This window comes from Corvus kubaryi, unplaced genomic scaffold, assembly GCF_017639235.1.
Source record: "Corvus kubaryi isolate FWS band 111438036 unplaced genomic scaffold, C.kubaryi_AGA036_p1.0 split3-131, whole genome shotgun sequence".
NCBI classification, from domain to species: domain Eukaryota; kingdom Metazoa; phylum Chordata; class Aves; order Passeriformes; family Corvidae; genus Corvus; species Corvus kubaryi.
In genome coordinates this window covers 3,565,942-3,624,584 of record NW_024582083.1, presented here as the reverse complement: position 1 = coordinate 3,624,584, position 58,643 = coordinate 3,565,942, and the positions used below count along the sequence as shown (strand labels likewise).

Below are 58,643 nucleotides of genomic sequence, written 5' to 3'. Positions count from 1 at the left end.
AATCTTTCTTAGCAAGGGAGTAGATACACATTTAGAGATGCAAGAAATGTAACCCAGCAATTTCTATAGAGATTTTAAGACAATATTCTTGGATATCTTTTCTTAGACATTGGAAAATATTAAATTAGAAGAATTATATCTGCAACATAGACTCAGTGTTACAAATAAGGGCCCACATGAACAATAAATAAAAAAGTGATTATTAAATTGAATTTCTCCTATAAAAAACCACATCATTTTGAAATACTCTATTACAAGCTGCTTTATAATTTTAAAGATTAAAAGTTTAAGATTATATATTTTTATATAAAGCTTTATAAAGCTTTATAATCTACCATCTTTATCTGAAGTTCGTATTTCTAAGTGATTGAGAAATTTTATGTGGAAAAAAAGGCTGATTGTCTGCTTATTGGGTAGTGTCGAGTTTAATCTTTTCTCAAACACAAGGACCTTGTTGCACCATTGCTCCATTATTCAAAGTTGTTCTTATCTTCTCCATGACTTACAGAACTGCAACTAATCTGTTTCCTGATAAGACAACATTGGCTACTGTTATCTGGAAAAAGCAGCAAATGTCAATCTTTTACCAAAAAAAATGTAGCTTAAAGACTAAACTGTTTATATTGCAAGTCTGTCTACATTTTCCTATAAACTACACCAAAATAGAAAATACGTATCATACCTTATATGCTTTCTTTAGGGTCTCTGTGGTAAGAGTCAACTTTTAATTTTGTGCAATGACTAACACTGGAGCAACAAAAAAGAATGACCCTTTCCCAAATTGTCTGACTTAACATTCACATTTAAAAACATTTGACTCTTGGGAATGGTCCTGTGAAGGGCCAGGATGATGATCTTTGTGCGTCCCCTTCCAACCCAGTATATTCTGTGATTATTTTTGCATGAATTACAGGCTTACTTTACATGAAAACAGGATACTATTTCTTAAATCACTCCAAATACAACTTCGGTTTTTAACAGGAAAGCACTGAGTCCATTTAAAAAGAAATCTTGAGTTCAGGTTATCCTTACTTGATTTTATCATTTCTGTTAAAAGCCAGTATTAATTATGCTTTGAATATTTTATTGATATTTATATTCGTCCCTTCAGTTCCCACAGATAGACACAAAAGTACACATACAACAATCATGGTGGGATGCTTGAGATATTTCAACTGCATAACACGAACTAGCGAGAGCAGCATTACCTTCAGATCCCACATTCAGTTAATGATGTATATGCTGCTGTCCAAGATGTTAAGACTGGAATTACCAAACTAGCCCAGTTATCAGCAAGAGCACAGTTACCGCAACAGAGAATGGCATGTTCTGACTCACAAACTTCCTGGGTCCTGTAGCCTGTGCTGACCTCAACATTAGCCCCAGCAACAAGCCAGGACCTGAGCTCCTGAATTTACTGATAACTTAGGAATGCTCGCACTGGCTGCAGTTACAATTTTATTTACATGGACTTAGAGTGATTACCTGAGCTACCTAATGCTTCTGAGTACAGCTGTGGTTTAAGTGTTCACATTAAACCTCACTCAGGTGGACAACAAAATCCCCAACAATCATTCTCCGCTCCCCTACCCCCAGACATTAAATACATAAGCATAACAGAAATAAATACTGTTAGCATGCCTGATGGGACTCAAATGGTGATAAAAATGCAAGACACTGTAAATGAGGAGCTACATGAGTAACCAAGACAACTTCGGCGGACATTTTAAAGTTTGCTATGTGCTAAAGTGTGCTGCTCAGGTCAGTCAGCACAGGTCTGAAAGGTCTACTACCTAAAGCTCAAAAACCCTCTCTGACACCTGGGCAGTTTTAGACAATCTGTCAAATTAAGTTTTCTCATCTTATTTACATGTCTGTGATTTGTACAAGATTCAAGATACTGTCACATTCCACCTTCTTTCATTGATTAAAGGTTTATGAAATCATTTGCTGAAGCAATATTGCTGTCTAACCGGGTTCCAGCCAGGACAGGGTTAATTTTTTGCAGTAGCAGGGCGAGGGTGTGATTAGGACATGGAGGCTCTTCCATACCACCTCACCTCATTGCTGAGGGCAGGGGAAATGGACACTTGTCCAGGGAGAAGGGGTTCTTTCTGGGCTCAGTGAGCATTTTGCATGGAATCACTCTCTCTTTTGAACCCTTTGGTTATTAATGCTGTTGCTATTACTGTAATTTTTCTTATCTCATTCTGTTCCTAGTAAATTGTTCTTGTCTCAGCCCATCATCTTTGCCTTTTTTGCCTCCAATTCTCAACTCCATCCCACCCAGCAGGAAAGGGGAGGGCAAAACAGGGAAAGCGAGCAGCAGTGTGGTTTTGGAGAGTCTCAGCGGGGGCACTGAATTGGGGAATATCATTCTTAAACCAGGACAGCCTTAACTGGTGCCCAGTGTAGGGTATGAAGGATTGAGACAACAGATCTGCCCAGAGCAGGTTGGAAACAATTTTGATCTAAGCACTTGTGTATTAGGTATGCAGCCACAAGGTTGCTTGGTCTGTTCATGTGGTTATGGTAGCTAACCCTGTCTTACGCATATGACCACCATACTATAGTGTATTTTTCCTACTCATTTGAGCTGTTTTAATTTCAAATGGTTCTCAACATGAGTATACTTTCCATTAAATGCACCTCCTTGGTATTTTGTGCTGCTTGATTGTCAGATACATTACATTCTGAAAGTAACTTCTAAAGCGTTACTTAAATAAAATACGTCCTGCTGACACCCACTTTTGGTTCATCCAGAGCCTTTTGATTGTCAGATACATTACATTCTGAAAGTAACTTCTAAAGCGTTACTTAAATAAAATACGTCCTGCTGACACCCACTTTTGGTTCATCCAGAGCCTTTTTACAGCTTCCCTTCTAGTTCCATTTTTATCTCCTCCAGAGGAATCTCCTGTGGACCTTACTTCAATAACCAGAAAAGACCTCCATATTCTGGGTTTTGATATTTCAAGGCCTCATTTCTATTATGACTTCAGTTTGCTCTTTACTCAAGACAGCTTCTCCCCTTAAGTAAGAAGGGATTCACAGATAACTTATCTTTTATTGCTAAAGTGAAATTACACCTGTACGGCAAAGCTTACAAACCTTACCAGAACACCTACAGATCATTGTTCCTGCTTGTAGTACTAGATCAGTATTAGTTAGTACATATTTATGTCAATCTTTAAAATGGGGGCAACACCATTAGAAAACTCACTTAAAATCCAAACACTTATCAAAGACATGCCTGTAACAAAAATACTTCCACTCAAGGCTGAAGCCTTTAAAACAACTATGAAATAATATTAATCTCAGTGCCTTCTCAATCACTAGAATAACTGCCTTTTGTTCTTTCTGTGCAAAAGTAACATAACAGTTGTATCCCTTCCCTGTGTATATTTCATACTCAAGACAATTCATGATCAGTGCATCAACACAGTATTACGTAAGTCCAAGTCAGTTTCAAACAAAAAGAATTTGCAGTTTTGAATATGATGTTCAATCACAAAATACTTAAGGCAATATATTGTTTGCTGGTGTATCTTCATGAAAAAGGCTATATGTAATATAGAGAATGCAAAAATGTTCTAACAGTGATATATGAAAAAACCTACAGAAAATTTGAGTCACTGATCTTAAATTGTTATATCTCAGCTTAAAATGGAACTTGATAAAAGTATTCAGGCTAGTAATCTTCCACCATATCAGCACCTACTTTTCTGTAGTTCACACAAAAGCACAACTACTTTAACTGAAATTATCACAGCTGTCAACCACTTTTATAACTACAAGAAGTCGGAGCCTAAGTTACCACTAATACATAAGCTTGAGTAAGTTCATGAACTTACCCTTAGTTCCTTCAATAGGTTCCAATGGGATGGTTTCAATTACAAGAAAAAAAACAGACTACATTTTTTACCATTAGCTTTTTTCCTAAGTAATTCTTAGTGGGCATAAACCAAATGAACCAAACCACATCATACTCAAGAGAAAAACAAGGGGAATCTCTTAATTTTGCAGTTGGAGAAAGCAGACAAAGAAATTACTATCAGTGTCTTACACAACAATACAGGGACAAAGACTATGCAATACCAGATCATCAGTCAGTATGACAAGAAAGGCACTGTGCATTCTACTTGATCACCTATGGAGCAATGAACACACACTAAAAATAACTGGAGAGTCTTCACGTATACTGAAACTTGCTTATATTGGCAGCAATGAAATGCTTCAAACTCCATTAACTATATTGCCTAGTTTATCACTACAGTTAAACTACGGTTGAAAGAAGAGTTTGTTTCCTATTTTTATAATACAGTGTGATTGCCTACGTGAAATATTTTAAATGTGTTACACATTCACACGTTTATTACACAATACAAAAGATTTCAAAGAATATTCCCCAAGGATTGGGTTTGCATTTGCCTGTATATTTTACAGTCATTTTTACACAGCAAAGAAAGGGTTGGGTTTTTCAGGTTTTTTTGAACATATGAAAAATAAGGCTCTAAATCCAAAAAAACTGGCCAAGGGAAAAAAAAATAAATAAATAACACCAGCACACGTAATAAACAGAGCTATTTCAACTCTTGAAAACTGACCCAATTCCAAATTGTAGATTTAGATTTCCTTTAATCCTATTTTCCATGTTTTTCTCAGACACACATTTGCTCTTTCATTCAGTCAATTCAAAAATAAATTAAACAAATTTTTATGAATATGCACATTTGGACTTTGCATAGGAACTTCTCCACTTCTAGAGAAAGATATCCTTCACCAGTAAAACACCAGCTTGACCCATTCTCTCTCCTGTTGCAGCTGTTGACAGCACAGCAGGCTGCTCCAACTGAAAGTTCAGGCACAAACATTTGGATGCAATGTCATAAGCTGATCACAGAGCTGATGTGAATGAGAAAAAATAAAAAAAAAAAAAAAGACCACCCCAAAAATTACAACCAATATCCCTCACTATTTATTTTCAGAAAAGTACATTTAAGTCACATCAGTTACAAAACACAGTTGATAACACAGACAGATGGGAATGATCAGCACTGGGAGGAAATCCCTTAAGCTGCCAAAAACTTCAGCTTTGTGAAACTATTCTCAGCATTCATGGAAAGTATTCAAGGCTCTCTTAACTCTTAATCCCAGTTCATATTTCAACATGCACTCAATGCAGTGCAGCAACACCAGGTAAGAAGAGAACAGACACACAAGTGTGAAAGTTTATGAAGACCTTGCAGTATGTTTTAGAAATATAATTACACCTTTGATTAAAATACCCTGAAGTATAATATTCTTTGACATTGCTTATGCTAACAACTAATGACAAACCTAACATTGGAAAAATTATATTTCTGTTGATTTTGAGTCTATCATCAAGTGATTTTGCTTTACAGCGTAAGTTTTCTTTACAATAAAATGGCAAAGGGAAAGGGGAAGGGAAAACCAATACACAATGCTGTGTTAGAACACCAGTGCTCCACGCTAATGCTAATTGTTGTTAACCTGTAACTAGAGCAGTTTGCTCCCAGAGAGTAAAAAGCCTCACTACTTCCAAATCAAGCATCTGTTCTAAAGAGATTGTCTAAAGACAATGAGTTTTGCAATGACTGATAACAGCATTTTTCTCTCAGGTAAGGTCACATTGCTTAAACAGAGATACTAAGTTTACTACTCCTCATTAAATAAGCTGTAAGATGCTCAGGTGAAGGAGTATCACAGTTTTGGTACAACTTCTTTTCCCCGTTTGGGACACTCGAGTTAAAAGTGTTTTAACCAGCACCCTTCTGGCACAGGTGACAGACTGCATTGTCCCAAAGACCACAACACAGACCTTTAGCACACAGAAATCTGCCTACATACAGAAGCAAAATACCATCATTAAACAATTTTTGCAGATATAATACTTTTCCTGAGGAAGCATAATTTACTGTCTGAGGATTATAAGTGAATTAAGATATTTTCATCACACAGAGTTAAAAAAGATCCCAGAAAAAAAACTGAACAGGAACTATATGTGGCATAAAGTGTTTGAAAAGATAACTGTAAATAATTAGCAAATAAATAATTTTAAGGTAGAATACTTTACAGTTGCAACTGTTTGAAATTATGCCTAACTTCCAATGTCAAAACAAGCAGCTGATAGAAAAAAGCTGTTTCAAGTCCTGTTCACTAGTGATTAGTAAAGAATTTTAAGCATCTCTAATAAAAAGTTAACTATGTAAATTCCACAATTAGTAGCTTCTAACATATTTTGATCATCTTACTTTCCTGTTTCTCCAGAAAAATTAACCTTTACAAGACAATAATGCACTTCTCCAACTTCAGTTTGTCCATATCCGTGATTTTAGCTTTTCATGACTATATAAGCTGCTGGAAGGAGGAAATAGTTGAACAACTTGGGATTTTCAATTTTGTACCACTGAATAGAGATGATATTGCATTGCACACATAGAGAAAGTTCTTTTTCTAACACTTGCTGCATTCCCCAGATGCATTCAATGATAAGTCTCTGTAACTTGAATCAAGTATGTTGACTAACACTTCTCATTTTTGCCATGACATCAACAAACAACAGATTCATTCCTCTGGTTCCTGACACAAACATTATCAAATATCATAGAGAATGAATATCTTACTGAACATAAAAGCCTCTTTGACTCCAAGACAAAGAGGAAAAATAAAAGAGATAATTCAAAATATTTGACCATAGCGACTTAAAGCAGACAGAAATATTAATTTTTACCTCTTTGATGACTTTATAAAGATTTCCACAAGATGGGGCTGTAGTCCTATTTTAAGACATTAATTGCTCTAACATTTAGAAGAAAACCTCATTTCATTTCATTGTTAGAATAATGAACAGTGATTTGCAAGGCCTATTTTCAATTAAGAAGCAAAACACATTCCTACTATGTAATTTTTGAATCTTTTTAGTTTTATTTTTAAACAACTGAAAAAGTCCTTTGCAGAAATCAAAAAAAACCTGAACTAGTTTATGTAACATAACAGATCACCATAAGTTCTTCTGTTTCTGTTTAAAATAAAGTCCATTTATATTCAATATGGTTATCAAAAAAATAATTATTGTTAAAACACAGAAATCACTTTTTACAGGATGTCAAATACCTGCTTTTGCCTTCATCTGCAAACTGTGCCCAAAAAAAAATTGTAATTCTTTTGTAATATTAAACTCCAAAAAATCTTTTTAAGTGAAGTATTAAAACAAAGGAACCTTGATATGACAGGCTACCAATTTACAAAAAGTAATAAATAAATAAATCTTACCAAGCCTTACACATCTTTGGTTTGATCATATGTTTATGGAAGTCTTACATCTACTTATGTCTCTAAACAGAAATCTTAATATGGCTTCAAATAATGAAAATGTTGTGTTTCTTTGTATACTGGCTGGTCTCCATCTGTGCTGCTGGTCTTAAAATGTGTTGGGTAAGAGCACTAAAACACTCAACACATCTCTTGCAGTCAAAGTCTGTGGACTTACTTGCACATTTTAGTGTTTAGGATCAAACTGACCCTCACTTTGTCAGCGTTAATGGAAGCCATAAAGTGTTGGTGCTCTCCAGCTCAGCATGAAAACTTATATTTAAAAATAAAAAAAAAGCAAGAAAGGTACATATTTGAAACTGTGTATGTAAGTTTTTTATTAAGACTTATTCAACAGTACAGATGGTAAGATGGTATGTAAGAATGCCTCTTGGGTGTAATATGAAAGTTACAGCTGGAATGTTTCCAACAGGATGTAAACCATGGTCCTCAAGCCCGCACTTTAAAAAACATATTACTTAGCACACTGCTAACAAATGTCAACACAAGAATACACTCCTGTAATGACTTAAATTTACAAAAAGAGCAAGGAGGGGGGAAGAAGCTATGTGTACAGTCTTTAAAACCTAAAATTGTGGTCGTGGGGAGGGAAATCCATACACAGATGCATGAGTAAAATACTTATTCAACGAAATAAAAGCACTGGTGATCATTATAAATTTGATATATTAAAAATTTAATGCTGTACAAATATACATATTACTTCTGGTATCCATAAGTCTGCAGAGACCAGGTCTGAAGACCTGTGCTTTCAGGTATTCCCAGATGTGGACTTGGTGTTTTGAGCAATTTGAAGGTTTCTTCAATTCTGAAAATAAATTTTGTTTACATGTGTTTAATAAAATAAGGTAAGAAATAACTGGCTTGCTTTTAACTTTCTAATTACCTAAAATACTAACAAGCAGCATGAAACCGTAAGTTTTCTCTCACCCCCCCCTTTTCCTCTGCAATTGGTTCCTATTTTAAATGCCTACCATATAACAATAAACCCTAGGTACACAAAGAAAGAAGCAACCCACAGAATAAAATTAAAATCACAGAAAAGGCTAGAGCTTTTTATAGGCCACGCACTTGGAGAACAGAAATCTCTTGCTAGAGAAACATTATAGAGCAACGCATTTCTCTTCAAATATAATAAAAATATAACAAAAAATTTCATTAGAGATCTCAGGATTAATACAAAATTCATCTTAATACAGTTATTGTAATGCTTAGGGTGAAATTGGTTTTACTTTTCCTTAAACAATAAAAGCCAGTTAAGGTAACGTAGTTATTTTTCAGGAAGAAAAGTTGCAACTACCAGGGAATTTCAATCAGGAGATAAATAATATTCCTATTTTTTATCAACCAAACTCTAAACACTCTTTAATCTCTAGTTAATACTATTAAGAGTGCTTTCTATTGCTTTTTAGAAACCAAAACAGTGACTCATCCTGCAAATACAGAACTGTAAGTGGATTTATTATCCAGTAAAGCCATAAGGAAATGCCACACCTGACGTAGAGACCTTTGAGGTTTGGAACACATATGTACATTCTCTGTATGCCTTAGTCCAGTACAACTCCCTCCTGGGAAATAAATTCCTGCTGCCCTTTCCTATTACTTACATTTTACTTATCTTTTCCATTCTTTGCCTTATTGTCTCCTACAATTTAAAAGCAACAAAGTTAGTAAACTCTTCAAAGCTGACATTCTTCAGATGGACTTTCAACTTAAAATTCAGAGAAAATGTAACTTTAAGCACTGTTTATACATAAAAGTATTTTTATGAGACAGACCTAGATGTAGTTTTGCATAGTTTCCTTGTTTTTCTATCCGTATATACAACTAAAACCAGTGCTTACTTGTTCTCTTGACCTCAAAGGAAATCTACTGAGCATTCACCAGTTTTAGTTACCTTTGAAATGTCTGTCAGATCACAAGAATTAATGGTCATGTCTTTGGGAGATTGGTCTGTGGATAATAGTGAACTGCATCCAGACGACTGAAGATGACTCTCTGGCATCTCCTCATTCCTCTCTGTATCTATAGAGAAATACTCAGTTTTATGTCACCTTTGCCTTTTTGCTCTCTTTTGCAAGGTCAGCTATCGAATAACTTGATTTACAGTATGTAATAACAGAAGAGAATGCATTGTTTAGAGAGGGAAAAGAAAAAGCTACTATGAGAGTCCAAAATAGGCTTCTCATTTTTTTAAAACAAGTGCAGTATTACACGATGTATAATACATATAATATACACAAAGCAAACTCCAAAGATTACTAAGAAGATTATTTTCTACTGATTAGAGTAAAATCAAAGCTTATGAACATCTGATTACAGTGCCAAACATTTAATAGTAATTTCATATGGTTTACATCATTTTTATTGTAAACTGCCTGTTCAAACATGTCTTTAATTTCTGCTAAGTAACCTGTCTTATAAGCAGCAGAATTTTTTTTTTTTTCTTTTGGAAGGCTGTGATATTCTCTGCAATTTTAGATTACTCTTGTCAGGGAAGAGAACTTAGTATCTAGAAAAAAAAAAGTTTTCCCATACCTATTTTTTTAGTAATGTCACCATCTATATATATCATACCTTTGGAACATACTTAGCGACACTATTTTTTATCTAAAATTCATATTAAATTGGTTTTAAATACCTAAAATTAAAAATTGTTTATTCTGTACATCTGTGATTTCTGAAGAGTGCTACAATGAAAAAGAGCCTGAAAGTATTCCAAGTACGCTACTTCTCAGATAAAAGACTTAAGACTGTCCCAATAACTTTTATGCCTAAAATTTCCTGAATTTTAGAAAAGCAGGAATAACAAATTCAGAAGAATTTGAAGAGTCTGAAAATATGAAAATTCTCTTTTACAGACCTTCTGCCTGTTTACTCACTACAAAGTTCTCAAGTGTCAGTAACACACCACTAAACTTTTCAAAGGAAGTAAACATGCTGCAAGATTTCTATGCCCTGTAAAATGGGCAGCATTTCTGAGACCCCACAATAAAAACAAGCTTTGACATAACCAAGATGCTGCTTTCCTAATTTCCATGGAAACTGAATTACTGAGACTCCCTTTTAATTACAATTCAAGAGCTCAACGCTGGACAAAAATGCCTAATTTGTGAGAACGGAAAATAGAATATCCTCCTTACCATGGGTGGTAAGAATAACAGCTGCCACAAGGGAAACAGACCAAGTCAGTGAAGAACAGGGGGAGCTAAGGGAGCTAACAGAGCTAAGGGCTAAAGGGCTACCATTGAGGAAGACAGAAGAATCACTCATGGCCTAGGCAATGCTTTTAACTTCTTTCCCAGTTAAGGCTTCGCTCACTTCTTGTTATGTTATCAAAATTAAGTGGAAGTTGGAAATGGAAGAAAAAGATTTTGTCTTTCTCTTCAAAATAAGAAAGTTTAACAAAAATGCCAGTTGGATAGCTGCTCAGTGCTTCAGAGATGAAATACAGAAAACATTCAATAGTGAGCTGAAAAACAACACAGCAACTTAAAACATACTAGTGGCAGTAAAAATAACTCAATTTGTGCTTAAGAACAGAGCATTTTTAAAACATGATGGTAACTGCTTTAAAGTTCAGATGACAGTATTGTTTTTCACAGCTTTAGTAACAGCACCTTAATTAAATTTGCATCTCTAATATTTTTAGTAGCTATTTCTAACTATTACTTACTATGCTATAGCAACTGAATCTTCTACAGAGTAAGTTAGAAACTTGAAATGAGGAGAAGGTTAACTTCTAATCTGCAGTACGGTTTTAAATTCAGAGGCATTAAATTGCAGTTATCTACTTAAACTATTTTAGTCAAGGTCAGCAAGAAGTGTTTAGCATATTTATGTTAATTAAAAGGAAAATCATTAATACTCACCAAGAGAAACTGGAATGCTTCTAGAAGTACTTTCTTGATTTATATTGCTGAACTTTTTAGGTAAGTCTCTCTGAAATACAAGTTTACTGCATTTTAGCCATACACCCTGTCTAAATCATCTTCTGACTGAACAAAAGTATATTTAAGTACTAAGTATGTATGCATTTTTTTGCTACACCATCCAGAAACGTTGTCACTGCACAAATATCTTCATAGGACTAAAAAAACTCAACATTTCCATACATATGCTTCATTAAAACAGTAGTCCATTTCATGGGGATTTTTTTCCTATCAGTATTGCTGTTCATAAAGAGGTCGAAACCAGGCCAAAATACAGTGCATATAACTTAGGTATGAGTAGAATGGACAATCAGACTGCTCTTAGACTGTACTAATCATTACATCTCAACATTGGTTGCCATTAGCTTAACAAAATAAGTGTGTCTTCTACCGCTGGCTGTTATTCAAAAATACAGTCCTCAGTTCTGAAAAATAGCCTACAGACTAACTCAAATTCATTCCACTTAAATGCCTGGAACTCAGAAGGCTATTTTAAGCTGGTTTCCCAGGCTCCTAAATGAGAGAGGGCTCTTTTAAGAAATGTTCTCAGTTTAAATCAATCTTAACTTTAAAAAGGTTGTTCATAAGGAAGGAAACAATAGTATTTTTGAGTTCACCTTTCTAATTTCAAAGTAAAACAATGCAACACTCAAAAAACAATCAGACATTTTTTACCAATGAGTTATCATTATGGTTTGACATCTCAGCCTTTAAAATATGTCACTTCGTATTGTGAATCAACTACATAGGCTAACAGGGGAATACTATACCCAAATAAATGAATGAGGGAGAAATAGTAGGTATTGTATAGGGAAACGATGGAAAAAACCTGTAATAATGTCTATCTCTTCACAAATACAAAAATAGAGTCTACACTGACTATGCCTGCTCAATTCCTTTCATTGAAATGGATTTAGTAGCTTTCAGACTTTCCCAGAGCTAAATGCACAGCTGCTGCTACTTTGACAACAACAAGAGACAGCTCTTAGAGTGCTCCTGCTATGCTGGCTAGATGCCAAAAATTCCCTGAAAAGTGCACAAGTAAGGGACGAGTAATTCTGAATTGTTCTGTATGCGTGAAGCATGACTTGGATCCAATTTCATGAAACAAAAAAGCAGAAATTCTGTGGCCCAAAGGATTATTTCTTAGCAGTTTTCAAATGTCTATTTGCAAAACAGTTAGTTTTGGAGACTATTTATACATATATAAACAGCCTTGTATATTTATATATGTAAAACCAGTTAACTTTGCTTTGAAAAAAGACCAGCAACAATGACACACAGAACTATAATTTAACTTGTTTCTGCAGGTGAATTCTTTCAGTAACATGCAGTACAGAAATATAATTATCTCACTAGAAATTTCTGAGCAGTATTTTTGAGAGTATTTTCCAAATACTATCCCAACCATACGAACAACTGCAATAAACATATTACTGAAGCAGTAATAAACCAAATTTACAAAAATAAAGAACAAATCTAGTCTGAAACACAAGCTTTCCCATGTGCTAAAATAATTTCTTGAAAAGAATACATTTGAAACAGGAGAAAAACTATCTGTGGCTGTTCACCTGAAAGCCTCTTGAGACTGCTGCCAGAAAAAAAACATTATCATTGGTGGTATTATTTGGACATATGTCTACTGATCCATAAGAATCTGAATTCAGATAGTAAATTACTAGAGCTACTCTTTTTTATAAAGTGTCTGAGAATATCCATCCTTACTAACTGAGCTACAGCCTTTAGAAATAACCTAGTGATCAGTCTGAACACCTGTCCATTTCAAAACTTTGCATAACCACCATACTTTCAAGGCACACAGTAAAACATGTCTTGCATACAAATATTAGCAACATTTTCAAATTTGTGGGGTCAGCAACATGCACAGAGCTTCTGGTTATGAACAAATTCAGCAGTTTTACAACTGCAGAGAAAAACACAACACTGATCAACTATTTTCCACAAGGGTTCTCAACTTCTAGGGAAAGCATCTGACAGTATCTGAAGGATACACAACGTGCATGTGAGAATACAGTTTTTGGATCAGGTGATTAATTTCAAAGTGATGCTATGGGTCACTGCAACTCAAAATATTTACATGTGTACATATCTCAAATTACATAAAGTGCACACACAGACCTTTCAGCAGCATGAAAAATAACCCAGGAGTCTTAATGCAACAAGAGGTTTTACTTGCTATGCCAAATGTAGCCACACCACAACTGTAGTGCTTTCATACATTTAAAAATACAATGAAGATCACTGACAAGAAATAGGAAGTGGGGGAAGAGAGTGGAAATAGGAGAAAAAACCCCACTGATTAGCGTAGAAATTTCAAGGACCCACAAATTAAAAATAGGATTAAAATAAGAATTAACTTTTTGATTAACCCTGCATTTTCCACTGTGCATGTCATCTATTTTTGTCAGTTGTATAGAATGAAGACTCTATGTTCAAAAACTTCCTTCTATAACTTCAGTAGTAAACAAAATGACATTGAATCATTACTAATGAGAACATATTTCTACAAAGAAACAGTTTCCAATGGAGAGCTTTGGTTCATAGAGTAAGGGAAAATAGAACTTAACAGTTAAGAAAAAAATACCATCAACTTCATAAACAGCACTTCCATTCAGACCATGCTTTTAAAACCAGTGAAAAAACACATCGAGAGGCAGGGAGGGCAGAAACAGACCAACAAGATTGTGTCTGGGCAATTTTTGTTATACAATTAAAAGAAGTTAGCATACCTTTTTGGATTGTAACAACAGTTCTGTTTCAAGAACCAAAACTCGATTCAATAGGTTATTCCAGTCCTTCTCATCTATGATCACCTTTCCTTGCAGTTTCTCTTCTAAAACTCGTAGCTTATCTTCCATCCAATCTAGCTTATGAAGCTTTTCCTGGAAATCCGCAAGCTGATTCTTTAAAAACTCAATTTCTAAATTATCTTCTATGACCTGAAAATATCAATAAGAACATGTCCTCTAATTTCAAAACAGATACAATTCATCATTTGATCAAACAAATTAAGTGCAATCTTCAAGTTCAGTAACCACATCCTGCTACATTATAAAATTATTTTTCTTCCAGAATTACCAAAATATGCCTATTCAGGGAACTCAGCTTTTAAAAGAAGCTGTTGACAGAACTGTGGCTTGAAAGAGACGGTACAATTAAACTGACTTTTCTTTTTTCCAACTTTTTCAATACACTTATTAAATAACTATCAGCTCATGCTCCTGAAGTATAACTATAATGTAAAAACCTTTATCCCTTTAGAAAAATCCTGTAAAAAATGGTTAAGAATACATGCAGACAGCATCTTAAAATAGAAGTTCTTACTTGTTCACATTTAACTTCCACAATATCATGATCTAGGCACAATTCTTCCTCATTCCCTCCCTGTGCTGGAAGGGGTAGTGGATGAAGGTCACCACTAACTTCTTTTCCTGAGTGCCGTTCGACTAGAGGCTTCTTTTGAGTATGTTAAAAAACAAACAAACAAAATCAACAAACTGCTGGTGTTTTTCATTACAAGAATGAATTAGCCAAGTAATGACACATACAACCTATTATTTTAATACTTACTTAAATCCAACTATCTTATCCCAGCTGGTTGCAAAATACAGAAAGCAACAACAGGCAGTTTAAAAAAAAAAAGAATCATACAGACTTGAAGGAACTGTAAAATAAATATGCACACACTTCACCATATATACTGTGTACCTTGTTTCCTCTCCATAAACAGTAATGAAGACATTGATGTCTTCCCTTAATGTAAGGCCCGTTAGATTCCTAAGTGTGGACTGGAAAATATGTTACTACATACAGTGAAATGCATACGTATAGACAGTTCCAACATCAAAACCATGATTAAAACATTAAGGAAAAAAAGTTTAGCTAGGAAGATTAGAATTCTCCCTTCTTCTTGACAAATGTCAGCAAAATAGCCCTACGAGGTACACATTAGTTTCCTTTGAAGGATTCCCTTAGAGAAAACAAACTTTGCAATTCTTTCTAGGTGGATTAAATCCTATGATACTGTCACAAAACAAAATAAAATACTTAATGATTAACAATGCACAATTATTAGTTCTGTGCAGCATCTTAACATGTACAGATTCCTCGATGTTTTAGTTAAGCTGAAACTCTGCTCTACTAGGGTATTCTTAAAACACACGTATCTATTCAGTGCTACTATTAAACAACTAGAAGAGACAGAGAAGCCATTCCAAATACTTTATTTGTGAAGTTTTCCTTGATAAAAGCAGTATTTTCCTTAAAAATAGAAATCACCACCTATTAACAGACAGCCATAGTCCTAAAAGTTTTCTACCATTTTATTCTGCACCCTTTTAGCAGAAAATATTAGGAAAGCTGCCTCCTTCGCATGTCAAGAGTAGCATAATGTATAATCATTTTTACTCAATGCATAATCATCTCACCTTTGTAAAACCAAAGCCAAGAGCAACGCTACATTATGAAATCTTTGCTGAACAGATTCTTACAAAAGAGCAAAAAGTGTTTTGAAAGCTGTGTTGAAAACACGTGTTAGGCCAAGCACACTTCACTCTTCAAACATGATATAGCTTCTTTGTCCGATTTTATCTTTTTCCATTGCTGTCCCTTACACTTGATATAATTCAAATATAGCACAAACAACAGCACTAGGTCATTACCACTAAGACTTTGAAATCAACTACTCAGTAAAAGAGAGAGGCAACATCCTCTGTATTCCAGTTATTACTTCAGCCAACCACACTTTGGGGAAAAACAAACAAACAAACATCAGCCCACCTCAAAACTGGTTTGATTAAGCACTAAAATCTAAACAAAAGCACAAATTTCAGCAGGAGCCTGAGTTGCTACAAATGAGATTAACCTTCAGACATAAACATAAAAATTATTTTCATACCTGTCTGGAATTCAGAGCACTGCCACTAGGATCAGCAAGACCTTTACCACAATTTGACCATACTTCAGATTTAAAAGGTCTGATTTTCTTCCTCGTTTGGGATTTAACCTCCAAAGTGAACAGAAGAAAATAACACAGGAAAATTTTCAGGATTCCACACCCCACTTTCTACCACCATCAATGACAGTCAGGAATATTTCATGGCACACACACACAAACACATTTAAACCTCTGTAGTACAATAATGTCTAAAAAAAATTAAATATGACCCAAATTTATAGAGAACACAGACCCAGAAGTGAACGCCATACTTTTATACTCATTAATGGCTATGCTAGGTTGCATCAAAGATGGTTTTATAATAGAAAAGACAACTTGCACCAGACTTGAAAGTAAAACAAATACAAAAAAAATGTAGTTATGTCTTCAAAACGGACAAATTAAGTATACAGAAGTCCTGAAGACTTGTTATAAACTCAAAGGAAACAAAAATCCTGTAAAACATAAAGACTGGTAATTGTTTTCATTAAAGCAGAGACTGATACACAACAAACACTGATTAAAAAAATGCCACTACAAGTATCGTTGATAAAAATAATCAGATTTGAGAAACAAATACAAGTGTCATGTTTAAATTGTTAAGGAACTTCAACATATCAGATGATTTTGCTTTGCCTTTAAATTCATCTGAAAAGTTTATTGATTCACATGTTCACTGTATCAAGAAGTGCAAAAGAAAACGCATCACTTACTGTAAAGGCACCAAGTATTAGACTTATCTTCATTCTAATATTTTTTTTAATACTACAAAGTATTGGCAGCTTCATGTCTTGAATGAAAGCATTCAAGAATCTTACAATGGAACTTCATACTAATTTTCCATTATTTGGTCCATGAGCAATGCTGCATCTTCAAACAGAAGACGAAGGCCAGTTTATCTGCAGCATCAAGCATGTCAAAAGAAACTTACAATAAAGGTAACCATTTGATCAGTACCTTACTAGAGTTACTCAACTCCTTATGTTTCTTCACCACACAGTTAATAATGTCACAAACAATTTGCATTTTTCTTTCCGCAAAGCCATACTGAAGAAACTGCTCTTTTGTTAAAATTGGTTTATACTGAAATTGATCTCGAAGAAACTGCAAAAAAATAAGAGTTTACTTCACTTTCAAAATCACCTCACAATTTGCTGTAGAAATGGCATGCCCATATTCTTATTTTACTACAATCTTTTCTTGCATTATGCACTTCAGCAGTTAAGCTTTTTCTCATTTGATTATTTTTATATATTTAAAGATATATATAGCTGTTTCTTCTACCTAGGCTTTAAACATACCTCCTCTTCCAGAAAGGAAGGCCTTAAAACATATCTCCTCCTTCAATCACATCACTCTTGTAAACTTTAACTCACAGTCTTAAGATACATGAAACAAATGACTACAGAAATTAATACTAAAAAACTTAACCCAAAAGCTTTTTAAAGTGAACGCACAATAAAAAGTTGTATTAATCTCAGCAAATGCATCAGAGGGCAAAGTAAATCTCCCACAGAACCCCTCTGTAAAGCAGTCTCTCAGATGGAAAACTAGTCTGAATAAGCCACTATTTCTTAATTCATCAATCCACCTTTCATAAAAACGTGCTCATGTATATTTTAAGAATAGTTCAAAGTGATTTTCAATCAGTTAAGAATTTGATTCCAATTTATAAACATTTAAGTATTCAACCTTATATATTAAAATGGCACAGTGTTTTAAAATAGCTGCATTTCTTAACTGCGCTTTCATTACAGTTTTTTGAGTTTCATGTGATTTTTTTGGTGGTTAAGATTTCTGCCAAGGTCACTTCTATAAATCTTATTGTCCAATAAACATTTCTGTATTCTTCAAAACTAACATCTAACAATATTACTGTTTCTGCAACTGTCTCAAAATTAAAATTTGGCTAACGACACATGCTTATTTTCATTAAAATCTAAACACTTGCACACAGTGATTTAGTACTCATCTTAAATCCTAACAGAACTAAAATTCATGTTCATTGCCAAAAATTTTCACTTCCTAGTAAAACTCATAGTAGATGTTTAATTTTTGTGAAGTTATAGTCAAACCCACGTTTCTTTTGCAAAGAACATGAAGAGATACCTTATAAACAGCTTCGATAAAACGCAAGTCACTCTTTGCTGTCAGTTCCACATCACACTTTACCAGAAGCTCTGCTATGCAAGTTGAAAAAGATGTAAAACAATAGCTGATGATAGGTAAAAATGCAGCTGGATCACCCTTCACTAACCTATTAAGAAACAGAATTATTAAGAAACAGCAGAAGGTAACAAAAGCCTTTCATTACATGAATTCAAAAACTTGAAAGGCATCAATACAGACAGCATGTTATACCCAAACATCTTTCATTTTAAGTTTTTTTTGTCCAGGCATTTCTCATTCAGCAGTCTTTGCTGCTATTTGTAAAATGCTCAAAAAATATTTTTGTGATCTTCATATAACTTAAACATTGTCAAGTCTAAAGCCCACCAGCATTTCCAGCTCAACATTCAAGACCTTTTTGTTTCTAATCTTTACAGGACAAAACTTCCTGAAGGAAGTTTTGCAAGCACTTACAAAGAAATTAGAAAGGTGAGAGATTAACCAAAGCAAAGCAAGAACAGCAGAAGAGGAGCAAGACAGTGATACACTTCTAGGACTGCTCTAAGAAGACTAAAACTGCATACTTTTATACTCCAGTTCACATATACCACACTCCAACTTCCCACAGTTATGTTCTGCTTACTTATCACTGGGGCAATGCTAATACGTATACATATCTTGTTTAGAGGTCTTGCTGTCATCATGCATTAGCATAAATTTCCACACTGCCACTTACACTGTATAATCCACATCTCTTGGATAATTTAACAAGCGAAGTCCTTGTTCTATCTTTCTTAAACTTCCATTCAGGTCTCCTGTTGCCATTATTCTAAATGCTATTCTTCTTTTAGATTATTAAATAAACATAAGAAAGTATGTCTGTTCAAAAAAAATATGTACACAAAAATTACAAAATTACAAATACAATAGAATTACCACTGAAATTCAAAGGTTTTTGCCCCCCTTTCCAGACACTCCTTTTTCCAAAGCATTACAATACAGCACAGAACTACAGCTCAATACCAATTAAAATCAACCATCATCTTCATTCATTTTAAATAGGATCAAGCAGTAATCTTCAATGTGACAAACTACCAAAGTCAAAGATATCTGAAAGATTATTAGGAATGTAGAGCTGGCTAAACAAAAGTACACAACACTTATTGTTGAAAACTTGGAAGAATTTAACCAATTATTTGGAAATTGAGGCAGCTATTCTTCCTGCATTATGTTACAATATGATCCATTCTATGGTTTTGCAAATTTAACTAGATAGTAAGACAAATCTCAAAGAGTCTAACAAAAAACTGAAGCTTTAATCTGCAATGCAAATACTCAAGAAGACACTCACACAGGATTTTGCCTAATCATATAGGCTGTTTCCCAAAAGTATCAACAATCCTTTCTTTTTACACCAGACGTCTGGATGTAAAAACTGGTAACTACTGTCACTACAAAACAACTTAAGAGATCATAAAAATAAAAAAAGTAAGTCAAGTTGGTAGAAAATCTTGGGAAGGTGAACACAGTAAAATGAGGTACATAGCTTTTGTCTGTAGGAATTAGTTACAGAAGTTACAGAGTGCTGACTATCAAGAGTAAAATCGAGTATAACAAAGTTTCAAGATATGATAACATACAACTTTAAGCAAGTGGCTCAAAGAAGAATTCTCAAAACCGCATATGGTATTCAAAGAATCAATGTAAAAAAAAAAAAAAAAAAAAACCAAACAAACAAAAAAAACTACCCCGTGCAAGTTACCAAGTACGTTAACACCGTAAACGTTGTCTTTGAAACGCCCAACAACTAGACTTTCGATTTCTTCGAATTGAATCTAGACTCTCCTGTTGCTTAGGGCGGGCAGCTGGGGGGAAAACCACATTACGCAGAGATGCAAAAACGCCACTGACAAGTACCGGACTTCGCCGTCGTGCCAGCCACACAGAGGCCACCTGCACACGAGCGAACCGCACAAGAGACTGTGCCTCCTAGGCTGGTTGCTCTGGGCGCCAGCGAAACACCAGAGGGAAAAAAAGCGTGTCCCAGCCAGAACACGGTAAGGCGGGTTGCGGTCCCGGAGCCAGCGCGCTATGGCAAACTCGCAAGAGCAGGACCGGGGCTCCACACCCGCCTTTCCTCGCCCCTACAACAACCGGAGACCGGGCCTTCCCCCGGGGCTCGCCGTCTCCGAGGAGAGGGAGAGCCCTGGGCTGGGAGCCGGGCCGCGCCGCCGGCCCGCACGGCGGGGACAAAGCCCCGCCCGAGAGCGATGCTGACGCTCACCCGCGCGGCGGGAGCGCCGCCGTTCCCTCGGCAGCGCGGCCGGGCCCCGCAGCCGCTCCCCAACGCGGCGGGCGCACACCGAATCTGCCGCCGCCACAGCCGACGGCCACTTCCGCTTCCCGCGCGTCCTTCCTCGCGGACGTCACTTCCAGCAACAACAGCAGACGTCAGAGCTGCCCGGGCAGGAGTCGGGGCGGCGGCGGCGGGCTCGGCCTCCCTGCCGAGGCTCCATCCCTGGGCCTGTCCGCCTGTCCCCGCCGCCGGGCCCGCGCAGCCCCTCCCGACCGGCGCGGCCCTCGCACGGAGACGGGCTGGGCTCGTCGCGGCGGCGGTTGGAGCCGAGCTGGCACAGGTAGGGGCCCGCGGGTGCCGCGGCGCCGGCGGACGGGCGGCACGGCCAATCGGCAGCCGGGGCTCCGGGAGCGGCCCAATGGGGCCCGGGGGCGGCACCCGCCGGGCCGCGATCGCCCGTGCCCCGAGAGCGGGGCCGCCGTGCCCGGGCCGGGTCCCGGCGCCGCTGCGCGCGGGGGGGAGCCGGGAGGAGGGCGGCACGGCTGCGGAACTTCTCGGGACGCGGTGTGGCTTTAGGCAGCTTCGGCCTTCGGCTCCCCGGGGTTGCTCTGGGCCTGCGGGACGGGCTGTGCCTCCACCCGCCAGCTTGGTTGCCCGGAGCCAGGATTGAAGGGCTTTCACGTTACGGGAGGGACCAGCAGGCCTCGGTTGCAATGCATCTGCGATGAACGAAGCTTCAGCTTCGATAAGCTTGCATCGAAGGAAGGAACGTTATCCTGTTGGGATAATCGTGGCTGCAAAGCAGCAGCTGTAGGGCTCAGTTACCATGAAGTGGAGAATGTTTAGAGTACATGTTGCTTTTTATTTAATGAACTAGAATCCAGTACTAATACAGCATTAATCTAGATTACTTTTAGCATCCTATCATGCTTGTCAACACTGCAAAAGAATTTATTATGCAGTAGCAAAGAAACATGAAGGAGACATAATTTGAATTTAAATCAAGACTGTGATTGTAACCAGACAGAGCTAGAGAAGATCAGCGATTTATAAATAAGCGTGATGTTATTTTTACTGTGGTAGTTACTACAGTCAAGAAGATATTAAGAGGTTTCAATTACTAGATAAAGCTACATTATTGGAAGTTTGAAAACATGCGTTTGAGTGGTCTATTGAATCTGAAGATTGAAAATTTATGTTCAAAATAATTTTAAAATACAGTTTTTGGCACCATTACTTAAAAGGCTTTATAACAATGGATTTGCTCATCTTGTATTCTGAGTGGGCTCTGAAAGCATTCATCTTGGATTACTACAAAGCTGAAAGTAATTATGTGATTGGGAAAATTATACGTGTTCTAACAAATGGCGTATAAGCTGGTGAATAGCTGCACAAATAGAGCTTGTGGATTTTCAGCCACTGGTTGTAGAATGGTTTAAATAGTGTCTCATTTTGTTTCTTCTGTGAAATTTCTTCAGTTGGTCCTTAAAATAGCAAATATATTTTTTAATATATATTTTTTTTTACATTACAGAAAGGCTTTTTATACTATTTCTGCAGTGATATTCTCTGTATAAGTATTTTCCTTATTCTCAAGGCTTTATGTTATGCTACTAGGTAAGAAACCTTGAAAAGATATTTATTCTCTTGTTTCTGAACACTCTAAATCCTTACTGCATTATCCCTGAAGTCATTAAACTTTGTTTCAGTGTCAGTCACAGCCTCATCTTGTGTGCTACCCAATATATTTTTGCTTCTCCTAATGTTTTATAGCACTTCATTGACTCTAAATAAAGTATTTTTATTAAATTTTAAGGGAAGTCTGAAGATTCCAAATGTACTGAGGCCTAAGGTTTCTTAACTTACATAGGATATAGATGATATTTGGTACACTTTGCAGAAGCTTATTGTTAATTTTGTAGCTCTTCAAGCATGGAAACTTTGAAAAACATCTTCCAGGTTTTTTTATGGGCTTCGTTTTCAGTATTTCTTCAGTTGCCTTGTGAAGACTGATTACCTGGTCAGCATAACTTTGATAGAACTCACTTTCTATCTATTCAGATTGGTCCTAGAAGTTTACATATGTGCCGAGTCTGTCTTGAAAATGTTTACGAGTAACTGTCTACATTTAATTTGGATTTTATGTCCAGCAGGCTCGCAGATGGGTCAGGGACTCTGGAGGATTGCTAGAAACCAACAATTGCAACAGCAAGGATACAGTGGACAAGGCTATCTTACCAGAGAGCATGGTAGGAGGATACCTGCTAACAATGTTTCCAGTACGAGCCATCGCAAGCAAGCCCAAGGAGGCATTGACATCTACCACCTGTTGAAGACAAGGAAATCTAAAGAACAAGAAGGATTCATTAACCTGGAAATGTTGCCACCAGAGCTTAGTTTTACTATTTTGTCATACCTGAATGCAACTGATCTCTGTCTAGCATCATGTGTCTGGCAGGATCTTGCTAATGATGAGCTCCTCTGGCAAGGGTAAGCATGAAACAAAGAAGGATCACCTGGACATAGTAAAAATTATTAGATTTTATATTTGTCTCAGTAAGTGCTTTTTGTCATTCTAACCTTAGCAAAGGTTTCCTAAGTTAAATGAGATTGACACAGAGGAAACATATATCATTTAAAAATGTGTTATTCTGGATTTCTAATTAGTATGGGCTATTACTGAAGATTATAACATATACAAGTGTGCTTGGCACAGGTATACATATATTATCATATTATATATAATATACATATATTATTATACACCTGTTTTTTGAGCTAGCATGGGGAAAAGAAACAGGGGCTTGTCTTCACTTTTGTATTAGCTAAAAGCACATCTCAAGTGTTTGTATCATTACTTCTCTGAACTTCAAACAGATGTCTAGCTTAAGCAAGCAAACCTATTCAGCTAAACTTCCAAATGGCATGGAATGAGAACTCATCTACGATGCTTGTAGCAATTTTAGGTGTATCTTTTTTGGAAGATGGTTATAGAGGGAAGAAAGAAAAGGTCTTTTTTTCTCAAGTGAAGTTTCTTCAGCCTAACACTCAAAACACATTCATGTATAACATATGCAGAATTTGTATGTCTGGGAAATAAATAAAGGAACATTCTCTCAGATAAAATAGTGTAATATCAAAATGTAACTAACATTATATTCTCTGGTATTTTATGTTTTACAGCACTAGGAAAGACTCATGAAATCATATTTATCTTTAGAGTAGATGGTCAGCAGAACTTGTAACTTCTTTCACAACATTTTCTTCTCCCTTAAGAGACAGTATTACTACTATAGCAGTTGGGTTGCTGTTCAGGTTGTTTATTTTCCTTTCATTATTCTCTATATCTCTTCCTTCCCTCATCTATTTCCTTAGCCTGCTGCATTTGAATTAAGCAGCTTCCCTTCCTATCAGGCTTTTGAACCTACAAAAAGGATAATGCAGTATAACTTCTTAGTCACAGTTGTTCTGCTATTCGGGACTGTTACATTGATAGGAAACAGGAATGTTGGTGAAGGAGATCAGTAAGCTTCTAAGTTTATCAATATGCATTGTATTGTGCTCAGTTCTTGGTATCAAACCCACCCTAAATACAAATAAATTCCTTAGACCAAAGCTTGAAGATACTAGAGCTTCTTAGTTGCACACACTATATATTCTTACCATATGGGGGGAAAATACATATTTTTCTTGAAGTTTATTCTGGGAAACAGTTAAATCATTTTTTGTTAAATCTTTCCAAATAATACATTCATACCACATTTCATTTGGTAATGAAAATGTGTCCTGATTAGCAATAAATAAAAATCTCAATTTGCATAATCTCTGTAAAAATCTTCACTATTCCACACACATAAGGGTGTGTTTAAGCTTTGGCAAGTACTGTGGTTGCAGTTCTGAACTCAGTCCAAATAAGACCCAGGTTCCTGAACTGAAAACAGAATATTTGCCATGTCTCCAAGTGACTACCTGCTGGGTCCTAAACATTGCTCCTGATTAGTTACAGGGCAGATGTGCTGAAGCAGAACTACCAGTTCAATAAGGAATCTAAAGTGTGCGTAGAAAGTGAAAGGTAATTTCAGATGGCATCATCAAAGAAACTGAGATGAGGGATAGAAACTGATGAAACTGAGGAGTCAGGGTGGAATAAAAGGAAAAGAAGCTGAAAAGTTATAGAAGATAGAGAGTGATGGGGCTGGATCTAGTCATTAGGATTGGCCAAGACAAGAGGAAGAAGAGTTGGGTGAAAAAGGACAGATGGGGAAAGTGCTGAATTAATGGCCTAATTGTGTACAGATGTGGTGTCCAATTCACTGCACAGCTGGGGCACAATAAAAGAAACAAAATGTTTTAATCCATCACAGTACAGCAAGAGAACAACTTCTTACTGTTCTCCAGAGTTCAGCTTCTGCCAGAGGTCTCTGCTGTGTGGTTGTCATGATGCCACCTACTGGGATATGTTTTGAGGTTGCACTCAAAGACCAAAACCTCTATGAGGAGAAAACATTAATCATATAATTGAAGATTTTAGAAAAACACATGCAAAAGACTTAAAAACTGTTACAAGCAACCTACTTCTAACTTTCCCTATAGTTTGAGTATTTAGCTTTGCAGTGTTGATTACATTTTGCTTCTGTAAAATCTGTGAAATTCAGAAAGGAATTTTTATAATAGATTAATTCTATTTTCATAGGTTGTGCAAATCCACTTGGGGTCACTGTTCTATATACAATAAGAATCCGCCTCTAGGATTTTCTTTTAGAAAATTGTATATGCAGCTAGATGAGGGCAGTCTCACCTTTAATGCCAACCCTGATGAGGTAAGTGAACTGTTGCTGACAGTAATAAACAGTTACAGTAATTGTGATTGTTGTTTTTTAATTATAGTCATATAAAAACAAAGTTTTAATAGGTGTTTGTTTTACTGTAGGGATGGTTAATACTGAGCTACAGCTGTATTCTTGTCTTTTTTTGAATATTTTACCTGTGCACATCATTTACATGACTTGCCTCTTAAGTGCTGTGTACACTTCTGTGGATGCCATAAATTCATAACCACATATTGACTTTGGAATGAGGCAGATATCCTAGCTGAAGAGACAGTGGTGAATTGTAAGAGCATAACAATATGCTTACATAAATAAAAATGCTAAAATGCAGAGTATGAGTTTGGTTCCACTTCAGGCAAAGCAGGATGAGGTATAAAGTCCATTTACTTCTATGACAATTAGGTTTTCTTGTAGGGGATTTTTACCTATTTCCACTATCAAGGAGCAAATCTTGAAATATGAAAAAGATGTGCTGCTGAACTACCCTGAAGATCAGTTTGATTTAATTTCTGTGGGTGTTTGTTGTGCATAATCTTTCCTTATAGAACAACATAAATTTATCTTAAAAAAAAATTTGCTTGTCAAACTGAAAGGTTTTGATTTACAAATTCATGTAACTAACTGGAAAAGTCATTTTCTGCTTTCAGTCTGTCACCTTTCAAAGAAGAAAACAGTTTGAGAGTAGACAGCTTTTGCCTGGGAGATAGTTAATGCCCAAGTGACAGAGAGAGTCTTTGTGTATAAAACCAGACTCCTGCTTCATGTTTCCTAGGAAAATAGAGTACACAGTACTGAGCAAAAATAGCATTAACTTCCTGCATATAGTTACACGTATACATGGAAGTGGTAATTGAATAAATCTGAAGTACAAAAAGGATTGTGATATGAAAAGATACGCTTCTAGAAGCAAGTTTCACTCTGCTGATATGATACAGGAAGTGTGAACTTGTGACCATGGGGTGAAATAAATAAAGCAGTTCTATGAATCATTGAAATAATGTGATTTCGTTTAAGTTCTTGCTTTATCTCATATTCTGCTTAATTAAGAGACCATTACTTTTATCAGTCACAAATAGAGTATTTTGTAATTTCTCTGGTAGAACTCTGCCTTGAACTCTGATACAGCAGCATCAAGACATCAGCACCTGGCCACTTGAGTGATTAGTATTGATTTTCTGCAGAATTGTCACAAATTTAGTAATAAATGTAAAAGCTTTCAAACAAAATGCAGTATTTAGGTAATTTACATGTTTTCAGTAATGTATCAAGTATATTGGTCGCAGCATTGTCCATCCAAATTTTTCTTTGTATTTCAATTTGCTTTAACATAATTTTTCACTTAACTATCTTAGTTTATAATGTGCCATTATATTTTAACTTTTTTTAAAGTAATCTTGGTATGTTTAAAGCATTTGGAACTTTCAGAAAAGGCACTTAATAGAAGATTCATTATTTTTAAAGGAAATTAAGATCTGGAAATTAGAGCTAACTTACAGCATACCTAAATTAGGTATTAACTTTATTATGCTACTCTTGGTTCTTCATTATGGTTATATTTTACAATAGTAGTACAAACAGTCTGCTTCAATGAGAGACGAGAACCTCAGGGTATCTCCTAAGGGCTCTGTTCCTCTCTCCCTGTGGAGCACCATAGCCTGGTAGGAATCATTCAGGGCCTGAGTTTCAGGACACTTCACAAATACTATTGCTTTTACTGTTTACGACTGTGATATTGGCAGAATTATTATTATAAGGACACTGTGACTGGAATATATGATACGACATTCCACTATTACAAATTGTGTCTCCGAATTTCCTGCCAAACTCTGCTTTACATTTGATAACAGACCTGATCAAATTACTATAAAAATAGGAATACTTACAGCCACAGGAGCAAGATTCTCCAAAGGACACCGCCCATGTCATGAAAATGGGTAACCAGGCTCCACAGCAACAGCTCCAGAGCTAGCGGTGGCTCACGGGGTAGGGAAGAGCATCTACACACTTTGTGGTAGGATTCTCTGGTTAGCCATTGTTGTGTGCATGGTGTTGTGATATCTGCTGTAATTTAATGTGTTGATTGTGTGCATGAGCTTGCATAATTCATAGCAGGTGCTCACATTCTGCTGAAAGGATGTGCCTAAACATGTGACACGTAATCTGAAAAAAAATCCTCTAGTGCATGTTTGGGTTGGGGGTTTTTTTTGTTTGGTTTTTTTGGGGTTTGTTTTGGTTGGTTGGTTTTGTTGGGTTTTTTTCATATGGCACCACCATTGTAGCCAAGATTTTGGAAACTGTTTTCTGTTGTTTCTTTGGAGAGGGGGGTGGTTTAGTGTTAGTATTAACACTTGAATATAAATTTTATGTTGTTTAATCTGCCTATGTGGTTTCTGCTGTATTTTATTTTAAAGAGTGTATGATGTATGTGAAATGTTTCTCATGCAGTGCTCATTTCATCTTGTGTGCTTATGACTCAGAATTTGTAAGCAACCAGAAGTTAGTTCCCATTGTTTCGTATCCAGTTTCTAACTCCCTATAAAACATTTTATCAAGTTTATTACACGGATCAATGCTATGTAGCTAAAACTGAAACTGAAGGTACAAACAAGAATCGTTTGGTCAGGAAAGAAGATCTATTTTTTTGTTTCATCCTTAATGGTTCTAACTGATCTATTTAAAAGCATTTATTTTTATGGAATCTGTACTATACCAAAACTGTCTGTCCTCAGTGAGGTCAGGATTTCCTTTACGTAGCATAATAATAAAGTACAGTAAGACAGTGCTTACACTAAGCCTGGCTTTCCACTCTTCTGATTGTCTCATTCACTATAAACTGCCCTTAGTTTTTGTCAGGGAGGTCAGGTTTTTTTGACCTGTTCCTGGTTATAAATTGTTAGCCACTTGTATAAAGCTACCTTACCTGCTAGTCTGTAGATGATGGAATGTTTACTGTGCTGTGTTTCTCAGCAAGTTTTTTTGAAACTTATCCTATTTTATAGTGATCTACTAAGCAAGCCAATTTTGAGATGCATTGATTTATCTGTCTGAAGAATATTATGAGTATGCATATGTTGTAGAGGAAAGATGTTCTTTTGTGTGATTTATAAAAAAAGTTGGAACAGTGAGCTGAAACCTTTTGATAATTCTACATTAAAATCAGTGGTTTAATCTTGTGGATTATTAGTTATGGATTCTGTGTAACATGAAAAATATTTCTGCGTTCTACTTGCAATTTCTGCCATCATAAGTTTGTATTACCGAGACTGTATTTTAAAGACATACAGTGAAAGAGACACTGTTTGAAATGTATATTACATATTGTGACCACATTTGTCAACAAATGACTTGATTCGTAACTTAGTAAAACAATCATAAAAATACGTATTATACATCTCATCCATACTGTGCATTTTGTTCCAGAAGATGCACCAGTAAATATATTAAGATAGTGTACTTCCCTAGAAACATGGGAACAGTAATACCATCCATGTCTAATTATTATTTACGAATAATGTTAGTGTTACCTAGAATCACGGACAGAAATTGAGACCCTGCTATACTAGATACTGATTCCAAAATTTCTGTGCCATTAACTTAGGATGTGTCTGGTTTGTTTTGTATGCATATCTAAACAGAGGGGTCAAAGGCAACTACGAAAGTTTTAATGTTGAGTGCTGTCCTGAAGTGCTCTGATAGTACTCTTAGCAAAGAAGAAAGTCAATGCAGAAAGGAAACCAACACTGAAAAAGAAAAGTTTTCCATTTTAGATATCTTGGATGAATATAAACAAATGGAAATTGGAAACAGGTAGAAAGCAAGCAAGGAGTGTCAGTGCTGTAATACGTTGGTAAAACAGCATTGTGAGCCTGGAAAAAAAAGAAGCAGCTGTAAAAAAATAACATACCAAAATACAACAAATGGCTTTTGTTGTTACTATTAGTCTATTCTTAAAATTGGTTTTTGCATATATAATTTAAATCAACACTTCCATACATTAATATTTTATCCAGAGCTGTCTGAAATTCAGAGATAACATGCTTGCCACAGAGGCAAGGTAGGCAAGTACCCTTAAGTCATCTTTCCTAATTCTCTAATGCTAAGAGCATTATAGTGCTCTGAATCAGAATTTAAAAACTATTGTATGTGCTCATTCTGCAATGTCTCCCGAGTGTTAAAAAGGCCTCTTCAGACCTGGTAGATCATGGCACAGAACAGCCTACTTGACTGCAGTCAAATGTTTCCTAGGAGAATCACCAGCTGACTGATGCATAATCTTAGCATAGGTTTTAATAGTGCATAGAGCTACTATTTCAGCTAGTATATATGCCACAAGCGACCATTTTAGCTATCAAAAGTGATTTATTTGAAGCAGGGGTTCTGAGAGGTTTTCAAGGCAGTATTTACAGTGTTATGAAAAGCAGATTCAATGACATGCTGTAAATCTTGTAAATAAATTTCATTTGCTGTGAGACAAAATTTAAGAACTTAAAAGAGAAATTGAGCTTCTACTGTTGCAAAGTATTTTTGATAGCTTAGGATGAAATAAAAAGCAACTAAAAACAATGGCATGTGGTGAAGTATATTTTATTTATACCGTTTGCTTGTGAAGGAGTTGAGGCAAATGCATTCACAGAGAAAGATATTGTCAAGTGTTATGTGTGGTGGGGGAAAAGAGGGAATTAGAGATAGAGAATGGTAATGCAAAGACTTTGTAGCTTATTAGATGGAGATCCTACATTGAGTTGCAAGCTAGTGCATGAGAAAGAAACTGGGGCATTTTCTGTCACAGAGAAACCAACCCATTGTCTGTCTTAAAAAAGGTATAATTTTCATCCTGCCTCTTCTATGCCATGCCAGCTGTTTTCTGGATATGTTGCAGAAGTGTTTGTTAATTGCAGCACAAATGCTACTCAAGATTTCCTTGCCAGGCTTCAGTTTGTATAACCTTAAGCAAACTCTTATTACTGAAGCAAACACATAAATCTCATTAAATCAGGATATATGTAAAGGAGACATTCTGCTGCTCATCTTATATAAGTTGCCAAAATCCTTGTTGTTCATTTTAATCTCCCATTTTTAATTTTTTACTTACTTCTGGTTCAAGAAAGTACTTAATGTTATGTTGTCCATCCATATTATGGACAAACTTAAATATGATCTAATTTGGGCTGAAATGCAAGCCTGTAGAGCAATACATGTTACATTGTCATCCTGAAAAAAGATTTTTCTTAAAATTGGGGCATAACATTGCTAGATTTTTTGTTTTACCTATTAAAAACCTTTATATTTTTATTTATTTTTGTAAGACGTTATTTTAACAAAATAGATGTATGTTGATAAATGCTATTTTCTATAAATATATAAGCAAAAACTATGGACTGGTAAAAATAGCTAGTTAATACTACAGGTGTTTCTTGGCTTTTAACTTGTGTTCTTAAACATATATTCTAACTATTTTCCTGCTTGATGCTACTAAGACTTTGCTTCACTAAGCCACTTCACAAAGTGTTCCAAACTTCCATCAGTCCTTTATTTCTTTTTCACACAAAATTCAAGAGCACTGGGAAGTTTAGTTTATACACTGAATGACAGCTTGCCCCTCCATCTTTATAGCTGTAATGTAAACTAAAAGGGCAGACTTACAAAATATTGTGAAGTTTGATATCAGAAGATTTATGAAAAAATATTTCAGAAGTATTTTAAAGGTGATTTAGGTTGTGGCCTTGGTACATTATTCTATGCAGAAATGCACTCTCCTACTCATTTTACATTTCAACCTTATGCTATAGTCAAGATATATTGTACTTAAGTGTTGTAACAGTTCTTTGTAACAAATGCTAAGAACTGCTCCCAGCCCCTGCCAAATTGCGTCAGAAGAACTTGGTTAGTTATTCTTAGGTTTAGATTTTTGCTGTTGAAAAATGTGAACATTTTTTAAATCCATTAGTTGGGTTTTGATTTCTGAGATTGTAAGGAAAATAGTTTTATGCTTTGGGATATTTCAATGACCAGAGAGAATCCAGAATATCACTGAAATACTTTAAATTTGTTGTGTTTATTCTATAAGAAATGTGTGCTTGGTCAAAGTGGAAAATTCTGGAAATCATAATATGAGTATAAATTATATGCAATTCTGTATTTTTAAACTATTTTTATGTTAGGCATAGTGTTCTTATTTATGTGTATGCATATTTATATATGTTGATACTTACCTATGCTTTGAAATCAGCGTGCTTGTGTTTATTTGCATTATTACACATTTAAACAAATGCATTTAATGCATCTATTTGAATGTGATACATTGTATACATGTGAGAACATTACTGTTTTAATGGAAGATGTTAAAGACTAAACATATTATGGCTAAGATTTTCTTATTGCAAAAGTTACGAAATTACCAGTTATGGTCCCTGCAACATTTTAAATACTATTACAAAAGTATGAAAAGCAAACTACAGATATACGCTGTAAAGAAATTATTAAAGACCTGTCATGCTCATTATGGGGTTCATAATTTAAAATTTTCTACTATGACTGTATGTAAAATCTCAACCATAACAATAAATTGTTTCTTTGCATTTGATTTATAACTTTAGAGTGTATTCTGCATGTTGAAATGTGGTTTAGAGGAGGAGGAATCATTCTGCAAAACAAATCAGTTAATTTGTAGGACTACATTCCTACATTGTGAAGTACAATACTTGTTCCTAAATACATTATGAAGATTAAACGTATTTATATGTACATGTATTTTATCCCAGGGAGTCAACTACTTTATGTCCAAAGGCATACTAGACGATTCACCGAAAGAAATAGCTAAGTTTATCTTTTGCACAAGAACACTGAATTGGAAGAAGCTGAGAATCTACCTTGATGAAAGGTAATTCAAATTTCTCTTAAGATATTTTCTGTTAATTTTCAATGTACAGCCACATTTAGCAATATTTTGAATGTAGAGATGCAACTTCAAGGATGTAAAAAGGCAAAAAAATGCAAGTAGGTAATGGTTCTGCTAAATCTGAACAGTTAGTTCAAGTATTTATGTGACTGTAACACTATTACGAATCTTCAAAAACACCACTTATAAATAATATATCTCACATCCTCACAAAATCTTACATAGATATTTTGCTGCTTTTTTTGACTTGAGGTTTTTTTCCCCTCTGTGTGCATTATTCAGAAAGAGTAGTTATCACTTTATCAAGGGTTGGTAGCTTTTTAACTAATGTTGAGTCATCTAACCATTACTTGGTTGCCTGATGTTTCTTGATTGGAAGTTGCGCACACCTTCTGAGATGGAAGGGAGAATCCTCTTGGAGACATCAGGAGCTACAGAAGGGAATACTCTGCCTGCTGTAGCGTGCTCTTCTGTCTCCACAGTGCTTTTTCATGCCATCATGTTGGGGTGTGGCAGTATCATGAAAGAGAAGGAGAATAGTAACTGCACCTAGATAGGAAGAACAGAGGGCCAACAGCAGTTCTAGCAGGAATCCTTTCCTGGTTCTCATCCTCTTCAGCCTGTACTACTAAAGGAATAAAAGGAGTCTGTAGTGTTTACCACCACTGACAGTCCTGTGCTGTAAAACTTCAGATTTATCAATTTTTTAGACAATACTAAAAAAAACATTTAATGGATGAGATTGCAAGTTAATATTAGCAACTCCTACTACCATATATCAGCCCTTCATAATTAGAGCATAATCAGATACTAAAAATAAAAACTAAAAAAATAAAAACTACTTTTCTAAATGCTGAAACTCCCATCTTAGTAAAGATGGAGTAAAGGTAAAAATCAGGTTAAACATAGGAGAATATTCTTCAAATTTGCTTCTAAATTTTTTTCAACTGTCTTTTGCACATCTGCTAATATAGGTGTGGTCTGAATCTTTTAGATGTTTCTGTGTTCAGTGGAAGACACTTGAGAACATCACACCCTGATCACTTACGTGAGCAAATTCTGCCTAGCTGAAGCCTGGTTTTAACAAGATACTCCTGTTACAATTTAGACATCAAAATGTGTGGCACACATGAGTCTGTTCCCTTTACTGTCTTTTATAGTGGTTTTGTCACTTTAAAGGAAGCAAAGCCTCTATGTAGACTTTGAATATATGTATAAATTTTGAATTCTGGTTAATGTGTGTTTTTATAATATTTGGCTACTAATAAGCAAAGAACATGTGTTTATATTATCTTTGTACTGTTAGTGATAATTTCACCTTTCACAAAAAACAAAAGCTCATGCTATTCTAAAGCTTTAATTTTTGTTTTTAAAATCTGCACATTTTTGTATTTAAACAGTTAAAAGAAACTTTTCTAATAATGTGGGTTTCCATTCTACCAGGAGAGATGTTTTGGATGACCTCGTGACGCTGCACAACTTCAGAAATCAGTTCTTGCCAAATGCACTGAGAGAGTTCTTCAGACACATTCACGCTCCTGAGGAGCGTGGGGAGTACCTTGAAACTCTCATAACAAAGTTCTCTCACAGATTCTGTGCTTGTAACCCTGATTTGATGAGAGAGCTTGGCCTTAGCCCTGGTAAGCAAAAATGAGTAGTGGATCAGTCTTTATACTTCTGGACGATGCTGATGTTTCTGATAGCTCTAAAATCAGCACCTAAACAAGTATTTCTGAAAGTACAAAATGGTTCCGTTTAGAGTCAGCATTCCACTTGGGTTGAAAAAAAAACTAAAAACCAAAAACAAACGTACTGATTCTTTTTTAGCTGATTAGTTGGGTTTATTTCCATGTTATCTTTCCTTCATTTTTGTCTGTACTTGAGCTTTTTCCTATTTCTGAATTTCCTCTTGCAGAGTCTTACTTAACATTTTACCTTGTGGATAGTCTCACAGAAATGAAAGGGAATATTAGGCCATAATCAAGTTAACAAGCATTTCTAACTGGTTGGGGGAGGCAGTTTTCAGCAGTGGAACTGCTTACATATTTAGAAGATAAGCTTTTGCAGGATGTTGTCTTCAGTTTACACAAACTTAAGAATCTGTTTAAATGAAAATACATAAAGCCCTTAGTGGCTTTTGGATTATGTAGAAATACTAAGAGATTTGTAAATTCTCATTTGGCAGTGTGCTGACGTTATTACTTTGAAAGTTCCATATTAAATTTTATTTCACTGGGATACCCTTCTGAGTAGTTGGATGTATATGTGTGTGTGTAGGCAGGGAGCAATACTTTCAATGATCACAGTTTCTTTTTTAAACTTTTTTTATTTATTCTCTCTTGTCTAGATGCAGTTTATGTACTGTGTTACTCTTTGATTCTTCTTTCGATTGATCTAACAAGCCCTCACGTGAAGAACAAAATGTCAAAGAGGGAATTCATCCGAAATACGCGACGAGCTGCACAGAATATTAGTGAAGATTTTGTAGGGCACCTTTATGACAACATCTACCTTATTGGCCACGTGGCTGCCTAAAAGCACAATTTGCTAGCACTTAAAATTTATAATTTTCAAAAATTACATCGATTCCAGATATTAATTATTTTGTAGAGATGGGGGTTATTTTAGTGCTGGTCATTCTAACCTCTGTATGCAATCAAAGTTTGTGTGTATAAGTGTGTGTATGTGTAAACTACCTTTTCTATCTATTTACTGTAGGAACAGAAGGAATTTTTTTTCATAATTTTTTTTTAGTTTTGCACAAAACAATGCCATTAGTCTGACACAGCCATTTATGAATGTTAAACTGACATTACAGTCTAAGCTGACAAAGTGGTGAATTTGTGCATTAGATCTGCTTGAAACTTTAATAAGTTCATTCTTTTTAGAATACCATGTAATGTGTATATATTTAACTAAAGAGATTTATAATCATAATTATTTTATTGTAAAGTATTTTAACTAAAATTTCTCCTTTTATCTCTTAAATTAGTGTTTGACTTCCATTTGCATTTTTTTACAGTGCTGACTACCTCAGATACCTAAGTTAGAGGAACATTGGTCTGAATATTACAATAAAGTTTATTCTAGGAGATGATAGAACACTTGTAAAATATCTAAGCTGGTATTTTATACTGTATTTATTAACTTGAGTTAGCATGTTGCCCACCTGCCATTCACTCAATTTTAGAGATTACAGGCTCTATTTTAGATGAGCCCTGATGCCATACAGGGGTAGCCAGGGGAAATCATGCAGTGTGCAGAGAGGCTTACGTGATTTACGTACATAACCCCTTTTGCAGATACTAGTTTTTGGGAAACAGGGCAACTACAATCACCTATTCAGCGCAGTAAGCAAGAAGAAATCTAAACAGGGAAAGTGGCAGGAGTGACCAACATGTTGCTGCTTTCAACTGGTTCCCTCAGTCTAGAAGTGTTAATGATGGAAATGCCTTGGCAAATATATACCAGATGACTCATTGCTAAGGCTGTTAAAAACTGACGGTGCAAGATTAGAGCAGTGACTGTGCAGGTTTGGGGAGCTGTTTCAGAGTCAGATACTGAATTACTTTCTAAAGCTGTCATGTAGCTAGATTTTAAACAGTTCTAAATTTATGGAAGTACTTCAAAAATTACTTGGTCAGGTTGTGTCTTGACATTTTCTGAAGTGTGGAGAGTATTAGCAGTGCAACTGCTGTGCATGTGCAGGAATTAAATAAGGATTTGCCTAGTTTTTGTTCAGACAACTCACAGAGCAGAGCTTTTTTTAAATTTATGTAACATGCAGTTGAAGTAAGAGCTGCTCCTGATTATGTTTGTTTACATAATATTCAGCTATCAGTAGCATCTGGATACATCATGGTAACAAGTATATTTCTTCTTTTTCCCTGCCGTACCGTGAGGTGAGGTGGGAAGGTATTCTTAATCTGTAAAACAGAACTAATCTGAATTGAATGCAGGAATGACACCTCACAGCCATGCACTTTGCCTATGCTGCTGCTTTCTGTTTGGCACCGAGAGAGTGTTGTTTTAGATGTGAGAAGAGTCGTGACAATGACAGTTCATACAAGGCCTACATAAATGATGGGAGGAAAAAGATGTAGCTATTACTGCTATTTCAAGTGTTTATAGCTCTGTTCCACAAACAGAAATGCATGCAAAAAAAGTACTTTTTTATTACATTCCATTTAATCCAGTGTAAATGCCATTGCACTTATGTAGCACACACAGCCAAAGCCAGGAGCCAGCAGTACTGCGGCCATATTCCAGACAGGTTTACAGTATCACTTGCCTTGCTCAGGATAACTACTCCTCACCCTGTGTTGTTTCATGTGTTTCAAAAAGTCCAAGGATGTGTTCTGCAGCAGTCAATTAATCTCAAACACAAATAGTACATAGTACAGTGGGGAGCTTTGTTTAAGGCACAGATATCTGCTCCTGTGTTACAGGGGCAAAAAAAAAAAAAATGGAAAACTTTTAGCATAATTTGTAAAACCAGCAATAAAGGACAAGTGTCTCTGGGGTCCTTAAAGTGACCTTAAGTGGAGACAGCAGAATATAGTTTTCTAAGAAACACTCCTCAAAAGTTACACACTTTAAAAGAAAAATTCAGTGAATTTTGAAATTAGAACTCTTCTTATTAGAAAATATTTTCTTCTCAAACCACAAATGCAGAGCAAGGCTTAATTCTCTTCTGATTTATGTTTAGGTTGACATTAGTGATACTGGTTTTGATTTTGCACTAATAAGAGAGTATGAATTGTTAGTCTGCATTTCTCTTAAGTTCCAGTTACCCTGATACAGAGCAAAGCCTCCAGCCAGACAGAACATGTTTTTTTCTGGAATGGATGAGTACATCTATTAGCAAGGTTTAGAAAACTTGAAGGCCTGTGTAGCAGCCAAGAAGATAAATTAGAAACAGGATGATACAATTCAAGTTTCCATAAGACAAGTCCAGGGGAAAAGAAAACAAAACCCTAATGACATGCAGATAACAGCATGTGATCTTCACGACAGGATTTTGAACAGTGTTAGAGGATTAGCACCCAACTCATGCTGTACATTTAGTTACTAACGCAGAGTTGAACAAAAAACAGCAAACACAACATGCCAAGTGTGAATTCCCTCAGAGGCAACCAAGAAACAACTGATTAATATAGACATTTCTTCTGTCCTTTTTCCAGTTTGAGTCTATCTCTAAAGTGGCTGAGAAAGAATTTTTTGCATTTTAGCAATCTAGACTTTACATGAGGCTACACAATTTTCTGTGTTAAAAGGAGAAAAAAAGTTCAGCTGGTGTAATTGTGCTCTTAAAAAGTGAGAAAAATTCTCTTGGTTGCCCTCCACAAACTCTTAAAGTTTTGGACAGCATCTTCTTCAATGCACTTGGTGTCTCCACGCACATTTAAAAATAATGGTATTTCATTGATCCAGGTGTCACTAAACGATGTGATGTGGAAATAGCTACTTGATCAAGCACTTCAGAAGACTTCTGTAGAGGATCTCAAGTCTAATTACATGAGCATGATCATGCTTATAACTACAAAGTGATTGCCAAGCTATTGTGACTCCACCACTGCATGTCCTTTGAACTTTGGCCATGTGGTGTTGCCTTAACTCTTAACTGTATGCACTGTACACAGTGCTGAGGGAAGAAATGAGCCTGCAGCCCATCCCCCTGCACACACTCGCTGTTCTGGTCCTAAAAGACAGTGGAATTGTTCTGAATGGCCATTTCTAAAAGTTTGGTAACTTCAGTATACACAGATGTGACAAGGAAAATTGTTTTCTCTTCATGTCAGGGAAAATGAGTGGCCCTGTGTCCATGGAAAGTGTCACACTAATGCAGGTCATGTTTGCCTTTATTAAATTCTGAGGCTCTGATTGCATTTATTGAAGGAATATGACATATATTAGACATTCACATGGCTTGCTATAGACAGGATCTGATATTATCTGTTTTCTCAGACTCTATTTCTGTCTAGAATACTTTTCATTCAAATGCTAAACAATACATTTATACAGCTTTGACTTTTTAAAATAAAGCTGCTTCAACATACAGAAGCCCAAACAAATACAAGTTTGAGACATGCTTGTCAATTTTGAAGCAAGTGAGAAATTTGCATTCAGGAAAAAAAATTCAATTTGTTCTCTTTAACCTTTCCCTTCCACCCCCCACATTGGAAGAAGAAAAAATGTAAACCGTTTCAGAAGACAGCTTTAAGAAAATAAACTGACTAGCTGGACAAATAAATGTTACTATTTCTTCTTCAGTATTCTGCAGTTTATTAATGCTCTTAACATAAACAAGTTTACCAACAGGAATTGCTCTTTTTTGAAGTGGTAATAGTTTTGTTCTCTGTGTAAGGATGTCATTGTGCAATCTGATATTGTTTATTGTTCTGTTTTTAGAAAATGAGTATTAAGTATTTAAACAAAATTGAGGTATACCTACTTGATCATGTTAAGACATCAAAATTATAATAAGTTTAGGAAAGTCATATTTACTTGCCCTTTATTGGATTAGGATTTTTTTTTCTTCTCAAATATTTCATGGATGTATTAAAACTAATGAACATTAGGGCTGATGACTTGTTCTCTGCCATTGAAAAATCTACCACTCTAAGCCCAAAAGCACCATTAAAGTGGGCAAAGAACAGATATAAAGTATTTCCTGTGTCTCACATCGGCACATTATGGTTTCATTTTGCCTTAAAGAGAAATAGAAACTTTTATAATCTGCATGTAATCGTGATTTTAGTAAGATAAAATTTTACGTGGTACTCTATTATGAGATGTTCAAAGTTCAAAATTGCCATACAATACTGTAATTAAATTGTAATCAAATAGCTAGGAGTAGATACAGAAGTGTGTATGTAAAAAACCTAAAAGAGATCACATTGCTCCATCGTCACCTCAGTCTTTTTGCTAATATTAATGTTAGTAACTTTGCAGTTTTCCTTTCTTATTCATATAAATATGCTGAGAGAAAATATCTAAATTGAATACTTCCATTTCCCATGTGAAATTCATTTGCATTAAAAACAAACTTTCTGCATTTAAAATTTTAGAAAAGCAAAACCCTTCAATCCATTGAAAAAAAAGCTCTTAGTTTTCAGTTGTGTGGTTCACTCATAGACCTCAATAGAGAAAACAAGCAAAAAGCACTTTTCAGATTCCTAGCAGTCCAAAAAATGCGTTTTCTAAGCTTAAAAATACTCAATGTGTTCCTTACAGAAATCAAGCGTATTTTTGTAAAGCAATATGATCAGGATACCAGTTATTTTCAGAGAGAATATTCATTTGTAAAAGTTAGCTTTCTTCTTGGCAGTGCTGGAGTGGAATGTTGGATTTAATTTAAAATGATTAATGAGATTTTGTCAGACTCCCTGCCTTTACCACCACTGCAGTTTGTCAGCACAACAACCTGGGAAACCCGGACGCCACTCTGTCGCCCAAAACTGCTTTCCAGGAAAAAATAAACCCAAGTAACTAGTGCCAGGTACGTGTCAATGGTATTGTCTTTCAGCTGTTGAAAGTTTAACTCTAAGCTGGGACATTTACACATTCTGAGGAAGTGAACCTCATTTGTTATTTCAATAGTCTGTTTTTGACAGTGGAGACCAGTATAAACTTAAATTTTTAAGTTTTTAAGAGCAACCATAGCCATTATTATTAACCTTATGGGAAATCCTATAATCCTTGCAGAAGAGAAATACTTTAAAAGGGACAAAATACGTACTGAAGCTCATTTAGCTAATATTTTCTGGAGAAAGATCATCTATTCAACCTGTATACTGTATTCTGTTAGGAGGAACTCATCATCTGAGCACTATGCATGCCAATAGGTTGCTGAGTGGCAAGGAATGCTCTGTTGGACTTGAGGCAGATGCATCAATGTGTATGTGTATGCTAAGAGCTAAAATCTGACAAGTTTGCAATACTTTTCATGTATGAGCATAACATAAGCAAATTAGTAATTCTTTTGAAATGTAAGGTTGATATTGAAAATTATTTACAATTTGTCTTCTTTGCTTTCCTTGTGGAAGTTTGTTCTGTTGGTCTACAGTTTGAGCATTGTGTTTTCTTACACATGAAATACACAAAGACTGAAAAGATTATTTCAATTTCAAAAGCAGCCTTTCCCTTCTGAGAAAACATATGTCTGCCTGTGCTGTGCAAGTCCTCCTGCAGTCACATAATGCTGTATCAAAAAACTGACCTTACATTCACTCGTATGGACCCCTTTATACACCAGTTCTATCCATTCGTTCAGCAGGCAAAAAGTCCTGCAGGCTTCACAGAGATGTAGGTGGTGAAAAAGAGTTTGTACTGCTCTGCTGCACCAGGCAGAGCACACCCCTTTATGGGGCAGGATAGCACATGTATTCTTTGCATTACTTTTATCTTAGCTATTTCTTACCACAGGGAGCCACAGTTTCCCTGTCTTCATATCAAGAATTCAGACTAATTGTCATAATTATGTGTAACACAATTGAACTGAAATATATTTTTATAACTGGAGAACTTCTTGAGTTCTGCAGCATTAATCACCTGCATGAGAAAACAAAAGAGGAAATCACAGGACTTCTTTACAAGTGCTGAAGAAGTGAACTTCTCAGCCTGCTTCTTAGTAACAATCAAGATGCTGTATTTTTTCACATTAAATGTAACTTCTTGTTTCTATATTCTACTTAGGAATTTATATCAATAAATGTACTTGTTACTGTTCCACACTGTCTGAAGTCTGACAGTACCATTTCTGATTTTTGCTAGCAGAAGCTGACTTGGGTTTTTTTTCGCACAGAATAGTAGGAAAATTTAAAGTAAGTACTCAACATTCATCTATCAATGCAAAAATACAGAAAGAAATGCTTGAGTCTTTTTTCCCTATAAATAAGGTTTATATATGTAATAAAATACAGAAGGCACATGACTAGTAATCACCTTTTTTAAAATTCTTTTTCAACTTTTTAAAAGTAAAATATTATTTCCCTTTCTTGGTATTAAGTGTTCACAGTGTGCATAGTGCTGCATAACATACTGAAAATCACAGCACTTCAAGGGCTAATTTGAAGATGTAAATAGACATAGATATTATTCTGGCTCCCTGTATAAGGTAGATTTTTTTTAAATCATAAAGACTCTGAAATGTATTGAAAATTCTTTTAAATTAGTGATATTTAGTAGTATTAAGTTAAATTGTCAATCATAAATCAAGATTTATAACCTGAGTCTAAAGACTCAAATTAGTAAAACAGAAAAAAGCAAAGGAATTTCTCTTTGATAAGACTCCATTAAAGCTAAAATTTGGTTGGTTTTAATGCAGATCAAGACAGAAGTTTTGAAAAGGTGAGATTAGTGGTCTCTGTAAGAGGATACCTGGTCCCAGATGTATTCATGCCTCATCCTCCCTCTTTCCTGCAGTAACATAAACAGCTTTTCTGTCCTGCCCAACACCTCTGAACCTCTCCACAGCTGTCCACAGGGAAGCTGAGCAGTCTTTGTTTGCAAACTACACCTCTTGCCCCCAAATTAGTAAATAGTGTGTAATCTTGTTATTTTTAAAATATAAAGTGTTCTGTGTAATTTCTTCACGGTGGTTAAATAACAGAAACAAGAGAAATTAGCAGTTACGATGTACTCTCAGTGAGTATCAATATTTTCTGAGTACAGATAGATCTATTATGCAAAAGCAACAGAAGAAGCCCATGTTGCAAAATGTAGTTTTATGTCAATAAATTCACTCCAAAATCATCCTCAAATTGATTTCATGAATGCTAATTAGTGATCTCTAGACTGTTTTAGAAGTTGCTCACCACATATTTGAGCTAAGACAAATATGAGATAATACTAGGAGAAGCTTATCTGTGTTTTCCTTACTGCACACCTAACAAGTTACACCCTAGAAAAGTTACTGCCCCACCTCTGTCAAAAGCAAATTGGTAACTGAAGGGTGGAGAGTCAGGATGTGATTGCATTGGAAGAAGTAAAGACTTAGAAGTATCTTTAATGACTCACCTTCTAACAGAGCCATGGTCTCAATACACTGTTTAAGGTGATAGATGTCACTGTGTTATCAATTGAAACAAAGCAGTATCCTCACATCTCCTTGGATGATCTATTCTCAGTAGAGACAAGGAGCCAAAAGCAGGCTGAGACTTTGGAGGCTTACTACAAGTAGTGCTAGTAATACTGTTAGTTCATAGAAGTAGTGGCAAAAAGCATTTAACCTCAGAGAAAAGAGTAAAATTCAATGACGGTAAAGGAGATCTGTAAAATAAATAGCGGAGTCCCACCTGTACAGGTGTAGCAATATATTGGTGTAAAAGAAAAGGTGTAAAAGTACCCATTTGACTTGACCCCCGTTGTAGCCAGTTCTCAGTATGCAGGCGTACCACATAATGGAGCAAAGGAGAATTTGTGTGTTAGTAGGCTGATGAGGTAACCTCTCTGCTCTGGCAGGCACTTCTCACAAGCAGTCTTTGGCGAATCAGTAGCATTGTAAGACCTTCTGGAAAGACATTTGTCACTTGCCATATGACAGAGTTTAGAAGGAATACTCAAAGGCTGAAGAAAGCCCAGATATGGGGCAGACGAGGTGGGGTTGTTGATACTGTTGGGCATATGTATTGTATACATCTATCCCTCTTTCTTCCTTTTTCACTGTCTTCATTTCCACAAAAGCTTGTTTATAGTAGTCTTAACAATCATTAAGCCCGGGATACAAAAAAAAAAAAAAAAAAAAAAAACCAAAAAAAAAAACAATCTTTGAGAGTAAAAAGTGTGTGAGCTTTCACAATTTTTCCATAACATTAAAATCACATCAAAATTAGTAAGTATTTACAGAGTCTTCAGATATTATTTTAATTATTGTTATTTATTTTATGTGCTCTTTTAACTGGAAATTGTCAGTTAATGCGTTTATCACACATTGTGTCAGTCTTACACATCACAAATCAAGGCAAGGTTATATATTGCTATGAAAAATAATACATTGGGTCCAGGAGGATAAAGCTGTGACTGACGACGCATTCGCTTATATGGTGGTAAACATAAACAATTACATGAATATGAAACTGCCTTTAAACAAGTAAGTGATCCAATCCATATTAAACACAAGTCCTTGAAGGGAGGGGGTCTTAGATGTAAGTCCAATCCCTATTCTGCTGACCATACATATCTTTAAACACGTTCAGTTTCTGAGAAGGCAATGATGTAATTTTCCTACTATTTATGTCTCTAAGACCCAGTCAGCTTGGAAGGTCATCGCCAAAACCCACTCCTGACACCAGTAATATTTGGCTTAGGCTCCTTATAGGATTTGTTTTAACAGAAAACAACCACGGAGTGAAATGACCCAATATCAAGTTTATTCTTGATAGGAAAACTTACACAACAAATGTAGTAATTTAAAAAAAATAAAATTATTCCTGACAATAGCTCCATTGAGGCAGTGAAGTCATAATGTCTTTCCTGGGCAAAGCCAACACTCTGATCCTCAATTTTACAAGTTTGTTTAACAGGTTTTAGCAGTTGGGAAAAGCTCCTCTTGATACTTTCTCCTACAGCGCAACTGCTGCTCTCTGTGCATTGTTCCCCTGGCCTTCCTCAATGCTCACTATCCAGAAGAAGGAGCCACAGTTTTGGATCACAGCAGCACAAGAGCAACACACAATTTCTGCAGTACCAACCAGTCCTCTCTTTCAGTGAAACTCCTAATTTACACCAGCACAAAATATGTCCTTCTAAGTCCTGAAACTTAATTATCTTTCTCCTACCTTGATACGCAACTATTCTTTCTGCGTTGCTGGGATGTTCAGACCTGTTGCACCCTTCATTCTATGGATTCCTTGTTCACACAGGTCCTTTTGCAAGAAAAGGGCTCAGTGTCAGAAAGAGAGAACACAAACTCCATGCTGTGCAGAGCTCTTGTTATCAAAAGATCATTAAAAAACCAGAACAAAACAACACAGTGCATTTGCAAGGACCTATCCCTAGATACAAATATGTTTCAAATTAAAGACTAGAAGTGACTGCAACATGAATACTTTGCTGACTAGAAAATCTGGTTAACTCATGTCTTTTATGGAGCTGTCTATTGCATGATATTTTAAAGTGGCTAAGTTTCATGTTTTTCAGCCACATATTCTTGAAATTGTCTCTCTGACTGTAAGCATAATAATTTTTTTTAGTCTTCGACTTGCTTAGACACTTTTTTCTTTCTCTTTTCCAATGTTTCCCTTGCTAGTATTAAAACATACAATGTAACATAACTTCCTGACAATACCTTCTACTTTTCCACTGTGATTTCCTGACTTGTCAGAATCTTTCTAGATATGGTTTCTCTTAGAAAGGCTTATAGAAAAAAAAATTGTAACTACTCCAAAATTGACAGGGTTTATATGTATATATTTATGCCTTGTATATATCCTAGGCTCCTGGTCTGCTTGCTTGCCGGTATGATTGATTGACTGTGTCCTGAAACTTGTTTATAAGAACCGGCAGGCCCCGTATTTGTATAAATCTGCAAACGCCCAAAGAAAACCCAGCACCCGGTGATCTCGCCGTTGGCTCTATTCCTGCAGCCTCAGAGAGGAGTACTATTACGGCGCTGCTTACAAGTCATGCCGCCGGGGAGCTGCCCTACCTCCTCCTCGTCATCCCTGGGCTGCCGCGGAGCCCTCGCAGCCGGAGGGATTTGCACGGTCACCGGCCGCGGATGGCGGCAAAGCGAAGCGGCCCTCGGGGATTGCGAGGGCGACCCGGGAAAATTAATCAGCTTGTCCTTGCTTAGGCTCCGAGGAGGCGGGGGATGGCGGGCAGGGGAGTGAGGATGGGTTTTGTTTTTTCTTCTCCTGTTTCAGGAGGGTCGCCTGTCCCCCCAGAGTGACAACCGCGTCACTTTACAGCCGTGTCACCTGAAACAAAAAAAAAAATTATAACAATTAGGTTGCCTGCAGCTTGAGGAGGCTTAGTCCAATGCTCTATTTATGTTAAAGCCCCGAGTCCCACCCCGCCCCGTCCCTCCCATCTCCACCTGCCAAGGCTCCTGCCGGGAGGATCCCTGCCCTAAACCCCCCCTCCAGGGGTCTTTTCCATGTGGATCCCATTATCATCATTTGCTCCTAGTATAAGGGGGATTAAGGCGATTAGAATGAAAATAATTAAATGATTTTTCAATTTACCCCTTCATGAAAAGGGAAAGAGAGACGGGGAGTCTACCTGGAGAAGCAGAGATAGGGTTTGTGATGCCCTTTTGAAAGGGGTAACTTTTAAAGGAACGAAAGGGAAGGGAAGGGGGAACCCTCGCAACTGTCAAGTGCTTTCCAAACACTAGATTAATGCTGGCCAGACGTTTGTTTTAATGTGGCCCTACTGTTTTCAAATGGGTTTTCCAAACTGTAATTGTTAAGTCTTAGCATTGAATAATGAAAGCAAAATAAAACAAAAAAATTCTCCGACGCTTTGGGGTTTTGTTGTTGTTTTGGCGGTGGGAAGGTGAAAAAAATCTTTTGGGGGTGGAGTAGTTTTTTTCTTTGGTTTTTTTTGTTGGTTGTTTTTGGTTTTTTTTTTTTTGTTGTTGGTTTTGGGGTTTTTTTCCCCTGTTACAAGCAAAATTCTTCTATTTCGTCATTTGGAATACAGCCATAATCCTGATGAAAGGATTTAAACATTTAAAAACAACAGACGGCTTTTAATCTGATAAAGGTTTTAATCTTTTAATCGTTTCGTCAGCTTCTCTTCTTTTTCAATGAAAGTGCTCTAACAAAACTGCTTATATATATACGCACACAATCACACTAAAGCTATGTGTTCATTTAGGTATCTTTATGAATCCGTACCTCAATATTTACCGTTTCCGTTTGCACGGATAAAATTTAGAGCTTAAATCCTCACGTGAGAAAAGGCAAAAAACTCAAAGGTTGGTTAGTTACAAGTGCCTTTGCTTTCTTCGCTTTCTTCTTCTATCTTTTTTTTTTTTTTTTCCCCAAGGTAACGTTAACATTCCAGAGCATATTAAAATACAGCTGTACACCTGGGGAAATTCGCGTGAGAAACTTTCAAAGACAAAAGGAGAGAGTCTTCCCAAGGGCAATGGAAGCTGCTCTGACGGTCGCGCCATCGGATTTTCCCAGCTGTGCCTCGGTGCGTGCCAGCCCTGCCGCGGGGGGGCCGGGAGGCAGGACAAGGACTGCCGGCAGCTCTGCCTCGCCACAAAACCCCCCTCTGCCTTTGCCCGGAGAGGCAAAGTCACTGCAACCAGTCTGTTAACTTCAAAGGGGCAGAGACAGCGACATAACACACCCCTTCATAGCTGAATTACAACGAACTAAATTAAAATTTTAACCCCCCTGAAAGGACCGCTGCTGATGGAGGAGGAAGGCGAGCCGGAGACATTCAGAAAATGCGAAGTTTACACACCTAACACCTCTGCTACCTGAAGGCACAGCGCCAGAGCGGGTAATTCCTTTTACTAATTACGTGACAACAAGCGGATCAAAAAGAAAATCTTGTAGGAAGGACTTCAGGATCTGTGGAAGAGAATAACATTCCTGTCCTCCCTGCATACCCGAAAATCCTAATAAAAATATAGGGGATGCTCTGCTCTCGCCGGCTCTAAACACGTCTGCCCACAGGCACCACTGCGGTTTGGTTTTAAAGGTTCTTCTACAGCTGGAAAATTGCCCTGCGGGGCGCTGTTATTTTTAAAATAGTAGATCTTTTAGGGTCAAACTTAAGTATAGATGTTTCTTTGAATCAGCGAGGAGGGGAAATCCCGCTTGTTGTCAAAAGTTAATTTTCAGCTATTAGAGAAGTTTGTAACTTCAAATATTTTCCTTTCCTCTATAAATGTTATTGGCCTGCTTTCACAGTTACTCAAAAATTTATCCAGCAAATCGAAGACTGAAACCCGGCATTCATTTGGCAGTAACTCCTTTAGTAAATACGTGTTACTACCGCGTAGCGCCCTTTGCCCGCTGGGTCTCGCCACCAGCCCGGCAGTGTAATTCCTACCCACCGAAGCGGTCATTAATGCCAAACCTGCGGCTGCGAGGCGCTTCTCAGTTACCAATAAAACCTTTACTGCGACTCGCCTCGATGCGTCTTTAGAGAGCGCGCTTGTAGGCGCCCGGTGCCTGAGCGCTGTTCTGCCTAATGCCTCCCTTCCTGATCGCATTACCGGCCGCTCCCCCGGTACTATTTATGGGCAATAAAAGCTCTCGCAGGCCCCGGCCCGGCCGGGCTCTCCTCCGGTCAGGACGCGGAGCAGGTGACCGAACCTCGCGGTTTTCCTTTTTCCCCTCTTCAGTGCCAAACAGATAATTCCTCGATTTTACTCCCCTCCACTTCTCCACGGAAGTCACGCATAGAGCCTCGGAGGGGACGTGCCCGCGGTGGCCGGCAGCAAAGGGACCGCGGAGCCGGGCAAAGCCGAGCGGAAGGAGGACGGCAGGCGGAGGGGCCGCCGGCGGGAGCAAGCAGCGCCGGCCGGGACGGGCGCTCCGCGTCCCCGCGCTGCTCCCCCGCCGGCGGGGCCCGTCCCCCCGCGGGGACACGCAGCAGGCGGGGACAGGGCGGCGGCGCTCCCCGGGATGCCAATAGCAGCCTCCCCCGGCAGGTCCGTGCAGTTCACAAAACGACGAGAGGATGGAAAAAGAGAGAGAATGAAAAAACACACGTATTTTTAAAAATCACAAAGACACACCCACAGAGAGAAAAACTCCCACAACAAAACAAACCACCAGTCCAAACAAAAAGTTCAAAACAACAACAACACAACCCCAACCTACAGAGACCAAATCTCATTTACCTTTCGTGGCCGGGAAGGTTGCTATGGTTCTCCCTTCTGGCGGGATGGGGTCTCCTCGGAGATCCCCGTCTCGTCCTCTCCCTCTGCCCCCTAGAATGACACAAAGCGCGTGTACCCCGCGGCCGCCCCCACGCACACGCTCCCCGCGGCTGGGGCTCGGCCTCGCAGCCGGGCCGGGCCCCCCGCCCCCGCCATATAAGGCGCTCCGGGAAAGCCCCGGAGGACCCGCTGGTGCCAAGCGCTGTCCCCAACACTTTGGGTCACCCAACTCCGCCTGAGCTCCTCAAACACGGGGAAACCCTCCTTCTCCAGCAACGCGCTGGTGGGTTTGGTGTGTTTTCTGTTGTCGGGGCTTTTTTGTTGGTGGTTTTTTTCCCCTGAGGGTATGTACTGAGGCTGAGCTCAGCCAGTCCCTCCGACGTGCTGGGAGGAAGCCTCCCAGATAGCTGGGGCTCTTCGGTCACCCCCAGAGCCGCGGGAGCCCCAGCCCTGCCGAGCCGAGGGTCAGGCGCTCGGCCGGAGCGGCGGGGTGGCCGAGACGCGTCTGTCTGCTGGGCGTAGGAGACAGGCTGGATGGAGTCCTCCCTTACACGGATATTTGATTTAAGTCTGCCTCCGGGGAAATGCAAATAAATAACTTAATCGGGAGGAGAGGGGAGAAAGAAAAAAAAAAAAATCAAAAGAACATCCAATCCCAAAGCTGACAGGAGCTACAGAGACTAAATACGTGTAGGGATGGGAGAAAAAGTAAATAAATCTCGGTTACTTAATTGAAAGGCAGAAGCGAGCCCTTTGTGTACACAGGGCTTCAGGGAGAGGAAAGCCAGAGCACGGGGAAAGCAGGGGGAGCTCAGGGGCTCCCCTTGGCCCTGCCGGCGGGAGATTTACCTTCACCCGGCCGCCTCCCCATCCAAAGAAAGACAAAAAGAAAGAGAAAGAAGTGTTAGGAGAAGCCCAATAACTGGGGCGAAAGGCTCAGCGGCACGGAGAGCTGTCCCGCTGCGGGCAGGGAGCCAGGCTTCCCCGTGGCGCTGGGGACCAGTGGGAGCGGGCCGCTCTTGCAGCACCAGTGGCAAACGGGCAGCAAGACTGGAAAGGTGCAAACAAAACTGGTGAAAAGAAAAAACACTTTTTTTCCTCCCACCTGCAAATATCCTGTGCTGCTCGAGGAGTGCCGCGGGATGAAAGAAAGAACAGGGCTTTTTAGCGGGGTAATAAAAGAAGGGTTGACAGTGGTTTGGAGTTTTCTTTTAAATGAGGTGCCTTGGCAAGTGTATTTGCACACATTTTTCTGCATAGAAGCCAAAGGATCAAACGGGGCCTCCAAAATCAGTTTTATTTAATTATTTAGGGGCAAAGCTGAAACTGTCATTCCAACCTAATATGATAATTGACTGAAAACGAATCTCAAGAAAAGTCTTTTTGGTGTCTCACATACAACCACAGGTTTTTCTCCCTGCATTTATAATCAATGCCCAATAAGTCTCCAAATGCAGAGGATAATGCATATGATTGAACCCTTTCCTTGGAGCTGTGAATTTATTCACAGTGCACTTCTTTGAAGAATTCAGCTCTTTAATTTCAGAGGGTACATAATACCAAAGGGTGCTCTGGATACATGCTTTCATGTAGACACATACAAATCAATCTTACTCCTTCTGTTAATCCCTCGTTCACCCACAATAGTAACAATTGTGATTACCAGCTCCAATTTTATATCTCTCATAGTGTTCTCCACATGAAAACACACTGATGATCTGCAGTTTGCAGTTTTCAGTGTTACTACCACATGCAGAGCAACTCTCAAACATTTCTCTTCTCAAACGTGACCTTTCAGGTACCTCTCTCCATGGTATCAAGAGGAACCTTTCCCCACCAGTCCCAAACTTGTTTGCAAGAATTCAGTCTCTTCACAAGTCAGCCTCTTCCTGGACACTGATTCCAGCATCATTTCCATTAAAAAATCAGGCTGGTAACTCCAAAGAGTACAATCTGTTCCATTCAGCTGTTTCCATTAAGGAAAAAAAAGCAGTCTGTTAACAGATCTGTCCTGAAATTCGATGTGCATATATACACATTTCTAACAAATACCAGTGCTTTTTCTGATACCTCTCTTGTACATTGTGGATGCAGTCAGAAGTGTCTTTTACAACTGGTGTGCAATATTCTTTCAGTGCATATCTGGGTTGAAAAGGTCCTGTTTAATGTCATCAACACTATCTAGAGTCGTGCATACACTGCTAATCAGATGGTGCAATTGCAGAAATCAATGGCCTCTCAGCTTACTCTAGGCCGTTATAACTGTGACTATAGAAAGCCTTTAGAAAAATAACTATCACCTCCATCTACTGTCATACTGTCATAATTTCCTACAATCTCAATTTTCCAGCTACCAGAAATAGTTTTGAAAATGCAGTTTTCATGCAGAAACATGAAGCTGATAAAATAATAATTTAAAAATGTAATTTAGTTTTAAAAAAGATGTACCCCCACCCATGAGACATGGAACTGAAAGTATTTAAGGTGAGGGTTTAAAAAAATTTTAAAAATATTATTCTTACTCAATTTCTCACATTCCAGCTTTTAAAATTAAAGTGTGGATTTAATTTTCACTTCATTTATAAGGTTTAGTTATGGAAATGTTATCACACTATTTGCTGCACAGACAGCTACAGACTCCAAGAGATCCCATTGGTGACTTCCAGTCTTCCTTAGGGAGCACAGCAGCAGTTGTTCAGTAGTTAGCAACATTAATCAGTAGTCTACACCCCACAGTTTAAAGCAGTGAATGGATAAGGTAAACACATATAAATCCTTATGTCTTAGAGAGAAATCTTGCATTAGTCTACCATACAAAAGGGCAAAAAAAAGAAGGTGAAGAAAGCCTTTTGACGCTGTATTGTCAATACAGAAAGTTTCCTAGCACTAGGCGAGAGAGTGGCTGAAGCCCTGGTTGCTGTGGGTGAGAATCAGCTCTTTGGGCAACTGAAAAGGGCAAGGTCAACAGAACACTCACAGCAGAAATTTTATGCCTCAGGAAGAAGTCAAGAGAGAAGTGGCTACATGTAGGTAATTGCAGTGTCAATCTGGCTAACCAAAATACTTAGGTTTCCCTCATATTTTTCTGGGAGGCCAGTCAGATTGGCCTTGAGTCTCTCTCAATGGTCCCAGGTGGTGCCTTCTGTTGTGTGTGATGCAATGGCAAATCTGGGCACAGGACACTGCAGGACATTTCCTGCAAAATCAGGAGTGGGTTTTACAGCTTATTTCTCAAAGTAATCTGATCTGCTTCCTCACCTTGTATGTTGGTACCATTGTGATTTCTCTTCTTGCATCTGCAGTACTGAAATATACAGAGAAAGAGGGATGAAAGTTTGAGAATAAGCAAAATAAGTGTCCATTTTAAGGGCTGGACACTCATTGTTCTCATCTTCCTGAAGTCAGAAAACCTCTTGATTTGATACAGCACTTAATACCTAGATACTGGAGGGCTGATTCCTAAAATGGTTACATCTTTGAATTTGCAAAATAAAAAGACATAGCCCTGCCCTCCATGTTTACACTGGCCAGAGGGTGGGTTTTTATCATCTAGCTGCATCCTTGCTCTGGAATCTTGCTTTCTCCTCTGAGGCACTGAAATTTCTTAGCCAAACTGAGACCCAAGATCATTGCCTGAGGTTATGTTGCTGAGAAACCCAGGGGCAGCTCTTTCATGTCACAGCATGCAAACTGGAAGAAGCAGAGCAAAAGTGGGGCTGTGTGTGCCAGAGAAGGACTGAGGCACTCTGTGAGTGGTGTGGAGCTGTGTGAAACCTCGGGCAGCTGGACAGGCAATCGTAGCCCTACTTTGGAAAGAAAATGCAGGGGGCCAGGTGGCAGTCAACCAGAAGAGCTGAGATCTAAACAAAAATCTTAAGCAAAACAACAAAACAAAACAAAACAAGCCCAAACCATATACAGGAAAGAAGTCTTTTGGAGTAGCACAGATTTCATTCAGAAGTATTAAAAAAAAAGAAGTTGCCTGTGGTGTCTCTTTCAAAGGGCACATTTTACCAGATACCTGCACCAAAAATACCACAAAACATTACCTAGCTTATTCAGAAAGCCACTAAGGGAAAAAAAAAAGGTTTCTTCAAGGGGAGTTTGATGTGCTGTTTAGCCTGCTCTGTCATTTTTCTTGTCTCTCTTCATAATCTCTATGCAACCCAGAAACAGCCAGTAAAAAAGAGAGACCCTCTGCTTGTTTAATTACTTCCTGAAAATTTGACAACTACTACTTCGGTCTCATTGGATAATCTACTTTTAAATTACCTGGTCTTTCAAAGACAGCATAATTTGAGTACTTTACTTCCCTCGCTATACATCATGCCTATCAAAATTAAATGCTTCCAACATACCAATGCAGTGTTTTAACATTTCACTTTTGTAATACATTTAGCAGTAAATTTAACTTTTTAACAGACTTTCATACCTTTAGCAGTAAAGCACAGTTAGAAGCAGATCTTTTTTTTCTGATGAGGAAGTAAAATTATGTAAAAAATTATAGAAGTTTATAAAATGCAAAGCTTTGCCTCAAATTCTGTGGTAATTAAAATGTTTTTCTTTATTCCTGCTTAAGAAAAAGACTATTTTATTAGTACAACTAATTTCTGAAGAAAATATGAACTCAGGCATAACTCATTGAGTTTTCATTTTTGCTCTACATATAATCAAAATCACAAATGTTATCTCAAAAGAATTCACATTATTTTCCTCTGAATTTCTTTTAAGACTTTTTTTTTCAGAACAATAAAATTATTTACAGAAATCTAGAATAAACTATGCAACGTACTCCTTTAGCAGATTATTCAACTGCCGTTTTAACTGGTGAATGTCGGTCTTTAGAAATTCTGTTTTTCTGTGATCTATATGATTATTTCTGCTTCCATATCAGAAAACCAAAAGTTGTCTTAACAACACGTATTGATTATCACCAAAATATGCAACAAGCACGTATTCAGGGTGCGGTCTCTGCAGGGTGTGTGTGTTTTTCAAAGCTGAAAGCCTACCCCACACAGTACTAGGATTCCTCCTGTAGAGAAACGGGAAGTGAAAAGCAGTCACAAAAACAGACCTCTCTCCCAGATATTAGCTCTTGAGAATTCCTCTCTCAGGAAATGCTGAATTTGAGGTTGTTTCTTTTTCCTTTTGTTTGTCTGTAGTGACACATGTCAATAAGCCCTATTTTTAAATGAGAGCAGTTTTAATTGCAGGAATGCATGCAGATCTCATGGTGGATCCTGTTGGTATATGCACCACATGTGTGTGCATGCAAGCAAGCCAGAAGACTGTCTACAGCACATGTGCATGTTAATCCAACATGAGCAAAACCAAAAGCAAAGGAGGTAAAGAAACAGGACGTAAAAAAAAAGGAAAAAGAATGAACCCCCCCTTGCTTCTAAATCATCACAAAGACTGCAATATCCTGTTATCTGTTGTAGTAAATTCATATACAAAAATAAAGAAACAAATGTTGCCCTTCTGTGAAGGGAGATAATAAAAGATTTATTCTTCAAAAAGAAAAAAAATCCAACCAGAGGAGCGAAGAAGTACATTGTTTTAAGCTATACTCAAGAAAAGCACAGACTGACTGACATAATATTTAAGCAGCCCAAACCTCTTAATATTGCCTATTGAAGTTGTCTTGGGGAGCAAACACTGTAGACATGAGATGAAAGGCAAATAAAAGCCAGTTTATCTGGTTGCCACAAACCTGTTTCTAAACCACGACACTGACCTAGTGAAGATAAGATGTCTACGCTGATCTCATTTTTTCCTACTACAGAGCTAAAAGGGACTAAAATACTCCAATTGAATATGCTTTTTTTGTGGAGTCCATAACAGATGCATTTTATCTTAAAGAAAGAATACTACTCACCAAGTGTTAGTGTTAATTTAAAATATCTATCCTGAATGCCTCCTTAATTCTGTTATTATGGTTACCTAATGGTAATTAGGCTGATATAAGGAAGACTAAAGTGTCAAGTTACAACATTAAATGATGATAAAACTGCAACACCACTTCAGACACCAATACTTTTTAGTTTAATGTCAAGGAATCAAAATCAGTTTCCTGATTCTACCTGTTTCTAAAATTCTGGTTTCTGATTTCATTGATTTACCAACTCAAGTTTCCTCCTTTCTCATACCATAAATACATTTACATGTTCAAGAAATATTAAAAAATTACAAATCTTGTTAAAACTTCTGAAACTTTCACTGAAATACAATATAAAATAACAAAGAGTATGCATAAATAAGTCTTCCTCTTCTCCCTACTCCAAGATCATAGCAAAACATGTGCAAAGTGAAAACTGATACACAAGAAAAATTTTAGGCACTATTTACAGAACTCACAAGAATAATCTTGACCAGGAATATTTGGAAAGAATGACAGTAATCAACTATGCATAGATTAAGAAATTTTAAAAGGTTAAGGCTGCTGAACAAAATACTTAGAAGTATATGCCTGTGGTTGAATTCTGAGGATCTTATTTAGCTCCCTAATGATGTCTGGCCAACAGTTCCCCCTCATGTTAGTGGAAAGCATCCTGCACTTCTGAAAGCTGCAATACTTATTAAACTGCCTGAATAAGGTGTTTGGTTAGGCAGAGGGCACACTGAAGGGAGGGGGTAATCCCTCCATATCCTGACATTTGCACACACACTTTCAGTGTAGTTGGTCTGCTCCTGTGCACAGCTGATGCTACTTTTTCTGTGGGTAGCACAGAAACAGCTTTTGCTCTTACAGGGTATTCAGTGGCACACACAGATTGTCTCTGCTCCCAAGCTTTTCACTGTTTTAATTTTATTTAAATGTGTAGATCAACCTAAGCTGATACATTAAAAACACAAACCAAAGCATGATAGTTTATTTGAATGTAGTGGATTTTGATTGTAGTTAGTTGATTTTGCATAATCACTGTCAAACTTAGAAAACAAACTTCAAATTTCTGTAAAAAATGTAAATTATGTTATTTATTTATTTATTTAGAAGAGTATTTTACTTACTATGCCATGTTTGCTTAATATTTAAGGTCAGAACAGTCACAATAGAATTAAATCACTCTTCTGAATGAAGTCATGCTCATCCAGTGATTTATAAAAATGGATTAGATCTTAAAAATCAATCATTACAAATGAAAGAATTCCAGGCAACATCCCACCTGGAATTAATATCTAATTAAGTCCTACAATCTCAAAAGGAAAAAAAAAACTCCTTTAGTAACTTATGCACTGTATCTGGCATTTTCAACTTTTCTTATATAGAAGCTCTTATATAGTAGCTGTCACTCATGATCTATACTTTTGCTTCAGTGTCAGCTTTCAAATTCATGTTACATTGGGTATCTCTTTAAAATAATAATTAGCCACTCCTAACCTTCTGATCCGTCTTTAAAAGCTTGTACTAAAATCAATTTTCCTATAGAAGTTTGATCCAGAAGTTCTTAAAAATACCCGGAAAAATAAGTTGTTCTGCTAGTGGCTTAGAGCATAAATAAATAAAAATATAAAAAGTGGACATTCGTCTCTCTTTCTTGTTTTTTTTTGTGTGATCTTGATTTTTTCTTGAAGTGTTAGAATGCTGTCTGCTATCGTCTCCTTAAACAACATTTCTCTAATGGGATTTTGCAGGGCTGCTACACAACATCTGCATTCCCAACATACAAAGAGTTTTCTCCCTGTGAAATCTGTCCTTGTTACGTGCACACTCCTTGGTACAAGGCCCAGGGGTGAAGCCTCACTGTAGTGAAATATGTGTCCCAATGATCATGACAGAGTCAGCATTTTGTAAAGAAAGTACATTTGTAAGAGATATGAAGTTCCCCTAGGGGTAGAGTGCCATGAAAATAGAAACTCAGTTACTGTAGTCAGACAAGCATTTCTTTATGCTTAGAAAAATAAAATAAAATAAAATAAAATAAAATAAAATAACTTTATAAGTAAATGTAATAAGCTCTGTCTAATATTGGGTGTTTTTTTGACAATCTGCAATAAAATGCCCATCGGGCCAGTTTCCTCTTCCCCTTAAGGAATTTCTTTTTACTTATTTCTTTTTGACTTTGAAAAAGGGTAAGAATTATTTTTTTAAACGACTGGTTGCAGATTAAAATTAACACCGTACATTTCAATTATTATCAGTTCATCAGGGAGCCAAAAGAATTGGTATCTTTTTAATTAAAATATTTTTATCAGATAACCTAAGCCTCTAAGGCCATATATTTGATTTTAATTAAAAAAAAATTCTGCTTGTGATCATTGTTCAGAATTAATATACCAAATAAAATATGGGAAGAAAGGAGGTAAAAGGAGGTTATATAGTGTTACCTGATAAAAGGAGACAGTAATATTTAAAATGAGGTAAGTGTTACACCGATTTATGATGTATTTTATCTTCTAGAGAAACCCTAGTTTATCGTAGTGTCATGCAGTTCGAAACGTCAGCTGTATATCTTTCTGCTTTTGAATGTAACTCTAGGTTGAAAGGAAAAGGTTTGCAGTGACGTGATGTATAAGCAGATCAAAAGCTTAGCATTTTTTCTGGGATAATTCACTTTGATATTGAAACATTTTTGTTGTCATAAATACATAAATATTATAAATATCTTATAAATATCTTGAAAGAATATTAATTAATAACACTTAACGTGACTCTCATCTTCATGGTGCTGTACAAACATCTATTAATCAGAAAGGATGAAAATGTTCCTTTTGTTTTTGTCCCCACTCAATTTATCCTGTAAACATCCTCATCCCTAACCCAGTAAGCACCAGAATTTGTATTTTTTCTTTGTTTCAAAACCAAAACAAAATATCTTCATTCATACTGTGCTTTCCTTTGTATCCATAGCATAGCTGTATCAGGAGCCTTGCCAGTACAAAAAACATTAAATTGATCTAGTTTGTCAGATAACAGGGCCAAGCAAATCAGCCTCTAAACCCCACACTTAGTCTAATCACTCAAAAGCAAAGTAGCAGCCCAGCAGCAGACTGTCACCCGTGTGTTACAGCTGGGGAACACAGTGGGGAAAGTAGAGGTGGCACTTGGCACCCGCTCCATGCTGTGAACAAGATGGAAATGTTTTGGCTTTTAAGGGCAGTATTGAATGTTGCCTTAATAAATTTTTTTAACTAAAATGATATGCCAACCCAGATTCAAGAGCTGCTGTGACTGAAGGAGGAAAGATGTCACCAACCTGCAGATAAGCAGTATTTAGCTTCTTTCAAGGTAGCAGTTCCTGCCTCCCACTGACTACCAAACACCGAAGAAGCAATGAAATGTCATTCCTTGGTAAATGCTCACTAAATATGCTGTTGGTTCTCATCTCCTAGGATGATACCAGTCAACCATTTACCATTCACCATTCTAAATCACAAAAATCACAGATTTCTGGTCCTAATGCTTGAGGGAATTTATCCATCCCATTTCTCTGTGTATACCCATATATCCAATGGAGACTATATTTCAATTTTTTTCATAGATCTAGTAGTGTACACACATTTGGAAGAAATTAGCTGAAGAAAAAACAATGATCTTCACTTGTACTGTCAGTGGGTTATTTTGCTCTTTGTAAGCTAAGCCAGTCCCCCTGAGTACCATTGTTTATTTCCATTTACAGAAATTTCTAGGATAATGCGTAGTGTAGTCTAAGGATTATAGCAGCCTGACACAATTGTCAGCACACTTTATTAAAAATTGCCAGCCTAAATCTCATGATCTTCTACTTTTCATTTTAAGAAAACCACTTTTGGTCTAGGTTAGAGTATATTTATTCATTACACTGTTCATTTTTTAGCTCTCATAGCTTGTTCCCAGAGCAAATGGGATAATAGCTATTTTAATCTATAAACCATTAACATATTTGCCTCATGAGACTTTGGGGTCTGGGCTGTACACTTTAGTGTTAACTTCTCGAATGTAACTACAAGAAAAGAAATCATTGTTAAACCAGAAGAATTTGTTTTATTTTCACTCTTAAAAAAACCCAAAACCAAAACCAACTAAACAAAAAAGCCAAACACCAAAAAAAACCAACCCCAAAAAACCCCGACAGCAACAACAAAACCCTAACAAATTCTTCCAATTAAGGAAAAGAAGAAACTTGCATAAATCTGCCAGGGACCTCAGCTCACAATTTAAGCTCATCATGGTGAATACGGAATTAATAAATAACTGTTGAGCACTCACATATATTCTGAGGATTTAAATTAACCTAATTTAGACATCAGGGTTTTATTTATGCATATGCAATCCCTTAGCTTCTCATTTCATCAACTTGTTGGATCTATTGGTCCCATTCCAGATCAGTCAAATACAAAAGGAGAGTCTCCTATCAGCTTGGGGTGCTTTGGGTTTGGACTCTTGAAGAAAACAAATCTTGAAGACATTTTCAGATTTTCTCTTGGACAGAC

At 37.0% G+C, this 58,643-nt stretch overlaps 2 protein-coding genes and 1 long non-coding RNA gene across 8 annotated transcripts; 1 reads left to right on the top strand and 2 right to left on the bottom strand.

The window, feature by feature from the left end:
• Positions 1-7,646: 7,646 nt before the first annotated feature.
• On the bottom strand, positions 7,647-20,743 carry CEP44 (centrosomal protein 44). 4 transcript variants are annotated; one of them, XM_042014965.1, is made up of 11 exons: positions 20,639-20,743; positions 19,091-19,233; positions 18,355-18,502; positions 17,203-17,349; positions 16,207-16,314; positions 14,634-14,762; positions 14,039-14,248; positions 11,229-11,298; positions 9,254-9,381; positions 8,964-9,001; positions 7,647-8,164 (listed from the first exon to the last, which is right to left on the bottom strand). In XM_042014965.1, exons 2-11 carry the CDS (start codon positions 19,177-19,179, stop codon positions 8,056-8,058), a joined length of 1,176 nt encoding a protein of 391 aa, XP_041870899.1. In that variant the 5' UTR covers positions 19,180-19,233; positions 20,639-20,743; the 3' UTR covers positions 7,647-8,055. The 4 variants fall into 4 exon arrangements, with proteins under 4 accessions (XP_041870899.1, XP_041870897.1, XP_041870898.1 ...); XM_042014963.1 differs by having other exon boundaries at positions 14,634-14,765; positions 20,639-20,741; XM_042014964.1 differs by lacking the exon at positions 20,639-20,743 and adding an exon at positions 20,272-20,623 and having other exon boundaries at positions 14,634-14,765.
• A 69-nt stretch (positions 20,744-20,812) lies between these two features.
• Positions 20,813-41,110, top strand: FBXO8 (F-box protein 8). 3 transcript variants are annotated; one of them, XM_042014968.1, is made up of 6 exons: positions 20,813-20,990; positions 22,804-23,140; positions 25,344-25,470; positions 32,241-32,359; positions 33,821-34,017; positions 34,725-41,110. In XM_042014968.1, the coding sequence occupies exons 2-6, from the start codon at positions 22,812-22,814 to the stop codon at positions 34,910-34,912; spliced, it is 960 nt and encodes a 319-aa protein (XP_041870902.1). In that variant the 5' UTR covers positions 20,813-20,990; positions 22,804-22,811; the 3' UTR covers positions 34,913-41,110. The 3 variants fall into 3 exon arrangements, with proteins under 3 accessions (XP_041870902.1, XP_041870903.1, XP_041870901.1); XM_042014969.1 differs by having other exon boundaries at positions 20,841-20,990; positions 22,801-23,140; XM_042014967.1 differs by lacking the exon at positions 20,813-20,990 and adding an exon at positions 21,999-22,267 and having other exon boundaries at positions 22,801-23,140.
• A 2,617-nt stretch (positions 41,111-43,727) lies between these two features.
• LOC121658275 lies at positions 43,728-45,905 on the bottom strand. Its single transcript, XR_006013914.1, has 2 exons — positions 45,027-45,905; positions 43,728-44,244 (listed from the first exon to the last, which is right to left on the bottom strand). It is a non-coding gene; the product is annotated as an uncharacterized LOC121658275 (long non-coding RNA).
• Between the last annotated feature and the right edge of the window lie 12,738 nt (positions 45,906-58,643).

Excerpts from the sequence above, each read along its gene's own strand:
- FBXO8 (XM_042014967.1), top strand. Across the intron at positions 25,471-32,240 it reads TTAATGCCAACCCTGATGAG|GGAGTCAACTACTTTATGTC; the intron begins GTAAGTGAACTG and ends ATTTTATCCCAG. Across the intron at positions 32,360-33,820 it reads AGAATCTACCTTGATGAAAG|GAGAGATGTTTTGGATGACC; the intron begins GTAATTCAAATT and ends CCATTCTACCAG.
- CEP44 (XM_042014963.1), bottom strand. The coding sequence starts at position 19,179 with ATGGCAACAGGAGACCTGAATGGAAGTTTAAGAAAGATAGAACAAGGA. Across the intron at positions 18,503-19,090 it reads AGAGATGTGGATTATACAGT|GTTAGTGAAGGGTGATCCAG; the intron begins GTAAGTGGCAGT and ends GTTTCTTAATAG. Across the intron at positions 17,350-18,354 it reads TTATCGAAGCTGTTTATAAG|TTTCTTCGAGATCAATTTCA; the intron begins GTATCTCTTCAT and ends ATTTTTTTGCAG.